This window comes from Bubalus kerabau, chromosome 7 (genome assembly GCF_029407905.1).
Source record: "Bubalus kerabau isolate K-KA32 ecotype Philippines breed swamp buffalo chromosome 7, PCC_UOA_SB_1v2, whole genome shotgun sequence".
Classification (NCBI taxonomy): Eukaryota; Metazoa; Chordata; class Mammalia; order Artiodactyla; family Bovidae; genus Bubalus; species Bubalus kerabau.
In genome coordinates, this window is record NC_073630.1 from 98,034,216 (window position 1) to 98,106,304 (window position 72,089).

A 72,089-nucleotide genomic window follows, 5' to 3' on the forward strand; every position below is an offset into this window, starting at 1 on the left:
AAATTTTGATTTCTTTTTTGACTTCTTCTGTGATTTGTTGGTTATTCAGCAGCGTGTTGTTCAGCCTCCATATGTTGGAATTTTTAATAGTTTTTCTCTTGTAATTGAGATCTAATCTTACTGCATTGTGGTCAGAAAAGATGCTTGGAATGATTTATATTTTTTTGAATTTACCAAGGCTAGCTTTATGGCTCAGGATGTGATCTATCCTGGAGAAGGTTCCATGTGCACTTGAGAAAAAGGTGAAATTCATTGTTTTGGGATGAAATGTCCTATAGATATCAATTAGGTCTAAGTGGTCTATTGTATCGTTTAAAGTTTGTGTTTCCTTGTTAATTTTCTGTTTAGTTGATCTATCCATAGGTGTGAGTGGGGTATTAAAGTCTCCCACTATTATTGTGTTATTGTTAATTTCTCCTTTCATACTTGTTAGCATTTGTCTTACATACTGCGGTGCTCCCATGTTGGGTGCATATATATTTATAATTGTTATATCTTCTTCTTGGATTGATCCTTTGATCATTATGTAGTGACCATCTTTGTCTCTTTTCACAGTCTTTGTTTTAAAGTCTATTTTATCTGATATGAGTATTGCTACTCCTGCTTTCTTTTGGTCCCTATTTGCATGGAAAATCTTTTTCCAGCCCTTCACTTTCAGTCTGTATGTGTCCCCTGTTTTGAGGTGGGTCTCTTGTAGACAACATATGTAGGGGTCTTGTTTTTGTATCCATTCAGCCAGTCTTTGTCTTTTGGTTGGGGCATTCAACCCATTTACGTTTAAGGTAATTACTGATAAGTATGATCCCGTTGCCATTTACTTTATTGTTTTGGGTTCGAATTTATACACCGTTTTTGTGTTTCCTGTCTAGAGAATATCCTTTAGTATTTGTTGGAGAGCTGGTTTGGTGGTGCAGAATTCTCTCAGCTTTTGCTTGTCTGAAAAGCTTTTGATTTCTCCTTCATACTTGAATGAGATCCTTGCTGGGTACAATAATCTGGGCTGTAGGTTATTTTCTTTCATCATTTTAAGTATGTCTTGCCATTCCCTCCTGGCTTGAAGAGTTTCTATTGAAAGATCAGCTGTTATCCTTATGGGTATTCCCTTGTGTGTTATTTGTTGTTTTTCCCTTGCTGCTTTTAATATTTGTTCTTTGTGTTTGATCTTTGTTAATTTGATTAATATGTGTCTGGGGGTGTTTCGCCTTGGGTTTATCCTGTTTGGGACTCTCTGGGTTTCTTGGACTTGGGTGATTATTTCCTTCCCCATTTTAGGGAAGTTTTCAACTATTATCTCCTCAAGTATTTTCTCATGGTCTTTCTTTTTGTCTTCTTCTTCTGGGACCCCTATGATTCGAATGTTGTAGCGTTTAATATTGTCCTGGAGGTCTCTGAGATTGTCCTCATTTCTTTTAATTCGTTTTTCTTTTATCCTCTCTGATTCATTTATATCTACCATTCTATCTTCTAATTCACTAATCCTATCTTCTGCCTCTGTTATTCTACTATTTTTTGCCTCCAGAGTGTTTTTAATTTCACTTATTGCATGATTCATTATATATTGACTCTTTTTTATTTCTTCTAAGTCCTTGTTAAACCTTTCTTGCATCTTCTCAATCCTTGCCTCCAGGCTATTTATCTGTGATTCCATTTTAATTTCAAGATTTTGGATCAATTTCACTATCATTATTCGGAATTCTTTATCAGGTAGATTCCCTATCTCTTCCTCTTTGGTTTGGTTTGGTGGGCATTTATCCTGTTCCTTTATCTGCTGGGTATTCCTCTGTGTCTTCATCTTGTTTAAATTGCTGAGTTTGGAGTGTCCTTTCTGTATTCTGGCAGTTTGTGGAGTTCTCTTTATTGTGGCGTTTCCTCACTGTGTGTGGGTTTGTACAGGTGGCTTGTCACGGTTTCCTGGTTAGGGAAGCTTGTGTCGATGTTCTGGTGGATGGAGCTGTATTTCTTCTCTCTGGAGTGTAATGAAATGTCCAGTAATGAGTTATGAGATGTCTATGGATTTGGGGTGACTTTGGGCAGCCTGTATCTTGAAGCTCAGGGCTGTGTTCCTTTGTTGCTGGAGAATTTGCTTGGTATGTCTTGCCCTGGAACTTGTTGGCCCTTGTGTGGTGCTTGGTTTCAGTGTTGGTATGGAGGCGTTTGATGAGCTCCTGTCAATTAATGTTCCTTGGACTCCTGACTCCATTGTGTTCTTCTTTGGTTTTCCCTGCAAAGGTACTTCTAGCTGGTGCCTATGCAATCACTGTTAGAGGTACCGCCACATAAATGGCACTCATTCCTTGTTCAATTTCTCATATTCTCCGTCCTGCAAAATCCTTTAGCTACTACCATGTTGCCATCATGCTGGTATGACACACTGTTCTTCAACAGAATGTAAAACATGCCCCGAGCCCCACCTGTGCATTGTACTTCCTCGCCTAAACCCCACATGCTGCTTATACCCCAGATGCTGCTTATACCCCAAGGCTCAATAAGTTCTCTCAGATCCAGTCCCTGGGAATAGGCTGAAAAAGAAATCCACGTTCTGTTCTTCATTTCCTGCTTTCCCGTTTCTGCTAAAAAAATTTATTCTCACAGGTCTTGTGTCCCCAGTACAAGTAATTCTTATGGATAGACCCTGCAGATCTCTAGCTAATAATTTAATGTATACAGAAGCATTCTATTTTGTAAATAAGTAGTTAATTATAAAATGCTGCTGCTGCTATGTCGCTTCAGTCGTGTCTGACTCTGTGCAACCCCATAGACGGCAGCCCACCAGGCTCCCCCATCCCTGGGATTCTCCAGGCAAGAACACTGGAGTGGGTTGCCATTTCCTTCTCCAATGCATGAAAGAGAAAAATGAAAGTGAAGTTGCTCAGTCGTGTCTGACTTTTAGCGACCCCATGGACTGCAGCCTACCAGGCTCCTCTGTCCATGGGATTTGCCGGGCAAGAGTACTGGAGTGGGATGCCATTGCCTTCTCCGAATTATAAAATAGACTATGGTAAATTTTAACAGTTCATTTACAGATTTTGGGGGGCACACATAGGAAAGGGGCTGAACTCAGGCTCAGGAAAGTAAGGGTGCGGGGCCGGAAGTCTCCCTGAAAGACTTGAGGACAAAGCTGAGAATCTAAGGATGAGTCAGAATTAGGCTAAGAGGACGCATGAGAGTATATATGCAGTTAAAATAGTGTTTATGAAGGCCCAGAGGAGAGAGAGAACACATTTATTTTAAAAGTCCCAGTTCTTCCCTTCTCCAGAGGACCAGCTGGAAATCTTTATTAAGCTTTCTCCTCTCACTTCCTATTCATCTATTTGTACCCTTTTTCTGTGGTGGCTCAGACAGTAAAGAATCTTCCTGCAATGTGGAAGACCTGGGTTTAATCTCTGGGTTGGGAAGGTTCCCTGGAGGAGGGCATGGCAACCCACTCCAGTATTCTTACCTAGAGAATCCCCATGTACAGAGGAGCCTAGCAGGCTATAGTCCATGGGGTCGCACAGAGTCGGACATGACTGAAGCGACTAAGAAGTACCCTCTTTTTGTATTCATCACTGCAAATCTTCTATCTTAATTATTTGTAAGCATATCTATCACCCATTGCTAGCAGATAAACGCATTGTTGTAGTGTTAGTTGATCAATTGTGTCTGACTTTTTGTGACCCCATGGACTGTAGCCCACCAGGCTCCTCTGCCCATAAATTTCTTCAGGCAAGAATACTGGAGTGGGTAGTCATTCCATTCTCCAGAGGATCTTCCCAACCCAGGGATGGAACCTGGGTCTCCTGCATTGCAGGCAGATTCTTTACCATCTGAGCCACCAGGGAAGCCTGCTAAATTATTTTTCACATCCTTCATATTAATAACCACAATGATTTGCATATATCAGGTGCTTCATTAAAAACAACATGCTTGAAGTATTAATAGCTAAGGGTGTTTGGGATAAACATGCACATTTTATGAATTAACAACGGCATGAAATGAATGATGTGATAGAAGGTACACTGGTTCTAGGTAAAAAGGAAAAGCTAGACAAGATCCTTCTTATCTGTTGGAATAATTTCTTAGTGGTTAGTATCACCAGAGCATTTATGAAACAAGGATCAAAAGAATAATCAATTAGTTCTTTATATTCCACTTATAGTAAGTATCTACTTGAGCCAGGTACTCTTCTTTATCAAAAAGAGAATGAAATAGATGATTCATACAAAGTAATATATAACATATAGATAAAGCTTAAAGACTGGTAATAAAACAAAACTCACATGCCCGCCATATAGCTTAAGAAATGGAACATGTCTAAACGTTATAATGAAACATTTATTTTCCTAACAAAATGGCAAACCATTATGGGCTGCTGTGTTCCTCCCTTAGCTCTGAGGGAATTTTAGAACTCAGAACTAAAATTATAGAAAAATTAACATAATGGGCTGGAGGAGACTAAAGGAACATGCCAGTATGCTGTAGCTCTTATTAGGAAGAAAATTAGATTGGTCCTATGTTAAATCTATCCATCATAACAGCACGTATAGAAAATATAAACAGAATAAGAACACTGAATCCATCTGATGGAAAGCAAAAGTGGAGAAAAGAAAAAGAAAGTACAGAAAATAGAAAATGTTTTTAAGTTATAGCAGTATTATATTCTAAAATAATAATTACAATAACTACAAATGGATTAACTTGATCAACCAAAGATGGATGCTCTAAGATTTGGTTTAAAATATTTAACAACATATTTTCTATAAGACTGTTGATTTTAAACAATGTCAAGGGAATGCTGAAAATAAAAGCATGGGAAAGGATGTGTAGTTAGTATGAACCAAGAAAAACATTGGGTAACAAATTTAAGTTCGACCAAATAGAATTTAAGGCTAAAATATAGTTGACTAAGAAATGTATACTTAAGAAAGGAATAATGGCCTATCTGCAAAGCCCAGAGGGTATGTGGATATAAAAAGAGGAAAGAACATATTGTATTAACAGTATCTTTGAAGTCCACCCTGTGACCTTCATTGATTACATCCCCTACCTACTTCCCCCCAGAGGTAACCACTACTCCAGATTTGGGGTTTATTATTTTTATGTTTTATATTACTCCACAACAAAGTATCAAATTCAGTGGCTTAAAACAACACATATTTATCATCTTACAGTTTGTTTGGTGCAGAGGTGCAGGCATGGCTTAGCCATATCCTCTGTTCAGTCTACCAAGGCTGGAATTAAAGTGTCAGTCAGACTGTATTCTCATCAGAGGCTCCCCTGGGAAAAGGTGTACCTCTAGCTGCCTCAGGTTGTTGGCAGAATTCACCTTCTAATGGTGATAGGACTGAGGCTCTTGTTTTCTTGCTGACTGTGGGACTGGAGTCTCTCTCAGCTCCTGAATCTTGCCTACCATGCAAGCTTTGTCATAGGCCCTCCAGGCCTCCAGGAACATGCCAGCCTACCTCAGGGCCAGTAGGAGAATATCTTACTTTAGTTGGTTAATATGGAGTCTTACATAATGCAGTGTGATCATGGGAGTGAGGTTTTATCACCTTTGCCCATACTCATAGATTTTGTTCATACTACAAGGGGACGGTTATACAATAGTGAGACTCATTAGGAGTCCCCTTCGGGTATGTCTGCAGTTTGCAATTGACTATTTTTTTTTTTAATCATATGTATACTGGGCTTCCCCAAAGGTGGTGCTGGTGATAAAGAACCCGCCTGCCAATGCAAGAGACTCAGGAGACCTGGGTTCGATCCCTGGGTTGGGAAGCTCCCCTGGAGAAGGAAATGGTTACCCACTCCAGTATTCTTGCCTGGAGAATTCCATGGACAGAGGAGCCTGGTGGGCTACAGTGCATGGGGTTACAAAGAGTCAGACACGACTGAAGTGACTTAGCATGCATATGTATATTAAAATAGATATTGTTTAGTTTGTATATGCTTTTGAATTTTATATAAATGGAATCATTCTATATATAATATTCTCCAATTTGCTTTTCCATACATAATTATTTTTAATTCACCTGTGTTGATATGTCTGTCGTCCAGTCATCTCCATTAGTATGCATGTTGTAGTCTATGGTTAAACTGTCACAAAATTGATTTATTATTCTACTAATGAAGAAAATTAGGCCATGTCCAGTTTTTGCTATTCTGAACAGTATTGCTATGAGCCTTCTTGTTCATGTTCTTGCTGCAAATGTGTAAGAATTTCTCAAGGATTATAATCCATTCTTTATACAGAGACCAGAGTAAGTTGTCTTTTAAAAACATAAATCAATTTAAAGTCCTCCAGTGACACCTTATTGTACTTTGAATAAAATCCAAACTCCTTACCGTGGTTTGCAAAGCTGTGCGTGCTTTGGCCTTTGTCCATGTCTGTGACCTCTTCTTGGACTAGTCTTTCCCTAGCTCATTGTGTTCCACAATGGCCTTTTTCTTTTCCTCAAACTTGCAAATTTTTGCATTCATTCTCGCACTTGGGCTTTTGTACCCTCTTATTAAAATGCTCTTTGTTGTAGCCTTTGAATGTTGACTCCATCTCATCATGGTTGATTCAGGTCAAATAGCATCTTAGTGGTCTTTCCTAGCTAGCAAATCCAAAGTAGTTACCACTCACTCTCAGCCCCATAACTCTATTTTAATTCATTTCCTAAAATCTATCACTATGATAGTTTTCTTTGATTTATTAATTGCCTGCTAATCTGTTTATCTCCCCATTTTGAGTGTTGTGAATTGCTCTCTTAGAACAGGAATCTTTTTCTATTGTATATCCTCAATACTTAGCCAAGTCTCTGGCACATGTAAAGCACTCAAATATGTTATAGTAAATGAGCGAGGAAAAAAAAAAAACAACAAAAACTACACTATCAGAATTTCCAAAAGCCAGTAGTATAGAAATGAAGTTAAAAAGGAGTATAAAACAATTTTTCTACAGACTTCAGGTGGGCTCAGAGGATCCATCTGTCCTGTGTTCTCCTTTCTTGTTGAGGAATGTTGCCAAAAGCCAAAACAATGAGTTTTCTTTCAGACAGAATTTTAAACTAGGAAGAAATGACATTACAGTGCTGGATGAGTCTAGGGAAGGGTTGGTAAATGCTGCCTTTGCAGGCCAATCATTGGGCATTTAACTGTTGACAGACTTACTGGATCACTAATTAGAACTGTAAAATTTCAGGTGAGTGACAGTAACTTATACGCTAATTCTTTTTTTTTTTTTTTTTTTGTGCAGCTGCAATTGCTGGGCAGTTAATGCTATAATTGATGGACACTGTCAGTTGCTGAAATGGATGGAAATTATTATTCAAGTTACCATTGTTAAATGTCATAATCACATTTTCAGTTACATCTAAAAAGGAATGTATTTTTATTGCCTCTATAATAAAGCTATAATATGATTTGGGGGAACAAATATACCTTGGGTATAGAATATTATAAACCTAGATATAGGAAGGTCAGTTAACTTTTAAATTTCCATCTGTACTGTATTCAATTTCTACTGTACCCTCAACTAATAGCCTTTTAATAAAAACGCAAAGAAAAATAGCTAAAATGATAAATACTCAAAAGGAGTATTATTTGTCCCATAAAAGACTCTTTGATTTTATCTTGGAGCTCTTAAAATTATTGAACATATCTGATCAATTAAAATAATATGTACTTCACCATGCTTCAGAAGAAATGAAACTTTTGGGGGCATATGTTTTATAATGAAGCATAGCCAGTGAATTGATTTTATATTGGTAAAATAGAATGTGAACTCTTGAAGCGAAGGACAGGGAAGCCTGGCATGCTGCAGTCCATGGAGTCACAAAAAAATGGACATGACCGAGTGACTGAGCAACAGTAGCTGATTTACAATGTTGTGCTAGATTTAGGTGTATGGCAACGTGAAGCAAGTTATGCATATACATGTATTCACTCTTTTTTTAGATTCTTTTCCCATATAGGCCATTATTGAGTATTGAGTAGAGTTCCCTGCTAGGTTCTTACTAGTTATCTATTTTTTATGTAGAATGTGTATATGCCAATACCAATCGCCCAGTTTCTCTCTCCTCACTCTTATCCACTGGTAACCATAAGTTTGTGGTTTGTGACTCTACTTAATTTTTGTACATAAGTTCATTTGTACTTTTTTTTTAACATTCCACATATAAATGATACCATATGATATTTTTATTTCTGTGTCTGGCTTACTTCACTCAGTGTGACAATCTCTAGGTCCATCCATGTTGTGGCAAATGCCATTTTTTTTTTATGGCTGAGTAATATTCCATTTTATATATGTACCCCATCTTCTTTATCCATTCTTCTGTTCATGGACATTTCAGTTGCTTCCATGTCTTGACTACTGTTACTATGAACATTGGGGTTTACATATATATTTTCAAATTAAAGTTTCCTATGGATATATGCCCAGGAGTGCGACTGCTGGATCATATGGCAATTCTATTTTTAGTTTTGAGAAACTTCCATACTGTTTTCCATAATGGCTGCATCAATTTATATTCCTACCAGCACTGTAGGTGGGTTCCCTTTTCTGCATATCCTCTCCAGGAAATATTTATTTGTAGATTTTTTGATGATGGCCATTCTGAGTGGTGTGAGCTGATACCTTATTGTAGTTTTGATTTGCATTTCTCTAATAATTAGCAAAGTTGACCATCTTATCATGTGCCTATTGCCCATTGTATGTCTTCTTTGGAGATATGTATATTTAGGTTTCTGCCCATTTTTTTTTTTATTGAGTTTTTGTTATTATTGAGTTGTATGAGCTGTTTATATGTTTTGGCACCTGGCCTTTGTTGATCACATCATTTGCAAATATTGTTTCCCAGTCCACAGGTTGTCTATTTGTTAATGGTTTCCTTTGCTGTGCAAAAGCTTGTAAGTTTGAGTAGGTCGCATTTGCTTATGTTTGCTTTTATCCCTATTGACTTGGGAGACTGATCTAAGAAAACGTTGCTACCATTGATGTCAGAGAATGTTTTGCCTATATTCTGCTCTAAGAGTTTTATGGTGTCACGTCTTACATTTTTAAGTCTCTAAGCCATTTTGAGTTTATTTTTGTAAGGAGTATGTCAAGTGTTTGAACATCATTGATTTACAAGCTGACCTCATCTCTTGATGACTGCTTTGGACTTTGTTGTGATTCATAAAAGATAATGTAAAGGGGCTTAGTGAAAATATAAAGGTGGATAGAAATAAGGAATGGTGAAGCCGAAGCAGAATTCACATCCATCTCTTCATCTGTCTACAGCTCATCTTGACGAACATTATTCATCATTATACTGGAATTGTGTTCTGGCGCCAGCACCTGGAGAGGCTTAGTTAATAGAAGGCTGACTGACAGAGGCTTCGCCCCCAGGTATTTCTGTGGAATGAAAGCCTCCATGAGTGCAAAGCTGCCCAGCTATATCCAGATTCTGTATTTAAAGGTGGATGCTTAGAAGACAGCTGGAGAGGCTGTGCTTGACTGGGAGTCTGGCAAGCTGCTTAGTATCCTGAAGAGGAAATGAAAAGATCCTGTAGCATGTTCTGTCAGGGGTCTGCAGGAAACAGGAGAGATGGCCCTATTTGTTATATTTATTGGAGATATTATTATTTGTTTTATGCTGTGTGGAAGGAGGGCCAGAGCTATAATCTATTGATCATTTAGTTTTATGAAGTTCTCAAATGGGTGATCTGGTATTTTTCTGACAGAGAGGCTATGGTTCCTGAACACCAGTAATAAGATTGTCATGTCATTTTCTTCTCGTTGGTCTTTTTATTGCTTTTTATCTCTTTGCTGATATTACCTCTCTCCAACCTCACCTCCCCCCTTGCAACTGTCATTTTTTTTTTTCTTTCTTTCTTTTTCTATTTACCCCTCAGAGCCATGTTTAGGACCAGCTTGACTCATTTCATAGAATCTGCTCTGTGTTTCTGAGAGATTGCTCATCATTGCTTTTCATGTTTCATCCGGTGAGACTGTCTGCCCACTGCAGTCACTGTTGTAAAGTCTTCAGAGTAAACACTGGAATGTAACTTGGGAAGAAATAGGTCAGGGAAGCAGAGACCAAATGTTCATTTTGCAGCCACTGTGTGAGCAGATGGAGAAGAGATGAGCTGGCTCTCTTTTTGTGGGCCTCAGTTTTCTGTAAACTCTTTCAGGCTCTCCTGGGATGCATGCTCCTTCAAGAACCCTGTGAGTCTAAGCAGATGAACACTGAGAATGAAGTCTTCCTAATATCAGACACCAAGGTTATCGTGTTCCTTTCTGCTCTATTATCATACAGAGAAGAAAATTCACTAGATGCATGCTTTTTCCCTCTTGTCACCTAGGAATGCACTAACAAACACAAAATCTCCTTGGGAAACAGTGCTAAATATTAATAGCGTGGCTTTCAATTGATGACAAATGAGGGGCATTGCCCCTGGGTGGTCACCAGTGGCCACAACATGGATGAAACACCATCCTGCCGTCATGTCAGGCAGTGAACCAAATAAGGCGACTCCAAGTCATTCATAGGCTGACTGTGCCTTTGCTCCCAAGGAACACAGAGTTAAGAAAGAGAAGCTGTTCAAAACAAAACAGAAACAGAGTATACCTTTAACGAATAGGTTGGCATGCATGCAATGAGGGCACAAAGACCAGCAAAGCAGGCAGCCGGTAACCAGGCTGGTGAAGAGTTAAGCTCTGAATGGCTGTGGAAGGGTGGTATGATGGCTGGGGAACAACTGCCTAATGTCTTTTAACCGGACTGTTTAGCAAAAGCTTCATTATGAACGTAATTGTGTGCTTGTGCAGACACACTGCACGGAGCATCGCTCACAGGAAAGGTAGGATTGTATTGCCCGCTGCCATGCCAATTACTGGATATTAATGGCAGGATGGCATGCATATGCCAGAGCTGGGAAGCAGAAGGTTAATAGACGAACAGCATCAGAAGAGCCCATTTATCAGTTTCTATTTATCTCTCCTTGGGAGGTGGCAGGTTTACAGTAAATACCTTCTGTCCTCCTAATTTTCTAATGATGGGGATAATGATGGAGAATGGTGAAGTCATTAACTGGGACAGGCTCTGTGCATCACTCTGTCAACCACATCTCCCCAAGACCTGCAATGAGAAGTGATGGGCCCCAGCTGTTCACCAGAATCCCCTCCTCCCATCCCTTCCACCCTAAACTGCAAGCTTGGGAAACTGCTCCCCCAGTGAAGAAGACGGAAGACCTGGGTGGGTGGAGAAGCATGCGAGAAGGGGAGCAAAGCTCTTCAGACAGAAGAACGGATTTGCCAGCTACTCTCTCTTTGCATGGAACTTGGAGGAAGCACTGTTGATACACACCGGAATGCTTCTCCAGCAATGCCAAAGCTGCTAGGAATTATATCTGTGTGTGTGTGTGCTTAGCCATGTCCCACTCTTTGCAACCCCATAGACTGCAGCCCCCAGGAATTTGCCAGGAAAGAATACTGGAATGGGTTGCCATTTCCTCCTCCAAGGGATCTTCCCCACCCAGGGATGGAACCCACTTTCTCCTGTATCTCCTGCATTGGCAGGTGGATTCCTTTAACATTGGCATCACCTGGGAAAGCCATATGAATTATAGATAGAATTGGATAATAAATCAATAATAGAAGTGAGTCTGCAGAGGGAGAGCAGAGAAGTGGATTTCATCAAATGTTCTTTTCAAAAACTGGGAGAAATTTAAAATACATGTAATCCATCTCCTCATCTCACCTCTAAATGAATTGGAAATGCTGGAGGAAAATCCCTTTTGCAGAGGTAAAGTTTACTTCTTTAAAATTCTGGAGGCAGACTATAATCAGATCAGATCAGATCAGTCCCTCAGTCATGTCCGACTCTTTGAGACCCCATGAATCACAGCACGCCAGGCCTCCCTGTCCATCACCAACTCCTGGAGTTCACTGAGACTCACGTCCATCGAGTCAGTGATGCCATCCAGCCATCTCATCCTCTGTCGTCCCCTTCTCCTCCTGCCCCCAATCCCTCCCAGCATCAGAGTCTTTTCCAATGAGTCAACTCTTCGCATGACGTGGCCAAAGTACTGGAGTTTTAGCTTTAGCATCATTCCTTCCAAAGAAATCCCAGGGCTGATCTCCTTCAGAATGGACTGTTTGGATCTCCTTGCAGTCCAAGGGACTCTGAAGAGTCTTCTCCAACACCACAGTTCAAAAGCATCAATTCTTCGGCACTCAGCCTTCTTCACAGTCCAACTCTCACATCCATACATGACCACTGGAAAAACCATAGCCTTGACTAGATGGACATTTGTTGGCAAAGTAATGTCTCTATTTTTGAATATGCTATCTAGGTTGGTCATAACTTTCCTTCCAAGGAGTAAGCGTCTTTTAATTTCATGGCTGCAGTCACCATCTGTAGTGATTTTGGAGCCCAGAAAAATAAAGTCTGACACTGTTTCCCCATCTATTTCCCATAAAGTGGTGGGACTGGATGCCATGATCTTTGTTTTCTGAATGTTGAGCTTTAAGCCAACTTTTTCACTCTCCACTTTCACTTTCATCAAGAGGCTTTTGAGTTCCTCTTCACTTTCTGCCATAAGGGTGGTGTCATCTGCATATCTGAGGTTATTGATATTTCTCCCGGCAATCTTGATTCCAGCTTGTGTTTCTTCCAGTCCAGCGTTTCTCATGATGTTCTCTGCATATAAGTTAAATAAACGGGGTGACAATATACAGCCTTGACGAACTCCTTTTCCTATTTGGAACCAGTCTGTTGTTCCATGTCCAGTTCTAACTGTTGCTTCCTGACCTGCATACAGATTTCTCAAGAGGCAGATCAGGTGGTCTGGTATTCCCATCTTTTTGAGAATTGTCCACAGTTTATTGTGATCCACATGGTCAAAGGCTTTGGCATAGTCAATAAAGCAGAAATAGATGTTTTTCTGGAACTCTCTTGCTTTTTCCATGATCCAGCAGATGTTGGCAATTTGATCTCTGGTTCCTCTGCCTATTCTAAAACCAGCTTGAACATCTGGAAGTTCACGGTTCACATATTGCTGAAGCCTGGCTTGGAGAATTTTGAGCATTACTTTACTAGCGTGTGAGATGATTGCAATTGTGCGATAGTTTGAGCATTCTTTGGCATTGCCTTTCTTTGGGATTGGAATGAAAACTGACCTTTTCCAGGCCTGTGGCCACTGCTGAGTTTCCCAAATTTGCTGGCATATTGAGTGTAGCACTTTCACAGCATCATCTTTCAGGATTTGAAATAGCTCAACTGGAATTCCATCACCTCCACTAGCTTTGTTCGTAGTGATGCTCTCCAAGGCCCACTTGACTTCACATTCCAGGATGTCTGGCTCTAGGTCAGTGATCACACCATCGTGATTATCTGGGTCATGAAGATCTTTTTTGTACAGTTCTTCTGTGTATTCTTGCCATCTCTTCTTAATATCTTCTGCTTCTGTTAGGTCCATACCATTTCTGTCCTTTATCAAGCTCATCTTTGCATGAAATGTTCCTTTGGTATCTCTGATTTTGTTGAAGAGATCCCTAGTCTTTCCCATTCTGTTGTTTTCCTCTATTTCTTTGCATTGATCGCTGAAGAAGGCTTTCTTATCTCTTCTTGCTATTCTTTGGAACTCTGCATTCAGATGTTTATATCTTTCCTTTTCTCCTTTGCTTTTCACTTCTGTTCTTTTCACAGCTATTTGTAAGGCCTCCCCAGACAGCCATTTTGCTTTTTTGCATTTCTTTTCTATGGGAATGGTCTTGATCCCTGTCTCCTGTACAATGTCACGAACCTCATTCCATAGTTCATCAGGCACTCTATCAGATCTAGGCCCTTAAATCTATTTCTCACTTTCACTGTATAATCATAAGGGATTTGATTTAGGTCATACCTGAATGGTCTAGTGGTTTTCCCTACTTTCTTCAATTTAAGTCTGAATTTGGCAATAAGGAGTTCATGGTCTGAGCCACAGTCAGCTCCTGGTCTTGTTTTTGCTGACTGTATAGAGCTTCTCCATCTTTGGCTGCAAAGAATATAATCAATCTGATTTTGGTGTTGACCATCTGGTGATGTCCACGTATAGAGTCTTCTCTTGTGTTGTTGGAAGAGGGTGTTTGTTATGACCAGTGCATTTTCTTGGCAAACTCTATTAGTCTTTGCCCTGCTTCATTCCGTATTCCAAGGCCAAATTTGCCTGTTACTCCAGGTGTTTCTTGATTTCCTGCTTTTGCATTCCAGTCCCCTATAATGAAAAGGACATCATTTTTGGGTGTTAGTTCTAAAAGGTCTTGTAGGTCTTCATAGAACCGTTCAACTTCAGCTTCTTCAGTGTTACTGGTTGGGGCATAGACTTGGATTACTGTGATATTGAATGGTTTGCCTTGGAAACGAACAGAGATCATTCTGTCGTTTTTGAGATTGCATCCAAGTACTGCATTTCGGACTCTTTTGTTGACCATGATGGCCACTCCATTTCTTCTGAGGGATTCCTGCATAGCTCAGATTAATTGATCTAAGTGTGTGTGTGTGTGTGTGTTTTCTAGTAGTGGTCATGAGGGTTCTATTTTGTCTTATTGTCCATACATAGGATGTTTCAGCTTTGCTAAATGTAACTTGGATTTGCCACCATGGTTTATAGAGCCCTTGGGAAACTATGAACTTAATATTGTATATTTTTATTTGGGAAGGCCATCAACTACTTCTGGAATTTGCCCTCTATTAGTTGAGATAAGCTATTACTTTACCTGTATATGTTAGCATTATTTTTCTAGTAAATGATGAAGAACTACTTAAGCTGACAATAGCAAGGCATGAAGTTATATCCTAATGATATGTAGTTATCTCAGGATCAGGGATATATTTGGGCTCCAGGAATAGTTTAAGAAAACAAATATGAATGTTGTTGGTACTCTCTCTCTTGCAGGTCTTGCTGCTCTCTACTCACTTAATTATTTTCTTTTTCTATAAATCTACTTTATTTTTCTCAGAACACAGGATGGAAAACAGAACCACATACAGTGCCCCAATTTGTATATATCAGGTGCAGACTTTGAAGACAGACCAAGTGAACCGATCTTTGTCTCTCTCTTCCTGCATTCCCTTCCAGGGGTAAATCTCTGGCCGTTATTTTCCCATTTATCCAGGGCATTAGAATCAGTCATATGAACACTAGCGCTATGAAGATGGAGGGATGGAGAGTCATTAAAGAAGGAAAGTTGTGAGCTATGAAGGCAAACTATTAGGTGCCCCCTATAGCTGACCTTTATAAAATCACCCGGTGGTAGGAAAGGGGAAGAGTGTGGCCCTTTGTCTCTTGGGAAATTTACTCCAATAGCACTGAACAGTGATAAGCACTGTTAGCCTGTTCTGTTACTTATTCACTATGTGATGCTTTCACCTCTCTGTGATATCAGCCCTGTAACAAGGATGCTAGTCTTGCTGTACCTACTAAGTGCAAAGTCAGGAGGGTTAAATATAGTGATGTCTCTGAAGTGCTCAGTCAGTAACCCCCCCACACAGAAAGTTTCCTAAATATATGGCTATTATAAGTGTCAGTAGGGCTTCCCAGGTGGCTCAGTGGTAAAAAAAAAATCCGCCTGACAATGCAGGAGATGCAGATTCAATCACTGGGTTGGGAAGATCCCCTAGAGAAGGAAATGGCAACCCACTTCAATACTCTTGCCTGGAAAATTCCACGGACAGAGAGAGGAGTCTGATGGGCTACAGTCCATGGGCGTCTCAAAGAATCAGACATGGCAGAGCAACTGAGCACACACATACATGCATAGGTGTCAGTATGAGTATTCCAAGTTTGGTAGGTTTCTATTTTCCAGAGCTGTGCCAGTCATTTATAGCAAGCATGTGGTGGGCTGTATTTTCAGAAATGACCGTAGTGACTTTTCCAACCCTATGTGTTCTTTCAGATCATGGTCCCTCCCAACAAGATGTGGAGTTATTTCTCTTCCTTTTGAAATTGGTAGGGACGTTGTGACTGCCTTGTGAACAGAATGAAGCAGAAGTGATGCTAGATCGTGAAATACAATATGGCTTCCTTCACAGCTATCATCATGGGTGTGTGACCTATGCAGTTGCTGGGTTTAATGCTCTGTTGTGGTGTCTTGAAATTCTTAGTGATTTTTTAACAAGGGGCCCTGCGTTTTCCATTTGTACTGGACCTTAAAAACTATGTTTCTGGTCCTCCTTCCACATGGCTCTGTCTCTTGGGACACATACCTGAGTATCCCTGAACCAAAGTGTAAGTAAGATGACCACCTGCATTGAAGATATCATCCTGGAGAGGTCTTGTGGAGAGAGATGATTGAGGAACTCCATTCCTCCAGCCTCAAGCAGACAAGGTGGGAAATGAGTGAATGAACAGTACTCAGGTAATTTAGACACAGCCTTTAAGTCACTCAGCTGACACTGAGTGGAGCGCAGACAAGCTGTCCCAGTCTAACCCTGCTCGGATTGCAGATTTGTGAGCAAAATAAGTGTTGGTGTCTTAGGCTGCTAGGCTTTGGAGTGGCTTGTTATATAGCCACAGATTGTTGTTGTTTAGTCACTAACTCATGTCTGACTCTTTTGCCACCCCATGGACTGTAGCCCACCAGGCTCCTCTGTCCATGGGATTTCACAGGTGAGAATACTGGAGTGGGTTGCCATTGCCTTCTCTGCAGGTAATAGGAACCAAACCTTTTCAAAGCCTAACACTGAGAGTGTCTTAAATTACAACAGTGGTATGGATGTGAATGTTCAGTTTTTATAGTTTAGAGCACATTATTGCATACTAATTTAAACATGATACATTATTTTCATTTTCATCTTAAAAAGTTTTCAGGATATTTTGTCTCACAATATTATCATTACGGGCATTAGTTTATATTCTACAAATGTGGAAGTATAATCTAGCAAGGGCATATAGAATATGAAACACTGAGATAAAAAATGCTTAGAATCCAGAGAAATAAGTGTAACACAAATAATATTAAGTTTAGTTATCATTTTTGATTTGATTCCAGTCTGTTTGAGTGTTGCCAGTGTCCTGGGTCTTTCACTGGGTGCTGGAGATCCACAGATGAATGAGGCAAATGTGGCCCCTGTCATCATCATGGAAGGTAAGATAAGGTGTGGGTGAGGAACAGATAGTAAACAAAAATACACACTAGAACTTGTAATCCTAAATACAAACCCCAGCTGATGCGAAGAACTGACTCATTTGAAAAGACCCTGATGCTGGAAAAGATTGAAGGCAGGAAGAGAAGGGGATGACAGAGGATAAGATGGTTGGATGGTATCACTGACTCAATGGACATGAGTTTGAGTAAACTCCAGGAGTTGGTGATGGACAGGGAGGCTTTGTGTGCTGTGGTCCATGGGGTTGTAAAGAGTCAGACATGACTGAGCAACTGAACTGAACTGAATCACAAATAATACCATGTGCTATGCAAAGAAAAGGGCTTCCCTGATAACTCAGTTGGTAAAGAATCAGCTTGCAGTGCAGGAGACCCTGATTCGATTCCTGGGTCGGGAAGATCCCCTGGAGAAGGGATAGGCTACCCACTCCAGTATTCTGGCTTGGAGAATTCCATGGACTGTATAGTCCACAGGGTCACGAAGAGTTGGACATAACTGTGTGATCTTCACTTTCACTTTTTCAGTTTCATTAAAAGAAAAATCAGTTTGGACTCACTGAGAAGAATGGCCTCTTTAAGGAGACACACATAAGCTGAAACATGAAGGATGAAGAAGAGCTGGGGGAGAAGTATCCATTTGGAGACTAGTAGGTTCAAGACCCCGGGATTGCGCAGGACTTTGCATTTTGGTTCAGTGCCAGGGACTCACTCTATGAAGGGAATCATTTTGTAATTGGAGGTAAGTTTGGATGTGATGGCAAAGGAAATGGCAACCCACTCCAGTACTTTGGCCTGGAAAATCCCATGGACGGAGGAGCGTGGTAGCCTACAGTCCATGGGGTTGCAAAGAGTTGGACACAACCGTGTGGGTTCACGTTCACTTTTTTTCACTTTTGGATGTGAAGGCCTAGAGAAACAATTTGTGTTTTCAAGAAAACAATGCAGAGAACTTTCATTTTATGATTACCATTCTCTCCTTTTCCTGTTCTCGCTCAGAATTTTACAACTGTGATTTATGAGATTTCTAATAGAAGGCTATATTTTAAAAAAATTCTATAAGTTTTAAAGAGTAACCCGAAATACTAGAGGTGAAAAAAACTGACTGCTGCTTTGGGTAAATACAAGAAAAGCATATCATGGATGAATTGAGATTGTTCTCTTGTTGTTGCTGTTGTTGTGTTGTTAAGTGTCCAACTCTTGGCAACCCCATGGACTGCAGCACGCCAAACTCCTCTGTCCTCCACTGTCTCCTGGAATTTGCTCAAATTCATGTCTATCAAGACATCTCATCCTCTGCCACCCCCTTTTCCTCCTGCCCTCAATCTTTTCCAGCATCAGGGTCTTTTCCAATGAGTTGGTTTTTCGAATCAGGTGGCCAAAGTACTGGAGCTTCAGCTTCAGCACCAGCCCTTCCAATGACTATTCAGGGTTGCTTTTCTTAGGATTGACTGGCTTGATCTTCTTGTAGTCCAAGGGACTCTCAAGAGTCTTCTTCAGTTCAGTTCAACTCAATTGCTCAGTCGTGTCTGACTCTGCGACCCCATGGACTGCAGCACGCCAGGCCTCCCTGTCCATCACCTACTCCTGGAGTTTACTCAAACTCATGTCCATTGAGTCGGTGATGCCATCCAACGATCTCATCCAACGTTGTCCCTTTCTCCTTTCACCTTCAATCTTTCCCAGCATCCAGGTCTTTTCAAATGAGTCAGTTTTTCGCATCAGGTGGCCAAAGTATTGGAGTTTCATCTTCAGCATCAGTCCTTCCATTGAATATTCAATACTGATTTCCTGTAGGATGGACTGGTTTGATCTCATTGCAGTCCAAGGGACTCTTGAGAGTCTTCTCCAACACCACAGCTCAAAAGCATCAATTCTTCAGTGCTCAGCTTTCTTTCACATCCGTACACAACTGCTGAAAAAACCATAACTTTGACTAGATGGACTTTTGTTGGCAAAGTAATGTCTCTGCTTTTTATATGCTGTCTAGGTTGGTAATAACTCTTCTTCCAAGGAGCAAGCATCTTTTAATTTCATGGCTGCAGTAACAATCTGCAGTGATTTTGGAGCCCCCCAAAATAGTCTGTCACTGTTTCCCCATCTATTTGCCATGAAGTGATGGGACCAGATACCATGATCTTAGTTTTCTGAATGTTGAGTTTTAAGACAACTTTTTCACTCTCCTCTTTTACTTTCATCAAGAGGCTCTCTAGTTCTTTTTCATTTTCTGCCACAAGGGTGGTGTCATCTGCATATCTGAGGTTATTGATATTTCTCCCAGAAATCTTGATTCCAGCTTGCACTTCATCCAGTCTAGCATGTCTCAATATGTACTTGACATATAAGTTAAATAAACAGGGTGGCAATATACAGCCTCAATGTACTCCTTTCCCAGTTTGGAACCAGTCTGTTGCTCCAAGTCCAGTTCTAACAGTTGTTTCTTGACCTGCATACAGATTCCTCAGGAGGCAGGTCAGGTAATCTGGTATTGCAATCTCTTGAAGAATTTTCCACAGTTTGTTGTGATCCACATAGTCAAAAGCTTTGGCATAGTCAATAAAGCAGAAGTAGATGTTTTTCTGGAACTCTCTTGTTTTTTTGATAATCCAGTGGATGTTGGCAGTTTGATCTCTGGTTCCCTTGCCTTTTCTAAATCCAGCTTGAATATCTGGAAGTTCATGGTTCATGTACCATTGACACACACACAGTTCAAAAGCACCCATTCTTCAGCACTCAGCCTTCTTTATAGTCCAACTCTCACATGACTATAGGAAAAGCCTTAGCTTTGATTATATGCACCTTTGTTGGCAAAGTGATGTCTCTGCTTTTTAATATGCTGTTTAGGTTTGTCATAGTTTTTCTTGCAAGGAGTAAGCATCTTTTAATTTCATGCCTACAGCCACTATCTAAAGTGATTTTGGAGCCCAAGAAAAGAAAATCTGTCTCTGCTTCCATTTTCTGCCTTCTATTTGCCATGAAGTTTTTCTTAATGTTGAGTTGCAAGCCATCTACTCTTTCACCCTTATCAAGAGGCTCTTTAGGTTCCTCTTCACTTTATGCTATTAGAGTGGTATTATCTGCATATCTGAGGTTGTTAATATTTCTCCTGGAAATCTTGATTCCAGTTTGTTCTATAAAGTAATATTTAAATAGTACAACATCCAATGAAATCCAAGCTATGAAGCATTCTTCTGGAGTTGATTGATTTATTCATTCAGTAAATATCTACAATGTTCTTAATATGTGGCTGGTGTAATACTTGGCACTGGAAATAGTCTCTACATCTTGATATCTAAATATCTAGATATTTACAATCTAGAATCAAGATTGTAGATAAAATGTGAGCAAGTAGACAAGCAGTAATTATAGTCATCATGTAGTATAGTCTATAAAGGAGGAGATGCTGAGACATCTAATATGAATTTGGGATAAAACAAGGATTATTTTAATGCAAACATTTAGCATCATTATTAGATGAGGTAACATAGATCTTACACTTTTAGTGAAAATATTACTATCCACTCATGGATTATTTACTTTGTGGCTTATCCATGATCAGTGATTAATCTTAGACTGCCTCTCTTCTGGTTCTGGGATGTGTATTTAGGAATACTTAGCAAATGGAACCTGGAATGTTAGGTCCATGAATCAAGGCAAATTGGAAGTGGTCAAACAGGAGATGGCAAGAGTGAATGTCTACATTCTAGGAATCAGCGAACTAAAATGGACTGGAATGGGTGAATTTAACTCAGATGACCATTATATCTACTACTGTGGGCATGACTCCCTTAGAAGAAATGGAGTAGCCATCATGGTCAACAAAAGAGTCTGGAATACAGTACTTGGATGCAATTTCAAAAACGACAGAATGATCTCTGTTCATTTCCAAGGCAAACCATTCAATATTACAGTAATCCAAGTCTATGCCCCAACCAGTAACACTGAAGAAGCTGAAGTTGAACGGTTCTATGAAGACCTACAAGACCTTTTAGAACTAACACCCCAAAAGGATGTCCTTTTCTCTATAGGGTACTGGAATGCAAAAGTAGAAAGTCAGGAAACACCTGGAGTAATAGGCAAATTTGGCCTTGGAATACAGAATGAAACAGGGCAAAGACTAATAGAGTTTTGCCAAGAAAATGCACTGGTCATAGCAAACACCCTCTTCCAACAACACAAGAGAAGACTCTACACATGGACATTACCAGATGGTCAACACCGAAATCAGATTGATTATATTCTTTGCAGCCAAAGATGGAGAAGCTCTATACAGTCAGCAAAAACAAAACCGGGAGCTGACTGTGGCTCAGATCATGAACTCCTTATTGCCAAATTCAGACTTAAATTGAAGAAAGTAGGGAAAACCACTAGACCATTCAGGTATGACCTAAATCAAATCCCTTATGATTATGCAGTGGAAGTGAGAAATAGATTTAAGGGACTAGATCTGATAGATAAAGTGCCTGATGAACTTTGGACAGAGGTTCGTGACATTGTACAGGAGACAGGGATCAACATCATCCCCATGGAAAAGAAATGCAAGAAAGCAAAATGGCTGTGAACCATGAACTTCCAGATGTTCAAGCTGATTTTAGAAAAGGCAGAGGAACCAGAGATCAAATTGCCAACATCTGCTGGATCATCAAAAAAGCAAGAGAGTTCCAGAAAAGCATCTATTTTTGCTTTATAGACTATGCCAAAGCCTTTGACTGTGTGGAATACAATAAACTGTGGAAAATTCTTCAACAGATGGAAATACCAGACCACCTGACCTGCAGCTTGAGAAACCTATATGCAGATCAGGAAGCAACAGTTAGAACTAGACATGGAACAACAGACTGGTTCCACATAGGAAAAGGAGTACGTCAAGACTGTATATTGTCACCCTGCTTATTTAACTTATATGCAGAATACATCATGAGAAACACAGGGCTGGAAGAAGCACAAGCTGGAATCAAGATTTCCGGGAGAAATATCAATAACCTCAGATATGCAGATGATACCACCCTTATGGCAAAGGGTGAAGAGGGACTAAAAAGCTTCTTGATGAAAGTGAAAGTAGAGAGTGAAAAAGTTGGCTTAAAGCTCAACATTCAGAAAACGAAGATCATGGCATCTGGTCCCATCACTTCATGGAAAATAGATGGGGAAACAGTGGAAACAGTGTCAGACTTTATGTTTTTGGGCTCCAAAATCACTGCAGATGGTGACTGCAGCCATGAAATTAAAAGACGCTTACTCCTTGGAAGGAAAGTTATGACCAACCTAGATAGCATATTCAAAAGCAGAGACATTACTTTGCCAACGAAGTTCCATCTAGTCAAGGCTATGGTTTTTCCAGTGGTCATGTATGGATGTGAGAGTTGGACTATAAAGAGAGCTGAGCGCTGAAGAATTGATGCTTTTGAACTGTGGTGCTGGAGAAGACTCTTGTGAATCCCTTGGACTGCAAGCAGATCCAACCAGTCCATCCTAAAAGAGACCAGTCCTGTGTGTTCATTGGAATGACTGATGCTGAGGCTGAAATTCCAATACTTTGACCACCTCATGCAAAGAGTTGACTCATTGGAAAAGACCCTGCTGCTGGGAGGGATTGGGGGCAGGAAGAGAAGGGGACGACAGAGAATGAGATGGCTGGAAGGCATCACCCACTAGATACACATGAGTTTGAGTGAACTCCGGGAGTTGGTGATGGACAGGGAGGCCTGGCGTGCTGTGATTCATGGGGTTGCAAAGAGTCGGACACGACTGAGCGACTGAACTGAACTGAATTGAATATAAATAACTTTTGGTTGATCTGCTGCTTGGAGATTCTGTGTCAGGCTAGCAAGAGTCTAGTAAGTATGCGTTAATTATTTGTTTCTAATTTCTGTTTTTCATTTGTGGATGTAGAAAGTTGATTAGGTTCAGAAACTTAGGATACTGAGAAGAATGTGAACACTACAAAACTTGTAAAGCAATAATTGGCAGGAACAGATATGAAATCAGGAGCTTGGGAGTTTTGTCTTGAGTTTTTAATTCCTTCATTCTGAGAGTCATAATCTATGGTTTTATTTGAACATTTGGAAAGTAGTGTTTTTAATGATTTCATAACTGTCCTGTAGAATATAAAATGAAGTAAATTAGTGGGATAATGCTATTTCTTAATAATACAAATTTTTTTTTCACAGGATACCATTGTCTGACATTGGAACAATTTCAGTGAATCACTCTTTTTTTTTTGTTTTGTTTTTTTATTGAATGGTAATTGCTTTACAGAATTTTGTTGTTTTCTCTCAAACCTCAGTATGAATCAGCCATAGGTATACATATATCCCCTCCCTTTTGAACCTCCCTCCCATTTCCCTCCCCATCCCAACCTCTAGGTTGATACAGAGCTCCTGTTTGAGTTTCCTGAGCCATACAGCAGGTTTCTAGTGGCTCTCTATTTTACATATGGTAATATAAGTTTCCATGTTATTCTTTCCATACATCTCGCCCTCTCCTGCCCTTTCCCCATGTCCATAAGTCTATTCTCTATGTCTGTTTCTCCAGTGCTGCCCTGTAAATAAGTTCTTCAGTACCATTCTTCTAGATTCTGTATATATATGTTAGAATACAATATTTATCTTTCTCTTTCTGACTCACTTCACCCTGTGTAATAGGTTCTAGATTCATCCACCTCATCAGAACTGACTCAAATGCATTCCTTTTTATGGCTGAGTAATATTTCATTGTGTATCTGTACCACGACTTCTTTATCCATTCATCTGTTGATGGACACCTAGGTTGCGTCCATGTTCTAGCTATTGTAAATAGTGCTGCAGTGAACAATGGAATACATGTGTCTTTTTCAATTTTGGTTTCCTCAGGGTATATGCCTATGAGTGGGATTGCTGGGTCATATGGTGGTTTTATTCCTAGCTTTTAAAGGAATCTCCATACCGTCTTCCATGGTGGCTGTATCAGTTTACATTCCCACCAACAGTGCAAGAGCGTTCCCTTTTCTCCACATCCCGTCCAGCATTTATTGTTTTAGACTTTTTGATGATGGCCATTCTGACCCATGTGAGGTGATATCTCATTGTAGTTTTGACTTGCATTTCTTTAATAATGAGTGATGTTGAGCAGCTTTTCATGTGTTTGTTAGCCATCTGTAGGTCTTCTTTGGAGAAATGTCAGTTTAGGTTTTTTCCCACTTTTTGACTGGGTTTTTTGCTTTTCTGATACTGAGTTGAATGAGCTGCTTATATATTTTGGAAATTAATCCTTTGTCTCTTGTTTCATTTGCTATTATTATTTTCTCCCATTCTGAAGGTTGTCTTTTCACCTTGCTTATAGTGTCCTTTGCTGTGCAAAAGCTTTTAAGTTTAATCAGGTCCCACTTGTTTACTTTTGTTTTATTTCCTTTAATCTAGGAGGTCAGTCATAGAGGCTCTTGCTTTGATTTATGTCATCAAGTGTTCAGCCTATGTTTTCCTCTAAGAGTTTTATAGTTTCTGGTCTTACACTTAGGTCTTTAATCCATTTTGAGTTTGTCTTTGTGTGTGGTGTTAGGAAGTGTTCCAATTTCATTCTTTTACATATGGCTGTCCAATTTTCCCAGAACCATTTATTGAAGAGGTTGTCTTTGCCCCATTGTATATTCTTGCCTCCTTTGTCAAAAATAAGGTACCCATAGGTGCATGGGTTTATTTCTGGGCTTTCTATCTTGTTCCATTGGTCTATATTTCTGTTTTTGTGCCAGTGCCATACTATCTTGATGACTGTAGATTTGTAGTATAATTTGAAGTCAGGAAGGTGAAGTCAGGAGATGAAGTCTAGCTCCATTCTTCTTTCTCAAGACTGCTTTGGCTATTCGGGGTCTTTTGTGTTTCCATATGAATTGTGAATTTTTTTGTTCTAGTTCTTTGAAAAATGCCATTGGTAATTTGATAGGGATCATATTAAATCTGTAGACTGCATTTGGTAGTATAGTCATTTTCACAATATTGATTCTTCCTACCCAGGAACATAGAATATTTCTCCATCTGTTTATGCCATCTTTGATTTCTTTCATCAGTGTCTTATAATTTTCTGTGTACAGTTCTTTTGTCTCCTTAGGTAAGTTTATTCCTGGATATTTAATTATTTTTGTTGTAATGGCGAATGTGACTGATTCCTTAATTTCTCTTTCTGATTTTTCATTGTTAGTATATAGAAATGCAAGTGATTTCTGTGTATTTATTTTGTATCCTGCAACTTTGCTAAACTCACTGATTAGCTCTAGTAATTTTCTGATACTATCTTTAGGGTTTTCTATATACAGTATCATGTCATCTTCAAACCGTGAGGGCTCTGCTTCTTTTTTTCTGATCAATTCCTTTTATTTCTTTTTCTTCTCTGATTGCTGTAGCTAGGACTTCCAAAACTATGTTGAATAATAGTGGTGAAAGTGAACACCCTGTCGTGTTCCTTATCTTAGGGGGAATGCTTTCAACTTTTCACCATTGAAAATAATGTTTGCTGTAGGCTTACCATATATGGCCTTTACTATGTTGAGGTAAGTTCCTTCTATGCCCATTTTTTGAAGAGTTTTGATCATAAATGGGTGCTGAATTTTGTCAAAGGCTTTTACTGCATCTATTGAGATTATCATATGATTTTTATCTTTCAATTTGTTGGTATATCACATTGATTGATTTACATATATTGAAGAATCCTTGCATTCCTGGAATAAACCCAACTTGATCATGGTGTATGAGCTTTTTGATGTGTTGCTGCATTCTGTTTGCTAAAATATTTTTGAGGATTTTTGCATCTATGTTCATCACTGTTCATCAGTGATATTGGCCTATAGTTTTCTTTTTTGTGTGTTGTCTTTGTCTGGTTTTGGTATCAGGGCGATGGTGGCCTCGTAGAATGAGTTTGGAAGTGTTCCTCCCTCTGAAATTTTTTGAAAGAGTTTTAGAAGGATAGGCATTAGCTCTTCTCTAAGTGTTTGATAGAATTCTCCTGTGAAGCAGTCTGGTCCTGGGCTTTTGTTTTTTGGGAGGTTTTTGATCACAGCTTCAATTTCAGTGCTTGTAATTGGGTTGGTCATAATTTCTATTTCTTCCTGGTTGAGTCTTGGAAGATTGAACTTTTCTAAGAATCAGTCCATTTCTTCCAGGTTATTCATTTTATTGCCATATAGTTGTTCATAATAGTCTCTTATAATCCTTTGTATGTCCACATTGTCTGTTGTAACTGTTCCTTTTTCATTTCTAATTTTGTGGATTTGATTATTCGCTCTTTTTTTCTTGATGAATCTGTCTAAAGATTTGTCAATTTTGTTTATCTTCTTAAAGAGCCAGCTTTTAGTTTTATTAATCTTTATCATTGTTTCTTTCATTTCTTTTTCATTTATTCTGCTCGGATCTTTACAATTTATTTCCCTCTACTAATTATGGGTTTTTTTGTTGTTGTTGTTGTTCTTCTTTTTCCAATTGTTTTAGGTGTAAAATTAGGTTGTCTATTTGATGTTTTTCTTGTTTCTTGAGGTAGGATTGTATTGCTATAAACTTCCCTCATAACTGCTTTTGCTGAATCCCATAGGTTTTGAGTTGCTTTCATTGCCATTTGTTTCTAGAAATTTTTTTATTTCTTCAGTAACTTGTTGGTTATTTAGAAACATGTTTTTCATCTCCATGTGTTTGTGTTTCTTACAGTTTTTTTTTCTTGTAATTGATATCTAGTCTCATAGCACTGTGGTTGGAAAAGATGTTTGATATGAGTTCAATTTTCTTAAATTTACTGAGGCTTGATTTGTGACCCAAGATGTGGTCTATCCTGGAGAATGTTCCATGTGCACTTGAGAATAAGTTGTATTCTGCAAGCGGATGGAATGTTCTGAAGATATCAATGAGATCCATTTCATCTAATGTATCATTTAAGACTTGTGTTTCCTTATTAATTTTCTGTTTTGATGATCTGTCCATTGGTTTAAGGGTGTTATTAAAGTGTTGGGAGCTGCATTAGGCATTACTGACAAAATGGAGGCACGGCCCTAAACCCCGTCCCTTTGTTCCGTAAGCACAGACCCGGAATGAGGGAGTTAGGCTTTGTGATTCCGACTTGTTTTTTCCTTTCCTCGGCTGAGTTGACTGAAGAGAATATTAAGGTGCTTATTTTTTTTGAGAGGAGCATGAGAAGGCATAAAGCCTTCTGCAGCTGTACTCAAAGAATAATTCATAAAGTTAATCACTAACATTTGTTCAAGGACTTTTACAAAAAATGCTCCAGGGTGAGCACACAGGCCACAGCTTGAGGCCATGGGAGGGATTGCTATCTGAGGCCCATTTGTGAGAAAAGTGTTTATGGCAAAGGAGTTTGCTGAATTTAGGGCTTAGGAATAATTAAAATAGTTAGAAGCTAAAGATTTAAGGATTGCTGTAATGTTAACATATTCTACTATAGCTTATAGAAATTAGGGACTTTATAAATATTATTAGCTAGAAGCCCTTTCTAAGAAATAGTGAGCTTAGTATACTAGGGGCAAACAGGACTTAGAAAGATAAGAATTAAACTGAGGAATGTGGTACGCAGCCCAGACATTAGCGTGAGTTACAGTGTATTCACAAGGACACATGAGTAAAAGTAGATAAGAGAATCACTGAGGAAGGAACTCCTTTTGAGGGGCAACAATGAGTTTTGGAGAAAAATAAATCTGGGTCAATGGGAAATAAAAATATCAAACCTCTGACCTAATGCTTTTGTAGAAGTATAAAAGAGAATCATAAGCTTGAAATAAACAGGCAGTCCAAGAAAAATGAGAGGCTGCCTCAGTTTCTTGCCGACACCACTCACCCCTTCAGGTTGAATCCCTGGCTGCTGGAGCTGGACTCCGGCATTAAAGTCTCCTACTATTATTGTGTTATTGTCAATTTCTCCTTTTATGTCTGTTAGTGTTTGTCTTATGTATTGAGGTGCTCCTGTGTTGGGTGAATGCTGCTAAGTCACTTCAGTTGTGTCCAACTCTAAGCAACCCCATAGACGGTGGCCCACCAGGCTCCCCTGTCCCTGGGATTCTCCAGGCAAGAACACTGGAGTGGGTTGCCATTTTCTTCTCCAATGCATGAAAGGGAAAAGTGAAAGTGAAGTTGCTCAGTCATGTCTGACTCTTCGTGACCCCATGGTCTGCAGCCTACCAGGCTCCTCCGTCCATGGGATTTTCCAGGCAAGAGTACTGGAGTGGGGTGCCATTGCCTTCTCCTGTTGGGTGCATAGCTATTTACAATTGTTATGTTTTCCTCTTGGATTGATCCCTTGATCATTATGTAGTGTCCTTTCTTATCTCTTGTAATATTCTTTATTTTAAGATCTATTTTGTCTGATATGAGGATTGCTACTCCAGCTTTCTTTTGCTTGCATTTGCATGGCATGTATTTTTCCATCCTCTCATTTTCATTCTATATGTGTCTTTAGGTCGGAAGTGGGTTTCTTGTAGACTTATTGAATCACTCTTGAAACTATATATATATATATATATATATATATATATATACACACACACATACATACATACATATATATTTAAATTAATAAGACCCCTTGTTATGTTGTAAAGCTATATATTAAACTATTTTAGGGAAAAAAGTAGTTTTATCTTAGAATACATTTGGCAGTTTAATTAAATGTTTAAACACTTTCCTACAGAGGCCAAGGGTTTCTCAGGTGGCTAAATGGTAAAGAATCTTCCTACCAATTCAGGAGATGTGGGTTTGATCCCTGAGTCAGGAAGATCCCCTGGAGAAGGAAATGGAAACCCACTCAAGTATGCTTGCCTGGGAAGTCCCATGGACAGAAGAGCCTGGTGGGCTACAGTCCATGGGGTTGTAAGAGAGTTAGACATGACTTAACAATTGAACAACAACAACAGAGGCCAAGGAGCTACTTATTTTGTGGATTTTTTCCCCAAGTGTTAGTTGTCCACACAGATGACAGATGATTTTAACATATGACTAAAACCAACAACATCCAAAGCTTATTTCCAGAATGTTCCCTTGACAAATTCTCATTCATCTATACGAGAGAATCTCAGCTCTGATGGGGGACAAAGCTTGTCCAGTTACCTGTGGCAGCCTTGTCCAGCCATGCATGTCCTTTGCCCTACCTTAAACTTAGAAGTACTAGTGAATAATGACCCCTGGCTCTTCTAGCCTCCACCCAAAGACTGTTTATTTAACTTCAGGATGAAAGACTAGAAATGTCTCTATGTGGATACTTCTCAGATATTCCTGATTCCACATTCCATTCTTCTTCATCCACAGGACCAAACTTCTTTCTCTCTTAGTTCCCATTAGATGTGCAAGCTACACCAGTATAGAGACTTTAGGTGGATATACTTTTGTGGGTGAAAACAAGAGAATGGCTATCCATTCTCCATTTTGAAGACAGTTGGCTTTTTTTTCCCCAGTAAGAGGTAGAACAAGGTATTGTATTTTTGGTTGGTGTAATTAAGTGAGCCTAAGGGGTAGATGAGAAGGCAAAGTCAAAGAGTTCTAAGAAGAGTAGGACAAGAAGTGTGAGGAGTACAGACATCATTGGTCTGCTGCAGTGCCTGTCTCCCACACGTCAGTCAACTATGAATTGAACTGCACTCCATCTGGGCTAATACAAGGGTCATGTGATACTCCTTGGCCACTCTTACATTTTATAATATCACTGGGAGAATTATAAATGCATGTGAGGTTTATTGGAACAGGGTAAGTTTGTCTGTTTTGTTCACAATTTCATCTATAAGACCTAGAATGTGTCTGCACGTTTGTGCGTAGTCACTCAGTTGTGTCTGACTCTTTGTGACCCTATGGACTGTAGCCTGACAGGCTCCTCTGTCCATTGGATTCTCCAGGCAAATGTACTGGAGTGGGTTGCCATTTCCTCCTCCAGGGGATCTTCCAACCCAGGGATCAAACCCACATCTCCTATGTTTCCTGCATTGGCATGCAGATTCTTTATCATTGAGCTGACTGGAAACCCCACTGCTATATAGTAGATGTTCAGGAAATATTTATCTAATAAATTACTGCATATATGATTAAGAACACAGATGAGTAGAAGTGAAAATAAAAGTGTCCAGGAGTTTGGAAAGGGAAGAATCACAGTTGGCTGCAATCATTCAGGAAAACATCACAGAAAATGAGAGCTTGAAGTCATCAAGGGGAAGGAGACAACTGAGAATATGTAGGAAAAAGGAAAAGGAATCCAAGGGGAAGAGGGAAGGGAGCAGGGAAAAAGGCAAGAGGTGGGCATTAGTAAGACTGCTTTGAGGACAATGAGAAGATAAGCTTAAGTTTCTTTCTGTTACTTGGAATACAAAGAACTGTGTTATTTATATGATCAAGTGTGGTTTCTGTGATTGCTGTCTAGGCTGGCCCTGAAGCTAGAAAGAGTTGTTGAAGTTTAGGAAGTTGGAAATGACAATAATGCCCTTGAGCTACTCTGGAGCTGGTCTCCTAGGGTCACAGCACTTACAAGAAATAGAAGGGTAAGGAGACCCAGGATATGCAGGAGGAGAAAGGCTCCCCACCCCCTGATCTGTATTGCTAACTCCTGGGCACTGTGTGAAGAACAGATTCTTTACAAATTGAGAGAATCTCTGATCAGATCAGATCAGATCAGTCGCTCAGTCATGTCTGACTCTTTGCGACCCCATGAATCGCAGCACGCCAGGCCTCCCTGTCTATCACCAACTCCCGGAGTTCACTCAGACTCATGTCCATCGAGTCAGTGATGCCATCCAGCCATCTCATCCTCTGTCGTCCCCTTCTCCTCCTGCCCCCAATACCTCCCAGCATCAGAGTCTTTTCCAATGAGTCAACTCTTTGCATGAGGTGGCCAAAGTACTGGAGTTTTAGCTTTAGCATCATTCCTTCCAAAGAAATCCCAGGGCTGATCTCCTTTAGAATGGATTGGTTGGATATCCTTGCAGTCCAAGGGACTCTCAAGAGTCTTCTCCAACACCACAGTTCAAAAGCATCAATTCTTCGGCACTCAGGCTTCTTCACAGTCCAACTCTCACATTCATACATGACCGCAGGAAAAACCATAGCCTTGACTAGACGGACCTTTGTTGGCTTAATGTCTCTGCTTTTCAATATGCTTTCTAGGTTGTCATAACTTTCCTTCCAAGGAGTAAGCGTCTGTTAATTTCATGGCTGCAGTCACCATCTGCAGTGATTTTGGAGCCCAGAAAAATAAAGTCTGACACTGTTTCCACTGTTTCCCCATCTATTTCCCATGAAGTGATGGGACCAGATGCCATGATCTTAGTTTTCTGAATGTTGAGCTTTAAGCCAACTTTTTCACTCTCCACTTTCACTTTCATCAAGAGGCTTTTGAGTTCCTCTTCACTTTCTGCCATAAGGGTGGTGTCATCTGCATATCTGAGGTTATTGATATTTCCCCGCCAATCTTGATTCCAGCTTGTGCTTCTTCCAGCCCAGCATTTCTCATGATGTACTCTGCATATAAGTTAAATAAGCAGGGTGACAATATACAGCCTTGACGTACTCCTTTTCCTATGTGGAACCAGTCTGTTGTTCCATGTCCAGTTTTAACTGTTGCTTCCTGACCTGCATACAAATTTCTCAAGAGGCAGATCAGGTGGTCTGGTATTCCCATCTCTTTCAGAATTGTCCACAGTTTATTGTGATCCACACAGTCAAAGGCTTTGGCATAGTCAATAAAGCAGAAATAGATGTTTTTCTGGAACTCTCTTGCTTTTTCCATGATCCAGCAGATGTTGGCAATTTGATCTCTGGTTCCTCTGCCTTTTCTAAAACCAGCTTGAACATCAGAAAGTTCACGGTTCACATATTGCTGAAGCCTGGCTTGGAGAATTTTGAGCATTACTTTACTAGCGTGTGAGATGAGTGCAATTGTGTGGTAGTTTGAGCATTCTTTGGTATTGCCTTTCTTTGGGATTGGAATGAAAACTGACCTTTTCCAGGCCTGTGGCCACTGCTGAGTTTCCCAAATTTGCTGGCATATTGAGTGCAGCACTTTCACAGCATCATCTTTCACTGATGGTTACTATCAATTAGATAGATATGATTTTGAAATAAAATCATCAGGTGTTTTAAAAAGTTGAAATTTTTCCAAAGAAAATGAATTGGGGCTATTTCTCTGAGAATGAGACATTCTGAAACTGTCTATTGCTATCTACTTACACATTCCTTAAATGCAACACGTTCCTGATGCTAAGTATTTGTTTCAAGGATGGAAAAGGGTTTTCTAGTGCTAGTAATACTTTGGCTACTTAATGCAAAGAGCTGACTCATTGGAAAAGACACTGATAATGGGAAAGGTTGAGGACAGGAGAAGGGGACAACAGAAGATGAGATGGTTGGATGGCATCATCTACTCAGTGGACATGACTTTGAGCAAACTCCCAGGGATAGTGGACAGGGAAGCCTGGCATGCTATAGCCTATGGGGTCACAGAGTCAGACACAATTTAGCGACTGAACAATGACAAATACAACAATGCTATTAATACACTCCCTGGGTCTTTACATCTTTGAGGACCTATATAAGGATGCTATGTTGCAGATCACTGGGAAGAGTTTAAAGTTTTAGGTAGAGAGTCTGAAGGTTGGTCGCTGCTGTGATTCCTTTCCTTGCAATATTTCAGCCAATGCTACACAAAGACCAGAGGAAGCAATGGGAATGTTTATATTTTAAGAGTCCAGACTGCTTTAGGAGCAAAATTACCATGACCGAGTTACAACTGATACATCAACTTATTTAGCTGTTGCCTCCTTAGCTTTGAAACATGAAGTATGACATAAATCAAAATGTACATTAACAAAGATGGTATAAAACATCTGTGGATTCTATAAAAGGGAAAATTACATTAGTCACCATGCTAACAATGTGTGTGTTATAATTTCTATAAAAGCAGAAGGTATCCAGGAACTCAACAGACAAAAGAGCTGAAATAAACCTCTTATCCCAATGCAAACAGTATAGAAAAGGAACTTGATGTTGTCTCCCTCCTGCTTTGCCCCAGGATGTAAGGAGTATTTGCTGGAATGGATAGCCATTCTCTGCTCTAGGGGATCTTCCTGACCCAGGAATTGAACCCAGGTCCCCTCCACTTCAGGCAGATTCTTTACCATCTGAGTCACCAGAAAAGCCCATTTAAACAGATAGAATGACTCAATTTCTTTAAATTAAGACAAATAGATTCTTCTTGAAAGAAAGGGAAAATAATTTCTTATCGAAGCATATAATTGCTGGCAAACAATCTTCCTGGTATTAAGAACTCATGCACTGCTTGTTAGAGTTGCTGGGACAGTCTGCTGCTTAATTGTGGACACAGATTCTGCCTTTAAAATTATTAGCTATAATCAGTTTTGAAGAAAGGTGAGTCCTGAATACCCCATAACAAAAATACATGCACATACTTATCTCATTCTTATGGTCATCATCAGTAACTTTTGGCATCAAATAACTTACCCAGCCAATTACATAGTGTTCTCAACTGATGCATTTCTATAGGAAGAAAAAAGAACCAAAGATGGTTGATTGTGCACATCAAGAGGCATTAGGAGAAATTCTCAAATTATCCTCCTCTTTCCTTTTCCCTTGGTAATGACACCTGACATTAATCAAGGAGACTTAGAAAGCATGGCTGTGGAGCTGTCGGGATAAGAGGCAGGTCTTTTCCTTCGTTTGTCCTTACAATCGTAAAACTTCTTATTTCAATGGCCAATGTACCTGAAGTTAGCAGTTTGTTTTGTCTGTAATTTGTGCTGTATAACAATGAGAATGATGTTTTCATTATTCGTGATATATCAGTCTGTTCCTTTCCTTGTCCCCATTAACAATAAAATACCCATGCAGTTTTCAGCCATTATCATTTTTCTCCTGATAAACCATCTGTGACATGGAGACCTTGGAGCTGGGAGTTGTGGCCACAATGCTCAATAGACTGTGCCTGCAGCTTTTTCAGAGGTAACTGCTGTAGAAAATCAGCTCTGCTGTTATTCCTCTCTGTTAGGATTTTTTTTTCTCGTTCCTTTTTATACTTCAAATGTAATGCGAGTCCACAAGAATTCAGCCAAGGGCATTTTGCCTGACAACAGAAACCACATCTAAGGCTCTTTACTGGGTGCCAGAGTTGTCCTTTCACATAATTCCAGCTGCTTTTGCTATTATATTTAATTAAGGAGCTGGAAGGAAAATGTTCTCACTATAGAACTGCTTTGTCCATCCTTTAAGGTGCCCTCTGCCTTTTGGATTGTTGTCGTTGTTGTTTAGTCACTAAGTTGTGTCCAGCTCTTTGCGACCCTATGGACTGTAGCCTGTCAGGCTCTTCTGTCCATGGGATTTCCTAGGCAAGAATGCTGGAATTGGTTGCCATTTCCTTCTCTAGGGGATCTTCCCAACCCAGAGATTGAACCTAGGTCTCTTGCATTGGCAGGTGGATTCTTTACCCCTGAGCTACCAGGGAAACCCTGCCTTTTGAACAGATTTTCACAAATAAAATGATTTTAACAGAAATGAAAAGGAATTAGATGAAAAAGTCTTGCCTCCCCCAGCTGGTTTCATAAATAAACAAGCCCAAGTAGTTCTCCAGAGCCTTCTGGTTTTGACTTCCAATCTTTGTGAAGCTGACGTGATATTAAATGGTAATATGGTGGGAATGTCTAAAATTAAGTCATAAAAGTAATTCTAAAATAGATGTTAATGGATCACTTTTTGTGTTGGTGTGTGTATTATGCAGGATTCTCCGGAGAAACAGAACCAATAATATGTGTGCATATAGAGAGATTTAGTTTAAGTAATTGGCACATGAGATTATGCATGTGTGCTCAGTCATGTCCAACTCTTTTGTGACCCTCATGGACTGCAGCCCACCAGGCTCCTCTGTCCATGGATTATTCCAGGCAAGAATACTAGAATGAGCTGATATTTCCTACTCCAGGGTATCTTCCTGACTCAGGGATCAAACCTGCATCTCCTGAGTCTCCTGCATTGGCAGACAGATTCTCTACCACTGTGCCACCTGGGAAGCCCCGGCACATGTGACTGTAGAATCCCAGATCTGGTGAGGGAGGCTGGAAGGCTGGAGATTCAGGAAAGAGCTGTAGTTTGAGTCCAAAGGCATTCTGATGACAGAAATCCTTCTTTCTATGAAAAGGTCCATCTTTCTTCTATTTAGGCCTTCAACTGCTTGGATGAAGCCCACATGCATAACAAGGAGTAATCTACTTGACCCCAAAGTCACCATTTTAAATGTTCATCTCATCCAAAAGCATCTTCACAGAAATATCTGAATAATGTTTGACTGGATATCTGGGTACTATGGCCCAGAGAAGTTGATCCATAGCACTGTAGTTGTTGTAGTTGATACATAGCATCGTAGCACTTGTATTAATGTTATATAAACATCATTTTTAATTAGATATCACTTGGAACATTTACAAAAGCTCACAAAGTCATCTGAACCAGACAGTTATTTTATTTCCCATAAATATCCCAAGGTCAAGAGTTTACATTTTTATTCTGGTTATAGACTGTTACTATTGTCCCCCTGCTTATTTAACTTCTATGCAGAGTACATCATGAGAAACGCTGGGCTGGAGGAAGCACAAGCTGGAATCAAGATTGCCAGGAGAAATATCAATAACCTCAGATATGCAGATGACACCACCTTTATGGCAGAAAGTGAAGAGGAATGAAAAAGCCTCTTAATGAGGTGAAAGAGGAGAGGGAAAAAGTTGGCTTAAAGCTCGACATTCAGAAAACGAAGATCATGGCATCTGGTCCCGTCACTTCATTGGAAATAGGTGGGGAAACAGTGGAAACAGTGTCAGACTATTTTTCTGGGCTCCAAAATCACTGCAGATGGTGACTGCAGCCATGAAATTAAAAGACACTTACTCCTTGGAAGGAAAGTTATGACCAACCTAGATAGCATATTGAAAAGCAGAGACATTACTTTGCCAACAAAGGTCCGTCTAGTCAAGGCTATGGTTTTTCCTGCGGTCATGTATGAATGTGAGAGTTGGACTGTGAAGAAGGCTGAGTGCCGAAGAATTGATGCTTTTGAACTGTGGTGTTGGAGAAGACTCTTGCGAATCCCTTGGACTGCAGGGAGATCCAACCAGTCCATTCTAAAGGAGATCAGCCCTGGGATTTCTTTGGAAGGACTGATGCTAAAGCTGAAACTCCAGTATTTTGGCCACCTCATGCGAAGAGTTGACTCATTGGAAAAGACCCTGCTTCTGGGAGGGATTGGGGGCAGGAGGAGAAGGGGATGACAGAGGATGAGATGGCTGGATGGCATCATCGACTCGATGGACATGAGTTTGAGTGAACTCCGGGAGTTGGTGATGGACAGGGAGGCCTGGTGTGCTTTGATTCATGGGGTTGAAAAGAGTCAGACATGACTGAGCAACTGAACTGAACTGATACCTATAAAATCAGGAAGTTTGTACAGTCAGGAAGTTCTCTGCTGAGTTACCCTAGGTTGTGGTACCTAGTATTCTATTGTACTTTGGAGGGAGTCTTCCTCTATTAATGGAATCTGTAAGGCCCATTACATAGTCCATTGAATAGTAATTTCAATCTCTATCTTTGAGTAATAAATTAGGCTGTTGTATCAAAGAGAGAGTTTATTTTAAATTTTTGAATTATAAAATATGAACACTGTATGTGTGTGTATGTGCATGAATTTTCATTTTTTTACCAAGTCATTTCATTGAGTGTCTATAATTGGAATAAACTTTTTCCTCAGCTCATAATGTTTTGAGGATGAACTGCATTTTATTTCTTTTTTGTTGTTGTTCAGTAGCTAAGTTGTGTCCAACTCTGCAACTCCAGGAACTATAGTATGCCAGGTTTCCTCTCTCCTAGAGCTTGCTCAAACTCATATCCATTGAGTCAGTGATGCCATCCAACCATCTCATCCTCTGTCAACCTCTTCCCCTTTTATCTTCAGTCTTTCCCAGCATCAGGGTCTTTTCCAATGAGTCAGTTCTTTGCATCAGGTGGCCAAAGTATTGGAGCTTCAACTTCAGCATCAGTCCTTCCAGTGAATGTTCAGGGTTGATTTCCTTTAGGATTGACAAGTGTGATCTCCTTTCTGTCCAATATCTTTGGTTGAATTTTATTTTTCCTTTGAGAGTATCTGAACCAGTGCTGGAACTGGGTCCAGAGAAGGGTCCCTTCACTGATTACCTCTTGGGTCTCCCTTTGTTCTCTTCTTAACTGAGCAACAGAAACCTCTTCTTTTCCTATTTTAAACCAAAGAAGGATGACACAAATGTGGAGAGAAATAATCAAGCTGTTCTTAGAGAATGAACAGCCATGAGCTCATTTGAAGAGTACAGTTAATAATATGAAATTTGAAGTTAACATAATTGTTTCTCTTAAGTGGGTTTGTACCAAGCTTAATTCTGTTTTTTATCCAATGGCATTTTTATATATTTTAGTAATAATAAGAACAAGTCAGATCATATTATCGAAAGTTGAGATTTAGGATGTATTTTCTTGATAGTATTTACCCCTTTGAAATAAGTTATTTGTTAGAAGTAGCTTAGCTTCTTGGGAAAAATAATTTCCCACAAATGAGATAAGAGCAAAAGTTTATTACTTGTTTTATTCTTCTTGGGACCAGGTTTCATAATAACTGTGCTAATAACCAGATTAAAGCACTACAGATGTAAATGCTAATATCATGGGGGAATGATTAATAACTTTTGGAGACATTTCTCATCTAGTCTAATCTGATTATCCTTATAGATGGGAGATGTTATCAGCACCTGAGTTGAGCATGAGAAGTAAAATTGAGCAAAACTAGAGAAAAATGAATCAATACATCTTTTGAACAATAATATTTAGAAATATTAATAATGTAAAGTTTCCAGTGAATTTTAAACCCTCTTTGCTAGCTGTCATGGCTCAGAAATTTGACTATAGTTAAAGCTTATTTTATTCTTAATTTTGTCCCTATTTAATGGTTAGGCATTGGTTTCTGGTCTCTGTGTTTGAATCATGGACATTTTTCACTTGCAAAATGGATGATATGAATTAAATTTATGTTTTAGGTATGTGGCAAGTACTATTTATCAACTGTGTGTTTTGGGAAAACTTCATGATAGAGATCTTAAATTTGAGATATTTAAGTTCTTCATAGAATATGAGTATTAATAAGTCAGTTATTGTTGTTCATTCGCTCATCCATGTCCAGCTTTTTGCGATCCCATGGTCTGGCAGCATACCAGGCTTCCTGTCCTTCACTATCTTCACTATCTTTCTCACACTAATGTCCATTGAGTCGGTGATGCCATCCAACCATCTCATCCTCTGTTGCACCCTTCTCTTCTTGCCCTCAATCTTTACCAGCATAAAGGTCTTTTCTAATGAGTTGGCTCTTCACATCAGGTGGCCAAAGGATTGGAGCTTCAGCTTCAGTACCAGTCCTTCCAATGAATACTTAGGGTTGATTTCCTTTAGGATTGACTGGTTTGATCTCTTTACAGTTCAAGGGACTCTCAAGAGTCTTCTCCAGTACCACAACTGGAAAGCATCAGTTCTTTAGCACTCAGCCTTCTTTATGGTCCAACTGTCATATCCATACAGGACTACTGGAGAAGCCATAGCTTTGACTATACAGATCTTTGCTGTAAAGTGATGTCTCTGCTTTTTAATACACTGTCCAGATTTGTCATAGCTTTTCTTCCAAGGAGAGTCTTCTATGTTCATGGCTGTAGTCACCATCTGCAGGGCTTCCCTGGTGGCTCAGACAGGAAAGAATCCACCTGCAATGCAGGAGACATTGGCTTGATCCCTGGGTTGGGAAGATCCCCTGTAGGAGGAAATGGAAACCCACTCCAGTATTCTTGCCTGGGAAATCCCATGGACAGAGGAGCCTGGTGAGCTGCAGTCCATGGGATCACAAAGATTTGGACACAACTGCTTGACTAACACACACACTAACTGTCTGCAGTGATTTTGGAGCCCAAGAAAATAAAATATTACTTCTCCCACTTTTTCCCCATCTATTTACTGTGATTGGATATTTTCAAATGTTCATTGTACTGATTCAACAAAAGGCCTAGAGAACAGTTCAAATGATGACCTATCTCAAATACTCTGGAGAAATATATTAGGAAAGATAAACATATGTAATGGAGAGCTTCTATTTATCTAACAAATATCAATATTTATTGAGTGTTTGCCGTGTACTTTGCATACTGCACTGGGTACTTGGCATTTTATTTTATACACAGAAGCATGGTCCCTGCTCTCAGGGCACTTTAAGTCCAGCGGGGGTGATGCAGCATAAACAATACCCACAAACGCACACATGCATGCACTTTGTAATGAGTGCTATAAAAGAAAAGAACCAAGTGTTGAGAGAAAGAAAAACTTTGAGGTAGTTGTGATGATGGAGGTTTGTTTACTTTAGACTGGAATATCTGGAAAGGTCTTTCTGACTTGACATCTCTGCTGGATTGTGAAGGTTGAAGACACTGCCGTGGGAAGGATGAAAGATATCATTCCAGGAAGAGCATGTGTGAAAGCCCTAAGCAGAAAAGACCTTTGGAAATTCCTAAAAGTGAAAGAATACCAAAGAGATTGGAGCATAGAGAACTCCATAGAGGGGAAGAGATTGGGCTTGCAGTGTTCAGATTGTTATGCCGTGGCAGGCATTAGGAGCTTACTCTAAACACAAATGGAAACCACTAGCATGTTCTATACAAAAGGAAGTATGATATGATCATTCAAACAAATTTAAAAACTCATAGTATTTATTTCATAATTTTAAAAGTATAGGATTTTGATTTTTCCACATATAACATTCCATATTCTTCAGTTTTTGCTTGCTTTTTGCTTTAGTGTCATTTTTGGTAGAGAAATAGTCATCTATAACAATTACTTAGGAGAAGAGAAAAATTCTCCAGCTTGACATTGGGAAGGTTGTTTAGCTACTCCTTTCTATGCCAGAACTCTGAATGTTAAAAATAAAATTTGGTAAAGTAATTTTAAGGCTGTGATCCAAGAATATTTATCTTGAAGAGTATTTACATTTTGTCCTGTTACTGACTACATTCAGTAATCAATAACACATTCTTTCTAAAGTTATATTACATTCTTTGTAGAGCTCTGGTAAGGGGTGTTACTCTTCAAAGGTGGTTCAGAAATATAAACAGTGGTTTCAAATACCATTTTATAAAAACCAATCCATTGTTTGCTAATCTCTGTATGACCCCATGGTGGTCTAAATCTTTTAGATTCTCTTGGGTAAGGTAGGGGAATAAGAGAAGACACTGAGGTTTTCATAATTCAAAAGTGCTTCTCAGGAAGTGGAAAGAAACATTCCTTTTGTTCTGTACCAAGCAGAAACCTAGGGCAAATGCAAACAAACAAACAAACAAAACAACAACAAAAAAATACAATTTTCTCATAAAAGATGAAGAAATATTTCATGGTGATTTTTGAGTGTGTGTATGTTCTTTAACTTGCTGAAAATGAAAGAATGGAGTTTGTTTCTTCTGGTGAAAGAATAAGAATATAAACTTGACTCTTTAAAAAAAGTGAGGTGTGCTGTATTAATAAAGGAATTATAAAATTTGATAAAGGAATAGATATGGACCACATATGTTCTCTATGTGGATGACAGAGGATGAGATGGTTGGATGGCATCAGCGACTCTATGGACATGAGTTTGAGTCAGCTTTGGGAGTTGGTGATGGACAGGGAAGCCTGGTGTTCTGCAGTCCTTGGGTTTGCAAAGACTCGGACACAACTGAGTGACTGAACTGAACTAATGCTTTCTCTAAAGGTACAACATATAACGAATTCACAAATTTACAATTTTTATAACTGACTTTACCCCATATTATCGGTGAATGAAATCAGAATTCTTTACTGCTTCCCTGCAGTGTATTCCTATTTATTATGGAGGATATGGGCTTCCCTTGTGGCTCAGCTGGTAAAGAATCTGCCTGCAGTATAGGAGACTTGGATTTGATTCCTGGGTTGGGAAGATCCCCTGGAGAAGGGAAAGGGTACCCACTCCAGTATTCTGGCCTGGAGAATTCCAAGGACTATAGGAGTCAAATGATGCTGTGAAAGTGCTTCACTCAACATGCCAGCAAATTTGGAAAACTCAGTAGTGGCCACAGGACTGGAAAAGGTCAGTTTTCATTCCAATCCCAAAGAAAGGCAATGCCAAAGAATGCTCAAAGTACCACACAATTGCACTCATCTCACACGCTAGTAAAGTAATGCTCAAAATTCTCCAAGCCGGGCCTCAGCAATACATGAACCGTGAACTTACAGATGTTCAAGCTGGTTTTAGAAAAGACAGAAGAACCAGAGATCAAATTGCCAACATCTGCTGCATCATTGAAAACTCTCTTGAGTTTCAGAAAAACATCTATTTCTGCTTTATTGACTATGCCAAAGCCTTTGACTGTGTGGATCACAATAAACTGTGGAAAGTTCTGAAAGAGATGGGAATACCAGACCACCTGATCTGCCTCTTGAGAAATCTGTATGCAAGTCAGGAAGCAACAGTTAGAACTGGACATGGAACAACAGACTGGTTCCAAATAGGAAAAGGAGTACATCAAGGCTGTATATTGTCACCCTGCTTATTTAACTTATATGCAGAGTACATCATGAGAAATGCCAGGCTGGAAGAAGCACAAGCTGGAATCAAGATTGCTGGGAGAAATATCAATAACCTCAGATATGCAGATGACACCAGTCCATTCTAAAGGAGATCAGCCCTGGGTGTTCTTTGGAAGGAATGATGCTAAAGCTAAAACTCCAGTACTTTGGCCACCTCATGCAAAGAGTTGACTCATTGGAAAAGACTCTGATGCTGGGAGGGATTGGGGGCAGGAGGAAAAGGGGATGACAGAGGATGAGATGGCTGGATGGCATCACCGACTCGATGGACGTGAGTTTGAGTGAACTCCGGGAGATGGTGATGGACAGGGAGGCCTGGCATGCTGTGATTCATGGGGTTGCAAAGAGTCGGACACGACTGAGCGACTGAACTGAACTGAACCACCCTTATGGCAGAAAGTGAAGAAGAACTAAAGAACCTCTTGATGAAAGTGAAAGAGGAGAGTGAAAAAGTTGGCTTAAAGCTCAACATTCAGAAAACTAAGATCATGGTATCTGGTCCCATCATTCATGGCAAATAGATGTAGAAACAGTGGCAGACTTTAGTTTTTCGGGCTCCAAAATCACTGCAGATGGTGACTGCAGCCATGAAATTAAGAGACACTTAGTCCTTGGAAGGAAAGTTATGACTAACCCAGATGCATGTTAAAAAGCAGAGACATCACTTTGCCAACAAAGGTTCATCTAGTCAAGGCTATGGTTTTTCCAGTAGTCATGTATGGATGTGAAAGTTGGACTACAAAGAAAGCTGAGTGCTAAAGAATTGATGCTTTGAACTGTGGTGTTGGAGAAGACTCTTGAGAGTCCCTTGGACTGCAAGGAGATCCAACCAGTCCATCCTAAAGGAGATTGGTCCTGGATGTTCATTTGAAGGAGTGATGTTGAAGCTGAAACTCCAATACTTTGGCCACGTGATGCGAAGAGCTGACTCATTTGAAAAGACCCTGATGCTGGGAAAGATTGAGGGCAGGAGGAAAAGGGGACGACAGAGAATGAGATGGTTGGATGGCAGCACCGACTCAATGGACATGGGTTTGGGTAAACTCTGGGAGTTGGTGATGGACAGGGAGGCCTGGTGTGCTACAGTTCATGGGGTTGCAAAGAGTCAGACACGACTGAGCGACTGAACTGAACTGAACTGACGGAGGATGTGGCTTTAATTGCTGGATGCCAGGTAGTGAAAAGAGATTCATTTTGATTTTTTAGGGTCTTAATTTAAGCATTGGACATTTATTCCCTTGTGTCCAGATTCTGTCCTCAGCAACCTGTGCCCTCTTGTCTAGTCATCAGTTTTCTCCTGGGTAAAGAGGAAGGCAAGGTGACTGGGGAGGCACCAGCTGTGTCTCGTAAATTGGGGACTCTCCTGTGATCCATTGCTGGGGCTATGTGGGTGGCTCAGCCCAGGCTCTGCTGTCTGGCAGCTGGTGGACTCGTGCCGTCCCCCGGAAGGCTTGGAGTAGAAAGTTGAGTACGGTTCTCAGTGATTTTCTTTCACTCCTCAGAAAGTTCCAGGATGAAATTATACATGCTGTGTCATGATTGACTACAGTGAACAGGTAGGAGACTGAAAGACCATAAGGTGGTTTCCATTACGGGAGAATTTTACTCCAGGGGCACATTATAGTTAAGTTTCTTGGTTAACGTTCATGTGGTTTATTAGTCTCTGACCTTGTGCTGCTGACTTGAAGCTCTCTAACCTGTTCTTGATTCTGTATCCTCTTGTTTTGCCTGCTTTTGAAAAAGGAAAAATGTTAAAACACTTAGGATAATAACCAATATTACACTAAAATGTAGAGTTGAAGTTGGTATGAGTGACTTAGCCACTTTAATCTGTGCCTAGTACAGGATTTATTTTCTAAAATGTACTTCTTTTGTTAAGGCTTACTTGCCGATACTCTCACAATTTTGTCACATACTCCAAAAGCTCTGAATGGAAGTGCTTAAACATATCTTAGGTAATTTCATATATTTTCTGAATTAATCCTTAAAGAAGTGCCATGAACTAGGTAGTAACCCATTTTTAGAGACAAAATCAAGGTTCAGAGGAGTTAAAGGATGTATCCAGAGTTACGAGCAATAACTTCTGGGACAGAACTTGTCCTTCGGGTAAAGGAAATTAGTGATCACAGACCTATTGGTTTTCCCTTGCTTCACCAGCATGTTAAATTCATCATTTCTGCAATATTAAATATAAGGATAATGAGGGCACAGTACAATCAGAATAGTAGCATAAATGCTTATTTTAAAGGTATTTAAAAATCTCCATTGTGTATTCATGACAACAATTAAGCTCTTGGTAAGGCCAAAGGGTGAGAATGTTTCAATGAGTCTTTTTCTGCCATCCATTATCAACTTGGAAAATCAATACTAATAGGGGAAGAACAAGAGCAAAGACTAAGTTTGTTACACGTGATCAGAAAATGAAACACATCTACCATGTTAGTGTTGCTTTCAATTTATGCTGACATTTACTGAAAATAGTCTGCAATATTTGGCAAAGTTAAAAGAGAGATTGCTCCCCAATTAGCCAGAGGATCAAAAAGGGAAGATTAGGGAGGGAAATGTTGTCTATTTTTTTTAAGAAGCAAAATGTTTGGAAAGGTCAGGCTTTGAGTGAGCTAGCCTCCACCACTTTTAGTATTCAGGTTGACTAATGAGCACTTCACTCATCATTCTAATGGATGTATTTGTGCTGAGAAAGAATAATAGAGTGCTTTTCAATAACTGATGCCAATAGCTACTCTATAGACAGAAGCTAAATAATTTCTCTGTTATCTGCTTAACTGCCAAAAAATCTTAGAGCCAAATATAGACTCTGATTTTATAGTATAATTTTTTATTAAATACTTTCAATTCATTTATTTGATCAATATTCAGTAAATATTTATTGAGTTTGTACTATGTGCCAGGCCCTATTCCAGGCTCTCTAGACACAGTGGTGTACAAACTACTCTCTAGACAGAAGCTAAATACTTTCTCTGTTGTCTGCTTAACTGCCAAAAATTCTTAGAGCCAAATATAAGCTATGGTTTTATAGTACCATATCTTTATGAAATCCTTTGTTCAGTTGTTTGATCAATATTCAACAAATATTTATTGAGCTTCTACTTTAGGCCAAGCCCCGTTCTTGACTCTGTAGAAACAGTGGTGTACAAAGTTTTGACTTTCACAGCTTAAAATCCACTCTAGTTAGACAACACTTACTTGTTAGTATCCAAAATACTGGACTTTCACATTCTCTGTATCTTCTGCTTTCCTATTAAGAGCCACAGAAAACAGAGATACCTTCTTTAATTTAAAGACCCGATGCTTCTTTAACAATCAAAACATATCCAAAGTCTACCATTCCTGGCAAACTAAAGTCTGCAGAACACTTTCAAATAGGCAGTGGAATATGGCAACTTCGTTTGATGAAGTCCATATTGTATTGAGAGAAGTGCTAATTTTCAGGTAGTCCTGTAGTGATTTCCTTAAACAGTTGAGTGAAGATTGAAGAAACAGCCCTTTTTTAATGGCAGAGAAGTTTTTAAAAGATGACGAAAAAGAATTCCTAAAATAAAAGATAATCAGATGAAAAACAGAGAACATCAGATAACAAGACCAGTTTCCTCCTCAAAGAAATTGAAGTCACAGGTAAATCCTTCAGTGAATAATATGGAAGTTGGGATTTGATCTGTTCTATTCACCCATTTATCTGTGGTCATGAACACTTGAGAACCCCTGGCTTTAATTGCTGGATGCCTGGTAGTGAAAAGAGATTCATTTTGCCTTTTTAGGGTCTTAGTATATGCATTGGTCGGCTTGCTCATGTTCCATGAGTCTAGGGCCGCTGAGTGGTCTTCTGGAAGAAGACCAGCTGTTTCCTAGCAAATGTTGAACATTGTTTTTTGCTAAGAATTTTTCTGCCACCACCTTTGGCACTGAAAAATGTCTTTTGTGGAAATAAGTACATGTATTTCTAGAAGACAAATAGAAGCTGATATATGTTTACTTCCTGTATATAATGTAGACACTTAGATTTACCTGAAACTAGCAAGTTAATTCTATCAGGTGAAATCAGTCAATTGGTAATAAATGAAAACAACTTCTTTTTATATTATGTAGACCCATATAATGATTTTATTGGTTACATCTTTTTAAAAATTTGCTTTGGGACTTCTGAATGGATACACTGAAAAACTGTAGAGAAAATTTCTTTGTAGAGCTTAGTTTTTGTAATTGAATTTTATATGCCTAGGTTTGTTTTTAAATTGAAAGATTAGGGAACATATTCCATTTGACATAGTTTTTCTTTCATTTTGGGTTCTCTCTTTTTATTTTCTTTCTTACCCAATAGGCAATATTGTATGCTTTTCATGCTTTTACACATGAGCTACCATGTTAGGCAAAACATCAGTTCTATTTCATTTCCTCATGAAAAGAACCAGCTCAATACTCTAACAGACTTGAAAATTTTTCAAAGAATGCACCATGCCAAGACAGTGGTCTCCTCTACATCTTCTCTTAGCACCTCTCTTCCTATAGCTCACTTGCAGAAGTCTTTCTCTGGGATTTTGAAATTTAATGACTAGGGAAGTCGGGATGCAAAGACTGTATATATTTAGAAGATAGCTGAAGTGGCAAACTGATATTTTTCAAAAAACTGATTGAGAGGATGCTGAGATGTTTGGGGGCTGAGCTTGGAATCAGGAATCTTTTAGACGATCCTCAAACTCTTTGGGGGAGGTTGCTATTTTAATGGATAAATAATTCTTTTCGTTTAAAAAACAAGACTTGCTATTTCTTTAAAAAGCCGTTTCTACCCTTCCTAATTAAAAATCTCCTATTTTGTAGATGTGGCTTTAATTTGAAGCAATATGGTATTCTCCTTTCCCCCCCTCCCATTCTAACTAAACAAACTCTGTAAGAATTAGCTTTGAGTTATTCCATCTGTGGACTTTTAATTTTGTCATAAAAACACAGAAGCCTGGCAGGGAACTGTTTCCAACTGGCTACATGTATCATCTTGTCTGAAAGCTGGTTAAGTAAGTATGGCATTTAAAATGAAATAAAAAACTCCATTTATGGAACTAGTTCACTCCAAGTGTTTGCCCACTTCTTTGACCATCTGTTTATGTTGACAGCCACCGCCCCACATTGTGCCAAAGTGCCCTTGGCTATTAAAACAGTGTTTTGTGTGTGAGTGGTGTGTGTCCTCACACATGTATGTGTTTCTGGGGTGCCATTTTCTTGAGAAATGTCTTGTTAAAGGTTTCATAGGATCCATGTGAAGATATTTCAGGTCATTGGCTGTTCAGGAAACACTGCGCTGAAAATGCTACAAGCCCACGCATTTTTAAAAAGGCTCTCCCCGCGCCCCCCCCCCTCCCCCCCACACCCCTTGAAGTAGTGAAATTTCTTTTAAAAGACTATGAAACGTGGAAGTGTTAGTCACTCAGTCATGTCTGACTCTTTGTGACCCCATGGGCTGCCTGCCAGGCTCCTCTGTCCATGGAATTCTTCAGGCAAGAATACTGGGGTGGGTTGCCATGCCCTTCTCCAGGAGATCTTTCTGACCCAGGGATTGAACCCAGGTCTCCCGCACTGCAGGCAGATTCTTTACGTTCTGAGCCACCAGGGAGGCCCTAAAAGACTATGAATATACTAAGAAAATACCTGTTGAGCATGGCAAGCATGGTACTGATATTATGTGTTGAAGAAGAATCCAAATTGAAATCTAAACATTTCTGAAGACAGAACACCTAAAGAATGACTCAGGAATTCTAAACTGTTGGCAAGATTCTTTCTGTTAACAGAAATGTCTGAGTCGATATTTAATTTACCAGATGCAAGGGTAACACTGCTTTTACATTTAACAGTGAAAATAAAGCCTTCAGGGGCAAGCTGGCCACCTTGTAGAGGAAGAACTGTGGACACTGGGGTTGCCAATATGGCATCACATGGTTTTCCATACTTTGAACATCTATTTATTAAAGATTTTAAACAACTATTTCTTAAAAACCAATCAGTGCACAATACTATTTTAAGCACTGAGCCAGAGAAGTGAAGAGTCGCATTGTCATGTGTATCAAAATTGTGATTCCAAGTGGGGAGGGGGAAATACAAATAATAAGATAAGACGATGAAGAGAGAGATATTGTCAAGTGGAGATAAAAACTGTATAGGAGTTCCAAGGATGGAGAGGTCTTGGTGGGCCAGTGACAAGTCAGCTTCTGTTCTGTGAGGCTGTATCTTCTCTTTCCTGTGCTGTGCTGAGTCACTCAGTCGTGTCCAACTCTTTGCAATCCCATGGATGGTAGCCCACCAGGCTCCTCTGTCCATGGGTATTCTCCAGGCAAGAATACTGAAGTGGGTTGCCATGCCGTCCTTTAGGGGATCTTCCCAACCCAGGGATGGAACCCAGATCTTCTGCATTGCAGGCGGATTCTTTACCATCTGAGTCCCTAAATTATCTGGAATACATGGGAGTATCTGAGAGGCCTCTAATTTTCTCTGAGTATGGACATACTTACAATAATGCCAGAGGAGCATAATGAGAGCAGGGGTATTTATATACTTGAGTAACTCATGGAGATATAGTACAGGCTTAGAAACAAATGTGTGACTTGGGGACCAGTATAGAAAACAGTCACGGAACTCTTTTAGGTAAAGTTGAATGCCTTTCCTTTGTCTGACTCTGATCTATAATTATTATTTGGTACTACATTTTAATCCTCTAAGAAGTATTGATATTTATTTATTTACGCCACTTGGTTTGTCAGCTTTTCAAATAGGTTTGCTTTTTCTCAGATCATTTTCTGTGTTTTACCATCAATTGCCATAGAATTCTTTCTCAGAGCCTGGGTCGGGCTGAATAACAGATATCATTTCTGACAGTTGTAAAGTGAGGCTAACGAACGTCCCAATGAGGATGTCCTGTGCCAGGCTCATCCATCCAGCTGAATCTGCATTGTGAGTGTCATGGCCCACTGCTACCCAGGGCTGCAGTCATTCATTTAATAACTCAGTTCATAGGCATCATAGGGTGACTGCAGCGTTTCATATTATTCAAGACAAATAAAGAATATAAAAATGGCGCATGGAGAAAAGTAACATTTTAGTTCTTCTCACTGACCATGGCTTTTTGAAATGCTGAGCTCATATGACAGTTACTCTTGAGTCATAAAATGTTAACCAGAGTCTATTAAGTATGGAAAGTCTGTATTTCCAGCTGTGTCACTGATGGCATGTGGTGTTTGCTTTGTGTTTACTGGCAAGGATTTTTAAGGTGTGGTTATTTTCCGAAACTCCGGTATTTAAAGTGCAGACCATTCCTGCAGTAAGCAAATTGAACTTGCTTCTAGGAGTTGATACTAAGAAATAATTGTGAAAAAATGCATTAACAGAAAGAAACATAGTGTTAAATATAGATTATGCCTTCTTTGTAATGAATTTTCTTCCCTTTCTTTGGATCTGTTTACTTTTTTCCCTTTCGTTCATCTAAAATTAGTCTAGGTATTCAGTCTTATTTTGGATGCTACAAAGCTGTCATTGAAACAGCAAGCTAGAACAATGAAAATGAGCTGTCTTTAAGGGCAGACAAGAGTGTTCAAATAGCAATATAAAGGCACAAACTTCTAGTTAAAATCAGCCACAATTGTTAATGATGAAAATTTTTGCCCTTCAAAGATGTAAAACTGGTGAAAGCAATTTATTATTGTTCCTATGATTAGTCTCTTGGTATAGTTTATTTTGCATAGTACATCCTCAAATGTTTAATGAATGAAGATATAAATGATTTTCCTTGGTGATGAAGTCACACTGATGGAAATAAACACAGAAAAAAAGTCTGGATTCATAAAATGAGCCTTAGAGAGTAACCATAAAAATCATAGTTAAGACAAGACAACAAGTCTTTTTTTTTTTTTTTTACCTAAATAAAGATATTTTCTTCCATGGAATTTTTGAGTATTTAAGAGTAAGTCAAAATTGGAAAAAAATCCAAGATAGGTACTATTTGGGAAAGTTAAAACTTATTGCCACAGTCATCTTTTCCTGCTGTGAACTCCTACAATTGTGTAGCTGCATCTCATTTATAAAATGTGTAGCTCTACACCTGGTTTTAAAATTGCTGGTATTTATACTGCTGGGGAGCAGGATATGCCATCCCAGAATGTGCCGCTTGAGTGTGTGGATTATCTCAAGCTAAAGACAGTCAAGGCCCGGCAACTTCCCTGGTGGTCCTGTGGTTAAAAATCCACCTTCCAATGCGAAGGATGTTGGTTTGATCCCTGATCAGGGAACTAAGATCCCATATGCCGTGGGGCAACTAGAACCTGTGCGCTGCAGCTAGAGAGAAGCCCACGTGCCGCAACAAAGGCCTAACACAGCCAAAAAAGAATGACAAGAAAGACAGGCAAGGCCCAACAGATGCAGGAAGAGCTTTTCACCTCTCCTTTAACTATTTAAAATAATTTAGACAGGGAATCTGTGCCAAAAGAGAGCTTTTACCAGAGATAACTTTTTTTTATCAGAAAGACTTCTCTGCATGGCACGGCAAACAGTTGTTTACAATGTTTACGCTCCTCATCTTCCCATGAATTGCCCTCCTCCCATTTGAAGCCCCAGACCTCTCCCCTCTTCTTCATTTAGGATGGTATATAAGCCTCAATTACCAGACTATAAGGGGAGTATCATATTTTTATGGGGCCTCTATAAGTAGGAAGTTTGGTTTTCTTCTGATCTGTCTTATGTTAAATTATTTTTTAGGCCAGCTGCTGCTGCTGCTGCTGCTAAGTCGCTTCAGTCGTGTCCGACTCTGTGCGACCCCATAGACAGCAGCCCACCAGGCTCTGCCGTCCCTGGGATTCTCCAGGCAAGAACACTGGAGTGGGTTGCCATTGCCTTCTCCATTGTGTGAAAGTGAAAGGTGAAAATTGAAAGTGAAGTTGCTCAGATGCATCCAACTTGTAGCGACCCCATGGACTGCAGCCTACCAGGCTCCTCCATCCATGGGATTTTCTAGGCAAGAGTACTGGAGTGGCTTGCCATTGCCTTAGGCCAGCTAAAGAACCTAAAAAGGAAGAAGGGAAAACTTTTCTGCCCCCAAAATACTATACTTCCAAATAAAAGCTCTTTGAGTCAGGCCTGTGTCCTCTTCATCCTTGTAGCTGTGCACTTGTGGTAGCTCAGTTAATTGTTAAATGAAAGCTTGTTTTCATGGGCTGGTTTACAACATTGAGGTTGGGAGATGTATAACACGTAGACCTGGGATAAACAATAACAATGCCGTGGGCTTGAGCTGGACTTTTAAGTGTGGTGGGGACTGATTATAAGTTGACCTAGAGAAGTTTGAAAAAGTAGGGGAAATAAAAGACTATTGCAAACTTGAAAATTTGTGTAAGACTCCACTTGTAGGAGGAGCTAAGAGCACAGACAAAAGTTTAAAAATAAAATAAATTAAAAAAAAAAAAAAAAGAATGCATGGCTTGTTAGAGAGCTGCCATATGGCTTGATGAGAAAGTAACAGGACATACAACTGGAAAGACAGGCAGAGAGAGGTTGGGAAGGGTCTTTCAGATCAGCTTCCCTTACACCTGGTGGGTGATGGGAAACATGGAGGATATTGTGCAGGAGATGATTACACATTTTAGAAAGATTATTCTGGTAGTAGTGAGAACAACCGATGGGAGGGACTCAAGACCAGAATCAAGAAGACCAGTTATTGATTGCCCTATAAAAAGGGTCACGTTGCCATTCCCCTCTCTGTTTCCTGGGATTACCTCCCAAATAAAATACTTGCAGTTGATTCCTTGTTTAAGGATTCCAAAATTTGTTGAGAAGTAGGAGTTAATGGAAAGGATAAGTTTGAAGATACAGAAAAGAGGAGAAATAATCAATGGAGCAAGGACTTTATGAATTGAAGAGAGGAGGTGGGGGTGATGTAGAAGCCTTGATGACAGGAGTAGCAGTGGCTATAAATGCGAAAATTATAGAAGACTTGCAGAGAACCTTTTATAAAAAAAAAACCTTTTATAAAAAGGTTTCAAGTGAGCTGGATACTGTGATTGACATGGGTAGTAAAAAGACAGTTAAATGATCATAGGTGAAGTACATCAAACAAAGTACTTAGTAAATATACTCAAACATAAAGTATTTATTGTTTGCCCTGTTGATACTGGTATTTTATAATTTGAGGAAAAGCCTAGTTTCAAACATAAAAGACACTTGAAAGTTATTCCTCTCTGAATTGCAAAACTAAAGCACAAAACTGAATTTGTTCATAAGGGTAAAGGTCTTATTCTTTTTGAATTACAAAGATGAGATTTTGCAAAAATATTTCAAAGTAAACATCTTATTCATGTTTGGCCTAATATATTAAATCATTAAAACACATACACACACAACAACCTGTATTTGAAGAGATGTTCAAATATAGGAATAAAATTTCAGATAACAAAAGGGATATGGTAATTTAAAACATTGACCACATTGTGCTTTCTTCATATTTTTACTGTAAAAGCACAGACTAAACTGTTAATAACCTAATCCTAATGGCCTGAAGGCAAGAATCAGAATAGTGATGCCTTCGTTCATTCCACATGTACTCATAAATTAATCATGCTGCTGCAGTTCTGTACCAGACATTGAAAATAAGCCCCAAAGACTCAATTCTTCTTCTAAGGAAATGAGCACTTTAGTTCAAGGAACTTACCTCTAAAGAAATCATTGCAACATAGTGTGATGAGTGAGTTAAGAAAGTCTTTCTCATGATGTGACATTGAAGGTGCAGAGTGGGTCTCTAAGGATAAATGGGCAATTCAAGAGTGTGATTCTGGAAACTTAGGCAAAAGGAGTGGAGAGAGGGATGAGGAATGAGCTTAGAAAGCAAGTAAAGGGCCAGGTTTTGAAAGGCCTTAGGTGGCACATGTATTAATTAAGATTATGTTCTGCTCTAAGGATCAGAAAATCATACTCTAGCAGCTTAAGGAAGTATGGAGTTAGTATTTCTCACATACCTGACAATCTGGGGTACCTCTCTGATAAATCCTTACATGATGCCTGTTTTCTAAGCCTTTTACAAATAATAACTCATCAGATGCTTATAATAATCATTTGCAGTGTGTATTATTTTTATCCTCATTGTACAGATGGAGAAACTAAGACATGGAGTAGTTAAGGAACTTAATAGTGCACAAGTAAGTGATAAAATCATGTTTGAGTCCAGTCGGCTTGTCTCAAGAGGGTCCTGAGTGACTCCATCCTGGACACCACTCTGCTGTCAGTTGAGAGAGAAATAGCAGGGTGAACCTCCCCTCCCCACACCACCCCGAAGTGGGAGCAAGATTGGCACATTGGAGAACTACAAGGAAGGAGAGACAAGGAAGAAAACATTTCTTTAGTGAAGTGAGAAATTCAAAGGAGTAGCACATTCTGATCATTCAAGATCTCAGTGCTTCTGATGAGGAGATGAAGTTAATTAAATTGGCAATTAAATATCCCAGAGCTTTGGATTCTACTAACTTACTAAATAGCAGGGAATAAACAGGAACCTATAGTATTAGAGAACTTTCCTGATGGCTCAGAGGGTCAAGAATCCACCTGCAAAGCAGGAGACACAGGTTTGATTCCTGGGTTGGGAAAATCCCCTGGAGAAGGAAACGGCAACCCTTCTTGCCTAAAGATCCCACTCCTATATTCTTGCCTGAAAAATCCCATGGACAGAGGAGCGTGGCAAGCTACAGTACAAAGAACTGCAAAGAATCGGACACGACTGAGTGACTAAGCACATGCAGCAAGGGGATAGTTACAGGATTAGACTCTCAAGAAAGATTTGTTAGTAAGAGCTTGGCAAATACAGCCAGTGGCCACTTTTGAGTGGGGTAGAAAGTTTAATTCTCTAAACCTTATTTATATGGTTAATCTTACTTTGTTTATCTAATCTATTTTTAAATGGTAAGTTTGAAATATGTTTTTATTCTAAACAAATGAGTGTTTTTACACATGAAAAACAATAGTAAGCTTAGACACAAAAAATGTGTTATTCTTTCCCTCTCTCTCTCTTTTTTTTTTTTTTTGGATTTTTAGATCTTTAAGAAAATCATTCTTCCTGCGTTATCTTTCTAAAACATACAAAACTTATTATGTTGCTGCTTTGCTGATTTAAAAAAAGTTACTGATGTCTTTCCTTTGCCTACCGAAGTCACCGCAATCTGGCCTGACTGTAGGCTTCCAGCCTCTTCTCCTGTACATTTATAGCTCTGTCCACGTGGAATTTCTCTCCATTCTCCGCACACCCCATGTCTTACACAATTGATGCCCTTTCAATGCCTGTGTCCTCCACATTGGTTTCCATGCCTGGATTGCCTTTGTTCTGACACTCCAAGGGCATATAAACTCAGATCTCATCTCCTCCATGAAGTCCTCTATAGCCATCCAGAGAGAATTATGAATGACCATCCTCTGTGTTCCCATAATGCTGCTAAGTTTTTACCTCTTTTTTTTATGATGATGAATTAGCCTTTGATATCTTCTAACACTCAAGTCTAATTAGATGTACTATAGTCATAGAATCAAGGGAATTTGAGTTGGGAGGAACATAGAGATCAGCTAGGACAACCTTTTCATTCCACCAGAAACAACCGAAATTTGAAGGGACTTGTGCAATTTACTGGACTTCCCAGGTGGCTCAGTGGTAAAGAACCCGGCTGCCAATGCAGGAGACGTGGGGGACGTAGGTTTGATCCCTGGGTCAGGAAGATCCCCTAGAGGGAGAGCATAGAAACCCACTCCAACATTCTTGCCTGGAGAATCCCATGGACAGAGAAGTCTGGGTATGGCCCATAGCGTCATGAAGAGTCTGACACAATTGAAGCAACTGAGCTTGCACACACATCCAATTTACTATTTCTGTCTAGTCTTAAGACTCAAACTAAAACTATTTCCCGGATCTGTGCTTTTTCTATTATAATATGTGGCCGTGTGGTAGATAAAATAATTCTTTTCATCCCCCTTGCCCCCAACTGAAGATGTCCATATGCTCTGCATGGAACTTGTGAATGTGTTGGGTTACATATTGTGTGTGCATGCTCAGTCACTCAGTCATGTCCAACTCTGCAACCCCATGGACTGTAGCCTGTCAAGCTCCTCTATCCATGGAATTTTCCAGGCAAGAATACTGAAGTGGGTTAGCCTTTTTCTATTCCAGACAATCTTCACAACTCAGGGATTGAACCCAAGTCTCTAGTATCTCCTGCGTTGGCAGGTGAATTCTTTACCACTGTACCAACTGGGAATGGCAAAGGAAAATGAAGGTGTAGGTTAAATTAAGGTTGCTAATTAGCTGAATTTAAAATTACGAGATTATTCTGGATTTTCTGATTGAGCCCACTGTAATCAAATGGCCTTTGAAAATGGAAGAGGAAGGCAGAAAACCATCTGAGTGATGCAATGTGAGAAAGACTTGATTGACATTTGCTGGCTTTAAAGATGGAAGGGGGCCATGAGCCAAGGAATGTGGGCAGCCTTTAGAAGCTGAAAAAGGCAAGAAAATGAATTCTCTCCCAGAGTCTCTGAAATGAATATAGTCTTTCCAACACTTTGATTTTAGCCCAATGAGATCCATTTCACACTTCTGGTCTCACAACTGTGAAGTAATATGTATTGTTTTAAGCCACTATATTTGTGGCAATTATAACAGCAGAAATAGAATACTAATAAGGCACTGAAGTCCAAATAAGTTTTAATGTATAACTCAAAGCTTAGTGAGGAAGATTTAAACACTCAAATACATATATATTTAAAGGTATATTTTATTTTGACAACTTTGGATTTATTCTGAATTTTTCAGTTTGTTCATTCATTCAATTCATCCAACAAATCACTATTGAATGTGTGACGCTTGCCGTACTAGCGTTGTGGCAGATTTAATTATTGGCTTCAGAGTTTTCACTCCCTCCCTGCATCCACATTTTCACCATGGTTTCATAATGCATGGAGTGTACTCCTCTCTCTTCTGACTTTGGGCTTAGCCACGTGACTTGCTTTGGCCAAATACACATGGAAAAAGTGTTTTGAGCCAAGGTTTAAGAGGCCTCACATAATTCTTCTTGCTCTTTTATGCCTTTGTAATTCCATTACCTTAAGAAGAACTTCCCCTTGTCTTGACTCCTACCTAGCCTGGACAACACATCAGTTCAGTTCAGTTCAGTTGCTTAATCGTGTCCGACTCTTTGTGACCCCATGAATCGCAGCACGCCAGGCCTCCCTGTTCATCACAAACTCCCGGAGTTCGCTCAGACTCTCGTCCATCGAGTCAGTGATGCCACCCAGCCATCTCATCCTCTGTCGGCCCCTTCTCCTCCTGCTCCCAATCCCTCCCAGCATCAGAGTCTTTTCCAATGAGTCAACTCTTCACATGAGGTGCCCAAAGTACTGGAGTTTCAGCTTCAGCATCATTCCCTCCAAAGAAATCCCAGGGCTGATCTCCTTCAGAATGGACTGGTTGGATCTCCTTGCTGTCCAAGGGACTCTCAAGAGTCTTCTCCAACACCACAGTTCAAAAGCATCAATTCTTTGGCGCTCAGCCTTCTTCACAGTCCAACTCTCACATCCATACATGACCACAGGAAAAACGAAGAACACGTGAAACAGACCACCCAGCTGACCCATGGGTCTATGAGTAAAATAAACGCTTATTGTTGTATGCCACTGGTATTTTGGGGTTTGCTCTATTGCTTTGTTAAGGCGGGAGTTGGTTGGCACTGTTGTACAAGCCAATGACCAAAACACACTTTCATAAGGACTTTGATAGAGGAATATGCAGTATAATACAGGCATTTTAGAGTACAAAAGAAAGCTGTGTTGAAGTGCCTAATCTAGGAGAGACAAGGAAGACTTCATGGACAAAGTGACATTTGAACTGAGTCATTAAAAATGATTTTAATTTCTGTAGGCTTATAAAGAGTGTAGGGCAGTAGGTAGGAAAGATTATGCAGTGTAATTACAATACCTTTAAGCAAATTTAAAGGGAATTTAGCTTCAGCTGAAGGAACTAGTAAATATGCTGCTGCTTTACTTTATTTTTGCTTTATAAATAATTTTCCATAGACCTGCAAAGTATTTCTCAGGCAGTTTGTTAAACAGATGTCATGTCTGCTTTCTGCAATGATAATCACAATCACTTCTTTAAGAGAGTAAGACAGGAGAGAAACGAGAAATGAAAATGAACTTGTTTTAAGAGGCTTCTCAAGGTCAAGGTAGAATCTGTGCTCTTTCATGGGTGGAGGGAGGGAGGATCAGTTTCCTGTCTCTCCTTTTGTGTCTCAGAGAAGCTACCAAAATTATCCTTCTTTTTCTGAGGTAATTTTTAATGCAGAATTATTCTTTCCAGCTGAATTGTTCCTGACTCACTTTAATTATCAAGTGATCTTAGCTGAACATGGAAGTCAATGACTATTATAGTAAGAAGAATTAACGGATTATGAAAAGATTACTACCATTATTTGTTAACTGTTGTGAATGGTGCTAATAATACCAAATCCTTTGTTTTATTTCCCCTGTCTTTTGGTTTCTACTGAGCTCTGGGGGTATCCTACTATACCCTGACGTTAGTTAGCCATTTCCCAAATGCACACTTTAAGCCACAGGGGGAAGAGAAGAAAGTACTGCATTCTTCTCTTCTAGGAAAAAACAGCATAATTTTCTGAATGATCCTGGGCCAGCGGTATTTTTGTCCAATAAAATATGCATATGTCATAGTTACCATTTCTACAGAGTTTTTTAATTTGTTCAAGAGCAGTCTTGGGAATACTTGAAAGCATGTGCATGTTGCGATGTCTGTTGAACTTCCCTCTAACATATCTGAAATTTACAATTTTAATTCATATGTATTTTGCTACTTAAAAAAAAATCTCATATTCACGTACCCAGATTCTATGCAACCTGCAGGAAAACATGCATATCTTTCTCTGTGGGAAATGGAATGCAATTCCAGGCATTAGCAGGGTTGAAGATGTTAATGAAGAGGGATCTGCAAGTGTAACTAATATGATCTTATATTTAAACAATTCACAGATAAATACCATGGTTGGATTTAGATACCAGATGTCAAAGCACATAGTAATGTGGATACAGTTGCTTGCCTCCCTGTCACTGGTCGCCAGAAAGAAACAGATGGTTAAAAAGATATGTAGCTGAGGCAAGGCATGGAAATAGGAAACCACAGAGCAGAAATTCTGCCATTTAAGCAACAGCAATTTTCTAGTCTGGAAAACCTGGCTGTTTTATACCTCTACTTATACACTTAAGTAGTTTAAATGTGAAACATAGCAAAAATAGTCCAAGCAAGGTTGGCAAGTTGCAAATTTTGCAATGCATAATTGCATCTCAAAAATCTCGAAGGCAGATGCACAAAGTAGAAAGTAAACACTTGTATGCAGTTGAACGCAATTATGTGGTGGTTATTACCTAAGCTCATTATAGTTTCAGAAGAGGCTCTGTGAACTTGTGCTCCAACTAGGGGGTCAGGCAAATGCAAATAAGAACCAAATTTGAAAGCAAGTGACAAAAAAAAGATACAATTTAGACTGGAATCTATAATTTGGCTTTTAAAAATAATCCTCAGCAAGAATCATCCTCATTACAATAATGGCTTGTTTATTCTGCACAACTTGTTTGCAATTACAGACCCTCTTTCAAAGCTGATTTCAACAGGAAATAAGAGCATGCAAAAATTGAGAGCTTTTTGGCTGGTCAGTTGTTATAATTAGAGTGGATGCATATATGTATCATAAAACCATTTATGCCTTTACTCCAAATCTTTTCATTTCAGATTCCTATCATTGAAATTGAAAGCCTCAAATAGTCTATTATTCTAAAGAAATCATTATAATTGAATTTCTAATGAGGATGTCTATGGAGCTTTGTTCTTGGTATTTCCATTATAGGATTGGAGTCGTATGCATCTATTATGGTCAGGTGACCATGAAATGATGAGCTACAGCTGTTACAGGACATGTCTCTGCTGGTGCTTAATTCATAGCAAATACACATTTTATTGCTTATGTATTCCCTCATTCATTTCTCTAAATATTATTCAAATATTTATGGGGTACCTGTAATAAGGAGGCTTAGGTCATGGTTAAGGATGCCAGACTGCCTGAACTTGAATCCTGACCCCTCACTTACTAGCTGTGGATCTTGGGTCTTTGTGCCTCAGTTTCCACCTCTTTGTGTTCAGTTGCTCAATTGTGTCTGACCCTTTGCAACCCTGAGGACTGTAGCCCACAAGGCTCCTCTGTCCATAGGATTTTCCACGCAAGTATACTGAAGTGGGTTGCTGTTTCCTGCTCCAGGGGGTCTTCCCGATGCCCCTGAGTGTCTCATGTCTCCTTTGTCTCCTTCATTGGCAGACGAATTCTCTACCACTGAGCCACTTCTTTTGATGACAATAATTTTATTATCTTCCTCAAAGGATTGTTGTGAAGATAAACTGAGTTAATATACTTAAAATGCTTGTGGGTACCTGGCACATAGTATTGAATATTGAATACCTATTACTTGCTGGGCCTTGGGGAAAGAGTGGTGAACAAGATGAAGCTGGTCCCTACACTCATAGAACTTCTGTTGTGGGGAAGAAGGAAGAAGGCATTAAGCAACCAATCATCTACTTAATTGTTTAACTACATTTGTGATAAGGGCTATAAGAAAACCCAAAAGTGTGATGATAGTGTATAAACAGGGGAATTGGCCTGTTCTGGGCAGATTTTTGGCTTTCAGAAGGAAGTGATTTTAAAGACCTGAAGTATAATTATGGGTTATTTGGGAGAACAGATATTAGGAGAATATTTGGGGAAGTTGTTATCCATATAAGAGCCATGTATGTGTGCTAAGTGGCTTCAGTCGTGTAACGCTATGGACTGTAGTCCGCCAGGCTCCTGCATCCATGGGATTCTCCAGGCAAGAATACTGGAGTAGGTTGCCATGCCCTCCTCCAGGGAATCTTTCTACCCAGGGATCCAACCCTCGTCTCTTATGTCTCCTGCATTGGCAAGTGGGTTCTTTACCACTAGTGCCACCTGGGAAGCTCATACTTCCCAGCTGCTGCTGCTGCTGCTAAGTCGCATCAGTTGTGTCCGACTCTGTGCGACCCCATAGATGGCAGCCCACCAGGCTCCACCGTCCCTGGGATTCTCCAGGCAAGAACACTGGAGTGGGTTGCCCTTTCCTTCTCCAATGCATGAAAGTGAAAAGTGAAAGTGAAAAGTGAAAGTGAAGTCGCTCAGTCCTGTCCGACTCTTCGCGACGCCATGGACTGCAGCCTATCAGGCTCCTCCATCCATGGGATTTTCCAGGCAAGAGTACTGGAATGGGTTGCCATTGCCTTCTCTGATATAAGAGCCAGAGAAAAATCAAATATTCAATATGAGGAAGTGCATAGAACTCATAATCAGAGACCCTATGACTGAAGGCAACTCAAACAATTAGAAAAATAGCTTGTCGATAAATTGAGTTTTCTTATCATTGATTCCTTCTGTTCTTCCTGTTAAGAGTCTTGCATCTTTATAAATCTTTTATACATGCAACTCACTGTGAAAGTCTGCTTTTTGTTGGTACAGATGTTTTCTTTTTCTAGCTCATGAAAAAGTTGTTTTCCACTGTACTTTGTTTTTTTTCAGGAAGTCTAAGTCCCAACTAAAAAATACCTGTAAATAGATCTGTAATAAGTGTATGTGATAAATATATGTATATTTTTATGTATGTGTATACAATTTTGTATTAAATTTGAAACCTGTTTTTCTTTTTTTACAAATTGACTTCAAACCATATGTAGAATTTTATATACCTTCTTTAGGATTTCTTTAACTTTTTGGTACATTTCATAATATTGAAAATAAGGTTTTTAAACATTTTAAGGCCTAGTGCATCACCATTCTTTATTTACCCACTAGACATTTTCACTGTTACCAGATTTTAACCATTACAGGTAATGCTGTAAATATACCTTACTGGAACAATTTGGACAAAGCTTATAGTAGATTCTTAGGAACAGTATTAATACATCAAGGACAATGGACTTCTTTTAAAGGTTCTTCGTACATGTTTTATAGAAATATCATATGAAATTTATCAGCAGTGATTAAAATTGCTGATTTCAGTTTTTCAACAATATTGAGTATTGATAAATAAAACACAGAATCTTGTTTTCACAGTTACTTTAATTCTCATTGTTTGCCTGTTCATATTTATTTAACTTTCCCCTTGAATCATTAGATTTTGTCTTTTGCCAGTTTTTTTTTTTTTTTTCTGTTAGGATACTAATGTTTTCACACTACTTGTTAGAGCTCTTTTTTATATTATAGTAATAATCCTTTCAGAGAAGGCAATGGCACCCCACTCCAGTACTCTTGCCTGGAAAGTCCCATGGATGGAGGAGCCTGGTGGGCTGCAGTCCATGGGGTCGCGAAGAGTCAGACATAACTGAATGACTTCCCTTTCACTTTTCACTTTCATGCATTGGAGAAGGCAATGGCAACCCACTCCAGTGTTCTTGCCTGGAGAATCCCAGGGACAGGGGAGCCTGGTGGGCTGCCGTCTATGGGGTCGCACAGAGTCAGACCCTTAGCAGCAGCAGGAGCAGCAATAATCCTTTGTCTGGTATATATGTGGAAGTTTTTTTTTAGTTCTCCCTGATATTTCAGATGTTGTTTATATTTTTAGTGTTTGTGTGTTCTCTCAATCGTGTCTGACTCCGCAACCCTTTGGACTCTAGCCCGCCAAGCTCCTCTGTCCATGGGACTTCCCAGGTAAGAATAACTAGAGTGGGTTGCCATTTTCTCCTTCAAGGAATCTTCTGGGTCCAGAGATCAAACCTGCATCTCCTGAGTCTCCTGCATTCCAGGTGGAGTCTGTACCACTGAGGCACAAGGGAAGCTGAAATCTATAGATGATTCTATTAGTTTTTTTCTTTTATTTGCTTTTGTGGTTAAAATCCTTCTCACTGCCCTCTTCAGCTAATTCATATAAATACGCCACCTAAGACTTTCATTTCTCTAAAACGACTTCTAAATTCAGGCTTAAATTTATAGGCATAGAATAAATGATGAATACATAAACCATTTTCAAGTGGTTATTGAATTATTTAGAGATATTTCCTAATGTTCAATATTGTGAGCCTATAAAGTAGTAACTTCGGCCTATCGTGCCATTTCTATTATCTTTGTTCTTATTACATTTCAAACAGGTTAATCTTGTAATGTGTAGGCAGTATTTGCCCTTCCTTGAGTTCTATAATATTTTTCTCAACTGGACTTCAGCTTCCTGGTTTCAGGTAAGCATAAAATGGAATTCATCTTCCCAATATCTCTTTATTGGCCACATAAGTAAAACAAAACAAAAATAATCCAGAATTACAATGTGAACTGGTAAATATCTGGACCTGTTTATTAGTATGTATGAATGTTTCTAAAGGATTTAGGTTACAGAAGTGTGTGTGTAAACTGACATATAACTGATCACATGGATTGCTGGCTTGTCTAACTCAGTGAAACTATGAGCCATGCTGTGTAGGACCACCCAAGATGGATGGGTCATGAGAGTTCTGACAAATGTGGTCCACTGAAGAAGGGAATGGCAAACCACTTCAGTATTTTTGCCTTGAGAACTCCATGAACAGTATGAAAAGGCAAAAAGATATGACACTGAAAGATGACCTCCCCAGGTCAAGAGGTGCCCAATATGCTATTGGACAAAAGCAGAGAAATCACTGCAGAAGGAATGAAGAGGCTGAGCCAAAGCAGAAGCAACACCCAGTTGTGGATGTGTCTGGTGGTGAAAGTAAAGTCTGATGCTGTAAGAACAATATTGCATAGGAACCTGCAATGTTAGGTCCATGAATCAAGGTAAATTGGAAGTGATCAAACAGGAGATGGCAAGTGAACTGATTTTAAGAATCAGTGAACTAAAATGGACCAGAATGGGCAAATTTAATTCAGATGACCATTATATCTACTACTGTGGGTAAGAATTCCTTAAAAGAAATGGAATAGCTCTCATAGTCAACAAAAGAGTCTGAAATGCGGTCCTTGGGTGCAATCTTAAAAACAACAGAATGATCTCAGCTCATTTCCTACATAAACCATATAATATCACAGTAATCCAAGTCTATGCCCCAGCCATGAAAGCTGAAGTTGAATGGTTCTATGAAGACCTACAAGACCCCCTAGAACTAACACCAAAAAAAGAAAAAAAAAAGTCAAGAGATACTTGGAGTAACAGGCAAGTTTGACAACAAAGATCTTCAAGACCCAGATAACCATGATGGTGTGATCACTCACCTAGAGCCAGACATCCTGGAGTGTGAAGTCAGGTGGGCCTTAGGAAGCATCACTATGAACAAAGCTGGTGGAGGTGATGGAATTCCAATTGAGCTGTTTTAAAGCCTAAAAGATGATGCTGTGAAAGTGCTGCACTCAATATGTCAGCAAATTTGGAAAACTCAACGGTGGCCACAGGACTGGAAAAGGCCAGTTTTCATTCCAATTCCAAAGAAAGGCAATGCAAAGAATGTTCAAGCTACTGCACAATTGCACTCATCTCACAGGTGAGCAAAGTAATGCTCAAAATTCTCCAAGCCAGGCTTCAACAGTACATGAACTGAGAACTTCCAGATGTTCAAGCTGGATTTAGAAAAGGCAAGGAACCAGAGATCAAACTGCCAACATCCATTGGATCATGGAAAAACTATGAGAGTTCCAGAAAAACATTTACTTCTGCTTTATTGACTACACCAAAGCCTTTGACTGTGGATCAAAACAAACTGGAAAATTCTGAAAGAGATGGGAATACCAGACCACCTTACCTGCCTCCTGCGAAACCTGTATGCAGGTCAAGAAGCAACAGTTAGAACTGGACATGAACAACAGACTGGTTCCAAACTGGGAAAGGAGTACGTCAAGGCTGTATATTGTCACCCCGCTTGTTTAACTTATATGCAGAGTACATCATGAGAAATGCCAGACTGGATGAAGCTAGAGTCAAAGTTGCCAGGAGAAATAACCTCAGATACTCAGATGACATCTCTTTTATGGAAGAATGTGAAGAACTAAAGAGCCTCTTGATGAAAGTGAAAGAGGAGAGTGAAAAAGTTGGCTTAAAACTCAGCATTCAGAAAACTAAGATCATGGCATCTGGTCCCATCACTTCATGACGAATAGATGGGGAAACAATGGAAACAGTTACAGACATTATTGTTTTGGGCTCCAAAATCACCACGGATGGTGACTGCAGCCATGAAATTAAAAGTTGCTTGCTCCTTGAAAGAAAAGCTATGACTAAGCTAGACATTGTATTAAAAAGTAGAGACATTACTTTGCTGACAAAGGTCCGTCTAGTCAAAGCTAAGGTTTTTCCAATAGTCATGTATGGATGTGAGAGTTGGACTCTAAAGAAAGCTGAGCACCAAAGAATTGATGCTTTTGAACTGTGGTGCTGGAGAAGACTCTTTAGAGTGCCTTGGACTGCAAAGAGATCCAACCAGTCAATCCTAAAGGAAATCAGTCCTGAATATTGATTGGAAGGACTGCTGTTGAAGCTGAAACTCTGGTACTTTGGCCACCTGATGTGAAGAGCTGAATCATTGGAAAAGACCCTGATGCTAGGCAAGATTGAAGGCAGGAGGAGAAGGGGATGACAGAGAATGAGATGGTTGGATGGCATCACTGATTCGATGGACATGAATTTGAGCAAGCTCCGGGAGTTGTTGATGGACATGGAAGCCTGGCATGCTGCAGTCCATTGGGTTGCAAAGAGTCGGACATGACTGAGTGACTGAATACTGAACTGAACTGAATACCTAAGACACATTTTAAATATATTAGCAGAGAAAATTAGCCAAGAAAGTCATATTCATTATGTATACCTATGACTGATTCATGTTGATGTTTGGCAGAAACAAACACAATTTTGTAAAGCAATTATCCTTCAATTAAAAAATAAAGAAAGAAATAGAGTCATCATTATTGATCATTGAAAAGAAAGATAGCGCTAAGTCATGTCTGACTCTTGTGATCCCATGAGCTGTAGCTTGCCAGGCTCCTCTCTCCATGGGATTTTCCAGGCAAGAATACTGGAGTGGGTAGCCATTTCCTTCTCCAGGGGAAATTTTCCACCTAGGAATAGAACCCAGGTCTCCTGCATTGCAAGCAGAAGCTCTACCAACTGAGCTATGCGGGAAGCCCATTGAGCACTGAGTGGTGGAAATTATGAGTGTTTTAAATGGCTTTCTTCTTTTTGCATTGGTCTTCTACTTTTTCTACAATGACATAATATTTCCTAAAAATTTTTTTTAAAAACATAGCTTTCCGTTTAAAAAACAAATAGAAAAAGGATTCTCTTTTGGTGGGGCTGGTGATGTTTTCAACAACTTTCAATATTTCAACAACAATACAATACAATAATGAATTTTATATGCCTGCTTCTAATAACGATCCTCAGTGTAGGTTGGTGTCAGATGTTAATACCTAATGCCTTTTCAAGTAACTATACAAAGGTAAAATTGTAGCTTTTAATAACAATATAGCGATCAAATTTGAAATCAGAATATATAAAGAAATAAAAGAACTGCATGACCAGTCCTTCAGGAAGCTTCAATAAATACACTTTGTAAAACCTGGCTTCCAGTAAAAATTGGACAAGGGTACGAGAATATCAGGGTGATCAAAAGCTTCGGTTTTGGAATTAGACATCATGGCTTTTATTCCCACTTGGCTTCTTACTGAGCCACTGTTAGAAAGCTATTTAAATACTCTTAAACCTCAGTTTCCTCACCTGAAAAATAGTATAGTATCAATTGTCTCATAATATAGTTTTAAGAATTAGATGTGGTAATATTTAAAAGATAAAAAGAAATTACTGTAAGGACTTTGGCCTAGACAGTAAAGAGTCTGCTTGCAATACGGGTTCAATCCCCGGGTTGGGAAGATCCCCCGGAGAAGGAAATGGCAACCCACTCCAGTATTCTTACCTGGAGAATTCCATGGACAGAGGAGCCTGGTGGGCTATGGTCCATGGGGTCACAAAGAGTCAGGCACGACTGAGTGACTAACACTTTCACCATAAGGACTTAACTGTAGCGTTCAGTTCAGTGACTGGTTTGATCTCCTTGTAGTCCAAGCTATAGGGTAGAATGTAGTAAATAAATAATATGTGTTAGTTTTAAAATAGTATTATTTGAGAGTTCAAGGTTCTATTTTCTGTGAAGGAAATATTCTGTGAGAGACAAAGTACAGCTATTCTGCTTTATATGTCTCTTGTTTTCAGCTTACATATAAAATTAAAGCCTCTAAAACCAAATTTGTTCTTGATTAGATATCACTCTGCCTCCCTAGGAAAAAAGAAATAGAGATTAAGCCCAGGAAGTAATTCTAGCCTTTTTTTTTTTAAAAAAACTCAGTTTTGTTCCTAAATAAATATCCATAGTTTTATAACAGTGTTTTATAACTAAAGTAATAAACATATATCCACAGTGTTACCTATATTTCACATATTAGAGTATTTGGGCTTTATAGGTTATACCTCTTTATAGAAATTATTTCTAAACTGTGAGCTTTAAAAAATGAAGGAATAATAGCCAAAACTGGTGATCTGGATTTTATTTAACAACAATAGCAAGCCACCCAAAACTTGAGATCAGTAAATTGTCAGTGACCTTAACAAATTATCTATATAACCTCTGCAAAACTGTCCTTTGCTTCTGGAACATAATTTTCAGGCTTGCATAAATTTTTCCTGATAATACTATACTTTATATAATTGCTAGGATTATGTACCAAATGGCTACATGTCTTACTTCCTGAAATTTGTAAATGGACAGGCTGGTGAGAAGTTTGTGGGTTGAACAATTTTTTGAAAATGTTGCCTGAATGTTACCTTTTCCTGAAATAGATTTTACAAGTCTTAATGGTATCAAGTAGCTTAAATGAGTTAGGATCCCTCCCCAAACCGTTAAATTAATATCAGGAAGCAATTTAGACACCAAGGAGAATTGAGCTCAATGTGTTAGCAAGATGAATAATTGAAGTCTTTGAAGTGAGTGATAGATCTTACTAAGTGATTACTTCCTTATAAATTCCTAAACAAGAAGTCTTCATTGAGAAACGGTTGGGGTAGCTGCCATTTGTCACTTGGCCTATGCATGCTTAACCACCAGCATTTTCAGGGTACTGAAGGCATATTCAGTGTATTGCATATTGATACATCCATTGAATATGCAACCTAACTGCCTGGAGAGTGACACAAGCACTAGAGAGGAATTTGGCTCATTGTTGTTTTTCTGAGTCAATAAACCATTATTATATTTTGTAAAGGTTTTTTTTTTTTTTTTGATGAAGGCCATTTTCAAAGTCTTATTGAAATTGTTCCAGTATTGCTTCTGTTTTTTATGTTTTGGATTTTTGGCCATGAGGCATGTAGGATCTTAACTCCTCTACAGGGATCAAACCCACACCCCCTGAATTAGAACGTGAAGTTTCAACCACCAGACCACCAGGAAAGTCCCGAGTAAACCATTATTGTCATGATACATTTTAGTAGAAGTTAATATATCATTAGGAAAAACGAGGGATTTTACTATTTCAATACTATTTAATGTACACACTTGAAATTATGTTTTAAACTAAGTTAAAATTTTACACCAGACTTATAACTGAATTCCCAGCAATGCAGTTTAGATATTGTTGATTGGTCAGACCATGCATCATGTATTTTATCCATTAACTTTGGCAAAGAAATGATATACAAAAATCTAAAAGGAATGTTTAACTTCCACTACCCAGACTAGTATCATGAGCTTTCTATTCCTACATGCATAATGTCTGCTTGTGTATATGTGAGACGTTTTCATTTATCCTGGCCAGAGGCAGCCCAAAGTGACAATTAAGGAAAACAGGCTCTGGAGATAGACGCACTGTGGGTGAATCCTGGACTCTCAGGTCAGGAGAGAGAGCTTAATCTCTCCAAGCTCCACTTTGCTTATTTGTAAAATGGTAAGAGTAATGGTACCAAGGACACAGGGCCAACTGAGGATTAAATGACACAGTAACATGCCAGGGGCTTCAGTCCCCGTGACTTGTACATAGTCCCCATTCCATGCATTTGTCTATTATTGAATCCTCTCATCTGTTTACCTGTTCACACTCACCTGTGCTTTCTGCTCATTCATCACACAAGCCATCATATACAGCTTTCAGTGTGTACTCTGCTTTTTTAAACCTCTTGACTGTATTAGTTGTCAGTCCAGGACCAGCACTGTGACGTTGGCTGAGCAGTGTAAAACATGAAATTTAGGACAAGGAAGTCTTTTGATATGCAGTATGCAATGCAAGGTAGTTTCTTAAGCTGTGTAAGCATGTTTTAATAAAGGCAGCAGTCAGATGAGAATTTATAATAGCTAAGTTCCATATATTCTTGTTTCTGCTTGATAATTTGTCTTCGGTAAGTATGTAATTTTTTTTCACAGTAGTTATTCCCAGCTGCATATGTGTGCTGCAGAACGAAAGAGCATATGGAATATATACTGTGTATATATACATATAGATATTCTGGCACTGGGTGTGTGGATGCACATGCATATACATGCCCACACGCGTGCTCTCAGTCTATAGATGTCTATGTATAGAGAGGCAAACGTATGTATAGATGTAGAGCCTTCTGCTCTTTTCATTGTGTTACGCATGTCTGCGGCAGCATGAGTTCTGTTCTCCACCCCCCATGCCCCACCCCCCACAAGCTGGAGGGCCAGAAGGTGGGGCGGTACCTCAGGATAATGGCAGCAGAAGGCAAAGGGAGCAGACAGCTGGCAAGCTCTGTCCCAATATGCTTCCCTGAAAGAGGCGAGGAAATTTCAGAAGATGCAATGCCTGAATGGCTCACTTTGCAGAGAAAAAAAGAAGCAAGGTAAAAATTCCTTAGAAAGCAATCCATTTTAATGGGTCTAGAATTGACCATGTTCTTATCACCTCTTATCCCCAAAGATGTGAGCTTTTAAATACTTCATCTTGGAAAATATTCTAAAAAGAAATGTCAACTTTTTTTTTTTTTTCCCGAGAGCTGTTCTCTCACAAGCTTAAATGACTGCCAATGCCAGGTGTCTCCCTGGAATTTTCTAGAACAAACATGTACAGTGAAATCTTGCTATCTTAAAAGTGGGAGCATAAAAAATTCTGTATGGCAGATCCCCTGTCCTAAGCACTACAACTTAGCTATTGCGACTGAAACCTTCTCAAAGGTAATTTTATGTGCCTCCTTGCCATCTTAAGCAGATTATTCTAATTTCACACTTTCTTGATGATTCAGGGTCATCATTATGAATATTAATTTTTATTAGTAAAACATGGTACTCTTAGGTGCTGCTGAAATGTGTAGGAATAGCCCCCTGTTATTAAAGTTTTTCTTTTTTCGCTCTGGGCCCTTATTTTCACTAAAGTCTATTTTGTCACTCTTAAATCAATTGTCAGCTTGAATTATGTAGTCTAATTTTTATGCTATTATACACATAATCTCCAATGAGGGCTCAAGGCTTCCCTTCTTGTAAAGGACTTGCAATGTACAATGTGATAAAAGCTTTTGGGCCTGCTTCCTGGGTTCTAACAGGTAAGGATGATTATTAACTGAATTCTAGGTAAGTAAGCAGTTTCTGTCATTCTTGAATATTATGATTTGTAGAGTGTCTTGTAATGTTTTATTTTGTTCAGAAATCTTAATCTTATCTTCACCATTAAATTATAAACTTGGAACAGAGACCACTTTGTATACTATTTTCTTCATTGTTTATAACATTGTATACAATACCATATACAAAAATTAAACATTCCCTTATAGGTAGATTCCAGGTTATTTAAAAAGTATTCTGGTTAATTGTCATCACAATTCCAGAGGTATTGGAAGGGGTTATCAAGCTAACTAATTTTGGCAACAGCCAAAATCACAGGGAGACAGACAGGAGTATTAATTAAATAAGTATTTGTGGAACAGACAGGAGTATTAATTAAATAAGAGCTTTGGGGTTCAGTTATCTAGCTCCATGCTGAAAATACTCACAGGGAGGCAATATCTATGGGCCAAAAATGTAGACGGTATAAGTGTTCAGTATAGACAATTTGTGACAAATTTAGCTTTCTTTAGGATACCAATGATCAGTGCTGATACCAATTCTAATGATTTGGGACTACAGTATGGTCTGAGTGCTATTTTGAGATTACAGTTGAGCCTTGAACAACGTGAGTTTGAACTGAGTGGTTCCACTTACACATGATTTTTTTTTTTTTTTCCAATAAATGTTGTTCTTTGGTGGCTCAGATGGTAAACAATCTGCCTGCAATGCAGGAAACCCAGGTTCAATCCCTGGGTCAAAAGATCCCCTGGAGGAGGAAATGACAACCCACTCCAGTATTCTTGCCTGGGAAATCCCATGGAGAGAGGAGCCTGGCAGACTACAAGTCCATGCTGTTGCAAAGAGTTGGACACTACTGAGAGACAAACACACACAGAGATGAGTGGCCCAAAGATGCTATCAAGGGCTCATATTGTCTTGTTTCTCCTTGCCTTCTTCAGCTACATCCTGAATATCATTTCCATTCCTGGTTTCAAGATTATTTGACTTTAGTCATCAGACAAGTTATTATATTAATGTTTTTCTTTTCACAGACAATAGGAGTATTAGAAATGTTTCTCAAAGTATGGAGTATAAATTCTTTTGTTTTTAATTGAAGTATAATTGATTTGGGCTTCCTGGTGGCTCAGATGCTAAAGAATCTGCCTGCAATGCAGGAGACCCTGATTTGATCCATGGGTTGGGAAGATCCCCTAGAGAAGGGAATGGCTTCCCACTCCAGTATTCCTGCCTGGAGAATCCCATGGACACAGGAGCCTGGTAGGCTACCGTCCATGAGGTCACAAAGGATCAGACATGACTGAGTGACTAACACACACACACATGTAGTTGATTTACACTATTGTGTTAGTTTCAGGTCTACAGCAATGTGTTTCAGGTATATATATATTTTTTCCCAGTTATTTTCCATCATAAGTTATTAAAATACATTGAATATAGTTCTCTGTGCTATTCTGTAAATCATTGTTGTTTATAATTTTTACATTATTAATTTGTGCCTGTTAATACCATACTCCTAATTTATCCTTCCCTCCCTTCCCCTGTGATAACCATAAGTTTGTTTTCTATGTCTGTGAGTCTGTTTCTGTTTTATATATAAGTTCATTCATATCATGGTTTTTAGAGTTCACATATGAAAAATATATGGTATTTGTCTTTGGCTTACTTCACTTAGTATGATAATCTCTATGTCCATCCATGTTGTTGCAAATAGCATTATTTCATTCTTTTTTATGGTTGACTAACACTCCATTTCATATATTCATATATATATCACATCTTCTCTATTGACTCATCTATCAGTAGACATTTAAGTTGCTTGCATTTCTTGGTTATTGTAAATAGTGCTGCAATGAACATTAGGGAGCATATATCTTTCCGAATTATGATGTATTCCAGATATATGCCCAGGAATAGGATTGTAAGATCATGGAAGCTCTACTGTTAGTTTAAGGAACCTCCATGCTGTTCTCCATAGTGGCTGTACCAATTTACATTTCCACCCACACTGTAGGCGGGCTCTTTTTCCTCCACATTCTCTCCAGCATTTTTATTTGTAGACTTCGATGATGGCCATTCTGACTAGTATGAGGTGATACTTCATTGTAGTTTTGATTTGCATTTCTGTAATAATAAGCAATGGTTGAACATCTTTTCATGTGTTTATTGGCCATTTGTATGTCATCTTTGGAGAAATGTCTATTTAGATCTTCTGTCCATTTTTTGATTGGGTTGCTTGGTTTTTTGGTATCGAGCTGTGCAAGCTGTTTGTATGTTTTAGAGATTTATCCCTTGTTGGTTATATTGTTTGCAAATATTTTCTCCCATTCTGTAGGTTGTCTTTTCATTTTGTGGATGGTTTCCTTTGCTGTGCGTAAGCTTTTAATTTGGTCCCATTTGTTTATTTCTGCTTTCATTTCTTTTGCCTTAGGAAAGTGATCTAAGAAAATACTGCTATGATTTATGTCCTAGAATATTTTGCCTATGTTCTCTTCTAGGAGTTTTATAGTATCATGTTATATTTCTCTTTTTAGTCTGCTTAAGCCAGCCATAATAACATGCCCATTTTCTGACTAATAATAGCATCACATAAAGGCTGAACTCTCCATGGCTTAGATGCCTCTTAGTGTCCCTTCCAGGGTGGAAAAGCTCAGACATTGTGCAAAATCCAGTTCTTTTAGGAAGAAATAGGGAAGAAAAT

The 72,089-nt window shown here is 39.2% G+C and overlaps 1 long non-coding RNA gene across 1 annotated transcript; it reads left to right on the forward strand.

Annotated features, from left to right (window-relative positions):
* Positions 1 to 14,947: 14,947 nt before the first annotated feature.
* Positions 14,948 to 50,865, forward strand: LOC129658023 (uncharacterized). Its single transcript, XR_008717225.1, has 5 exons — positions 14,948 to 15,068; positions 16,979 to 17,074; positions 17,618 to 17,831; positions 33,937 to 34,047; positions 50,491 to 50,865. It is a non-coding gene; the product is annotated as an uncharacterized LOC129658023 (long non-coding RNA).
* Positions 50,866 to 72,089: the final 21,224 nt, after the last annotated feature.